Source organism: Tyto alba, unplaced genomic scaffold (genome assembly GCF_018691265.1).
Source record: "Tyto alba isolate M040663 unplaced genomic scaffold, T.alba_DEE_v4.0 Super-Scaffold_1000006, whole genome shotgun sequence".
Classification (NCBI taxonomy): Eukaryota; Metazoa; Chordata; class Aves; order Strigiformes; family Tytonidae; genus Tyto; species Tyto alba.
Genome location: NW_024881272.1, coordinates 14,925,355 through 14,996,342, shown reverse-complemented (window position 1 = coordinate 14,996,342; position 70,988 = coordinate 14,925,355). Strand labels below are relative to the sequence as shown.

Here is a 70,988-nt window from a genome sequence, read left to right as displayed (position 1 = left end):
TGAATAATTTTTTGCAAATAATTCTTGGCCTCTGTATTGTTCAGAGGTGCAAGCAAAAACCTGAGTGACAATGATTCAACACTTTAATCTAACCATCCCCTGATGGAAGCTCTTTTTCTGATTTAGTGTTTGGTGCACCTGCAGAAAGAGTCCCCACTTGAAACTGGCTTCCTGAAAATACTCCTCAGTGTTCACTTAAAAGTTCTGATAAAGAAAAGAAGTATCCACCAAGTAAGCGCATATTTTTAGACTACTTGGAAAGGAAGGACATGAGAGTCAGGGGTCAAAGCAAACCCATTCAGCAGTGAGGGTGCTATCTAGAGGGAGCTTGCTGCTTGTTCAGCTAGCTGATGGGCTGCCCACGCTGCCTTCAGTCAGTCCCTTCACTCCTCGGCACCAAACAGCATAGGCTGCCCCAAGCGACAAGTTCCTTAAAAGTGAAATGTTGTACATAGGATTTACACAGCCCACCTTCAGGAAGCCCAAAACAGGCAACGCTGATACTGAAAGCAGCTGAGAGTGCTGGGGAGGTTCTCTTGCAGCACTGATCCTGAAGTGGAGGGATGCAAACAAAAGGCTTCACTTCTATTCAGCCATGTATTTTTCAGCCACCAGTGGCAGCCAGGGTACAGGCACTGTGTTTACATGGATGAGCAAAGCCACACTTAGGGCAGTGAGGGGCTGTGCTTTCAGGAGTCTGAAACCTGGTGGGATCAGCAGGTCCTGTGCCCCATTCAAGCAGACGGGTTTGCAGTCACTGTCCCCTCTCATCAGGGAAGCAGCCATTTCCAAGTGAGCATCCCAGATTATAGATCCCTCTGTTAAGGAGATCCTCAAGGGAAGATCCTGGGACAAACCCATCCCCTGTATCCCCAGCTTCCAGCTTGTTTCTGCACCTTATTGAAGGTGGCAGTACTTCCTTGGCTGACTTGGCTTCTTTGGTGAGAAAATTGGTGCCACAAATAGCAACAACAAATTTTAGTAGTAGCATGGTTATTTTTTCTAGGCTCTCACGTAAGCATCTATGGCATCTATGTAAATATTACAATTCCTTAAGACTGTCAGCTTTCAAGGCTGGGATGTGTTTAAGTTTTGCTGATAAAGCATCAAACACAGCAGCTTCTGCTCTGAAGTTGGGACTTCTATTTGCTGCTACAGTGGAATTAATATTTACCTCTGCACATGTATTTTTGGTATGTCCTTGGGATGCAAACTATTCATGTTTGTAGTAGGAGCAAGTAGTCATCACAAACTCAGGGCTAGGCCCCAGAAAACTGTCGCCTATAAAATGCAGTAAAGCTGTTTGCAAAATACTGTCAGCTATAAAGTTAGTTCTCAATGACATTTCTCTTGCAGTGAGGAGGCTGCTTTTAATTTAATTGCTAATTAAAAGTTCAATCATTTACTGCTTAATATTCCCAATTTAGCAGTAAATGAACATTAAGTGATATAATTGCTGCTGAAGTCCCTGACTAAATTGGAAAAAGAGGGGTGGGGGCAGTCATTCAAAGCATCAGGGCTCTCTGTGCTTATGCCAATTTTCCACCTCCTCCTTTTGTTAGCAATGCTAAGCGGGGAGTGCTGACCCTCAAGGTTAGCTTCTCTTGAATAAAAAAATTGGAAGTTAAATCAGTGGGGCTATTTGCTGCGGTCTGTGAGAGCTGCCAGCTGTACCTGTGCTCTGCAGAGGCTCTGGGAGCGTGTCCAGGGCAGCAGGGAGTGAAACACCGAGAGGGAGAGACAGCATATATCAAGTGGACCTGTGCTTTGAAGAGGACAGAGAGAAGGTGCTCTGTTACATACCCAAGCAAACAAGTGGGACTAACTTGGGAGACAGTGAGGAAAAGAAATACATTTTTTTTCTTCCTGAATTTCTAATGAAACCTTGATACATAGGAAAACGTGTAAGGAAGACCACAAAGCCGACAATTGGTACTGAGAAGTAGTCTGTAAATGATTGACTATAGAAGCTGTGACTTTATGGAATCATGTCATTTTCTTTCTGTTAGGCTGAGCTGTCACTCATCATAGCCAGATTCCATGGATGAATGTGTATCCTGCAATTAATTATTACTTACTCTTTTTCTGTCTGACCCCTGGAGTTGGTTTTTATAAACTGCAAATTGTCAGAATCTGATTCACATTCAGTGCTACTGACAGCGGGAATGATCAGAAGAATTCACTTAACAAATATAGATGATAAAATAAAATGTCACATTTTAGTACATACTTTTGTTCCATCTGTCTGTGCAATTTTAAATGCCAGATTTAAAGAAGTGCCAGCAGGCCATGTCTTTCAGGGGTGCTTGCACATAGCTGCACTGGCTTCTAGCGTTTCCTTTCTATCAAGGGAATAATTTGGTGGCACAGTAAACTCCTGAAAGGGGCCAAGAGCACGTGTATTTGCAGTAGGACACTCAGCTGTGCTCCTTCCCTATGCTAGCTCCCAGGGAATTGCCACCTCCCAATTTCCCCCTCCCTGTCCTGGGTTGAGTGAGTGGTGGAGTTTTTTGGTGGCAGGGGAGGGGGCTATCAGGGCGGCCCCCTGTGAGAAGCTTCTCGAAGCTCCCCCAGCTCCAAGCCAGCTCCACTTCTTCTTTGGGAAATTGAGTCAATTGGCTGCGCCTCTGTGATAACGTATTTAAGAAGGGACGTGGTGACGGGCAGTGGGACTTGTGAGGAGGAGTTGCTGCAGCTGCATGAACACCAAGGTCAGTGGAGGAACGGAGGAAGAAAGGAGGGGGGAGGTGTGCCGGAGCAGAGACCCCCCTGTATCCTGTGGTGAGACGGCAGGGCGGCTCCCCCCTGCCACCCATGGAGATCTATGGTGGATCAGACATTGATTTATGGCCTGTTGCTCCTGCTTGCCTGATCAAGGTTCTGTGCCCAAGGAAGGCCGGGGTCTCATGGGAAAAGGCAGCCCCACTGCTGTAATTCAGTGCTGGGAGGATTGCAGCATGCGGGGGAGTCCCACGCCGGAGCAGCTCGGGAAGGGCTGCAGCCGTGGGAGGGAATCCAGACAGAGAAAGTTGGTGACCCACAACGGAGCAGTGTGGGGAACTCTGCGGCCCGTGGGAGGAACTCAAGTCGGAGAAAGTTTGTGGAGGACTGTCTCCTGTGAGAGGGGGACCACCATGGAGCAGGAGGAACAAGTTTCAGACACTCCCCTCACCGAAGATGAAGGAAGTGGCAGCGCTGACTGCACCCCCCATTCTCTGCCCCTGCGCCACTGGGGGAGGAGGTAGAGATATCGGGAGCAGAGCTGAGCCCGGGAAGAAGGGAGGGGTGGGGGGAAGGTGTTCTCAAGATGTGGCAATGCTTCTCACTGTCCTACTCTGTCATGTGTTGTTAGTGTCTGTAATAAATGTATGTTCTTTTTTTTTCTTCCCCTAACGAGTCTGCCTTTTGCTCGTGACCATAAAGGGGAATTTTTCCCCATCCCAGTCCTATCTCAGACCCCAAGCCTGGCTCTCTGTCCCTTCTCATTGCCGGAGGGGAAGGGAGAGAGAGCTGCTGCATTGTGGTTGGCTGCCAACCAGGCCCAAACCACGACACTCCCTAACTCACAAAACTGCTTTTCACAGCTGGGAAACTGCAGCATTGTTTCCACACAGCTTTTGAAGATTATCATTACTCACCTCCATGCTCCTTATTAGTAAGACCCTACAAGAGCATCTCTGTTACTGTGAGATTTTTCTATCACTCACAGCATTTCTCTTGGTCGCATACCAAATACTGAGGCTTTGGAAAGTTTCAGATTATCTTTAAAGTACTTGTATTTCCATCAGTGAGGCAGAGCAATGGTGGCAGTGGTTAGGTGGCAGGTTGTGATGCTTTTGTTGCTTATGTGAGCAGCATCAGACTGTTCCTATTTTCTTCCGGTCCTTGCTGGTGACAGTACTTGCCCTGCCTGACAGGGCCACCCCATTCTCCTCACCAAGGATGGAAGTGAATCCACCTCAGCCCTGAAGTCCCGCAAAGACTGTGGATTTTAAAGTTCGGCTCAAACTTAAAGCATCTTTGATTAATTTTCTGCTTCAATAATGCTGTGAAAAAAAATGAAGAAAGACCCAGAGGAAATAACTCAGTAGAGAAAAAAGATTGGGAAATAGAGCACAAAGAGACAGAATTAAAAATAGAGTCTCTGATCTAAGAGTTGAGAGAAGAAGAGGAAAAAAAAGAGATAATAAGTAAGTAAATGCTAAATACTCCAATGTCCAACCGCCGCTTTCTGTGCCAGCTTAGTGGCACTCTGGCTCTGATGCACAGAATTGGCACTGCACATGGAGGAGAGGTTTATTCTTCTTGGTAAAGTCTGACTGGCTGTCAAGGGGAACAACAGCATTATGCAGAACCACCTGTTATTGCCCCAGCACCAATGCAAGTAAGGTACAAACTAACAAGCTGCCAGGAGTACCTCTGTTGCTACATTCACCCCATGAAAAAGAATTCTCATTGCACACTTCATCCTTTGCCATCCTGTCTGTATTCCCTTTGAGAAGCTGCCAAGTTGTTGAAACATGAAACAGCCATGTTTAGGACAGGAGAACAGCTAGACAGTTCTCTCAACATGCACATGTGTTTCACACAGAGACTTTAAAATGTGCAAAATTTCAGCCACAGATCTTTAGTACTTACTGAAAAAAAGATTACCTTCTTGTATTGCAAATTACCAGCTACTTGGAAATATAGGTCAGAAGTTTTTATGTGGCCTTCTATGGAAATTCAAATTGCATTTCAAAGTTGAAATTTGCACTTATTTTCAAGTGTTCACAATATCTTGCTTTTTTGGAAAAAAAAAAAAAAGTTATTTCATCTCATTTTAGGTGCACGTGTGGCAATAGGCAAAAGTGTAAAGCTCAAAGCCATTTATTCCTCCTGGGCCTTAATTTTCTATATTGAATTAGAGTTGGACTTCCCGATAGCTAGAAGTTAAACTTTCATATCTATTTCTGTGAACTGGAAAGCAAGATGGTAAATTGCTTTGGCTGCCTTTGAGGAACCTAGTGTATTTTCAGCCTTTCATTTAAAATCTGGCTGTACAACAATAATGCTCAGAGAAGAAGATGCCAAGCATTTATCAAGTGAAGACTCATTTAAAAAAAATATACTAGGAAATATGTATACTGGAGCCAAATATGTCACATATCAACTACTGAACGTGGTTTTGCTGAAAGAGAAGATATTGAATGTCATAAATACTCCATCTTTCCATACTAAACCTTTGAGAAGACATTGAATTTTTTTCCTTGGTTAAACTTTTATCTTCATCCTTGACCCCTGCAAATAATACCAGAATCAGGGTCCTTGTTCCTGAAATAACGTAGGTTATAAGGGGAGGTAGCTTGAGTATTGGGATTTGAATGTGAAAACTTTGCTAACTCCAGGCTACTATTAGTTTTGCACCCTGCCAGTGAGCAAAGTATAGATTAGACTCTCAGAAATACCCCCAACTGTGCTCATGCCTTGGGGCGGATTTAGATCAGACTGATTGTTCCATTAAGCTCCCAATCTGGTGAGAAGTCACACTAGTAATTTGCATCTTCATAAAAGAATTAGCAGATCTGCTGCTTTGAAGTTCAATTATCCATGTGCATGTTTAAAGCAGAATATTGAAAATGCATTGTGCTGTTTGCACAGCTGCAGAGAGCTAAATACACGGGATGTTTGCAGGTTTGCTATCAAACTTTCTGCAAAGCCAGGGAAACACAGGGCTATTGTGAAGTCTGCAGAAGATCTAAAACCATGGGCAGGCATTGAAGCAGAAGTGAAGCTCTACAGAAAGTTTATAACTTCATTTGTTGACATTGAGGATAAATTCAACAGGCCACTTAAGTGTTTATATTATAAGATGCCAGCTGCAGCTCTATAGTTAAGGCTGAGTTGAGCTTTGAATTTAAATCAGGGGTTCAACTTCATTATTTATGTGGATGATGTGGTTTCCTTCCTTTATTTTCCTCGTCTTGAAATTTACAGTACTTGCTCTTTGAGTATATGATGGATTTCTTACTAACTAGAAAGTAAATTAAGAACTTAAGGTTTAAAATTAAACTTTATAATAGATCCCCTATGAAATTAATTTTTGTTCAGAACACTACTGATTTTTTCACATTGTTACCACTGTTAAAACTCAATTATACAATATAAAAAACAGCTTAAAACCACTATAGAAATAATTAATCAATGTTTACATAATTGCTGTCATCAACAGCTCATTTATATTTATAGGGATTACTATGGCATCAAAGCGTACGCAGCCTACCATCCCTCCTTGCCAGCACAGCCATTTACTGCCCCAGTACTCCAGGTTACAGCTGTCCATGCCACACTACTCCAGCTCAGAGGAGGACAAAAGTCCATTTAAACAGACATCTTGGCCCAGCCATTACGGCCCTCACACCTTGGTGATCTCCTGCTCAGGTGTGCTTGACCCCACAAGGCTCTGTAAGGCTCAGCCCTGCCCGAGGCCCAGACCTGTTCCCCGGAGGGCTGGGGGTAGACAGGGGCTGGAAGTTTGGCACTTTGAATCCTCTTGCTACAGACCTGCCCCAGCTCTCCCTGGGGGAACACCTTGTGCCCCAGCCCAGGCAGTGCCAGGGGAAGCCTGGAGCTGCAGCTCCCGCCTGGTGTGACCCCAGGCACCACTGGTGGGTCTGGTAGCAATGAGATCACTTGCAAAAGCATCTGAAAAATACACTGATATTGGCCTGTGCACCCACTGAGAGAGATTCAACAGCTGAATGGGGCTTTGGAGAAGTCACATAGACTAGATTATCCATTATGAAACAGTATACACTGTGAGAAAAATTAATATTAAACAGATTGCCCCAGGTAAACTGCAGCTACTGCTGCCTACACAAGGCACTTGTTATATGTATTATTCTATGTCCTTTATCCTTACATAATTGACATATTTCATGGACCACTCTACTGCTTGCTGCTACTGTGCCACATTTTGGCTGCTGGTCATTTTTACAGACACAGGAGGGATCGCTGCAAAAGAGACAGGCGTGACATAATATTTATCTATGATGAGGAAGATATTTTGATATGACTTTTATATTTATTGACAGTGACTAATCAAAGTTCAAGCTCAGCATCTGAGGATCTGCATTTCTAATTTGCTTGCTGCCTATCTCTTAATCAGAGCAACATCTTAACATCAAGGATTCTGCAGCCTGTGGCATTTGTTATGGGAGCGTACTTTGTTGAAAACCTAAGACAAACAGGCAGATCTGATTGCAAGGAAACAAAAATATTGCAGCTCTGATATTATCAAAATTAAATGTCTGCCTTTGAACACACTACTCTTTCTATAGCAAAGACAATTACAAAGGGAAATACAAGTGAGGAAGGTTTTTTGAAATGCAGTAACTAAGGAAATCTCGTGCATGAAAACCCAGCATGTTTTGTACAATTTCATGCACTGATGAATCTTTGCCAAAAGGAACAGAATTCCTTAAGCTTACAACTGTACATGTAATTAACCACATCAAAATGATAACCTACAGGAATTCAATAGCTTGCCCCAAAACATCATCTTCTTGGGTCTTGTGGCAAACTATTTGTTATACAATAAGCCTAAAATGTTAAAGTCAGATTTGCTCAGTTCACACATAGTGTATTCAGATAGCTGTGTCTTTCCAAATGAAAAACCCCAGTGGAAGAGATAACAATGTATTTACTTTATTGAAATACTACTGATCCTCCTAAAACCAAGTTTGGGGTTAATCAGATTTACTGCAGTTTATTACTTTTTGCTTATGAATTATTGGAAAAGCATCAGATAACGGTGCAGCCAAAACCCCCGAGTAAACTGCAGATCAATATAAAAATTGATCCAGTCTCTTTCTGCAGCACATATCTTCCTTTTAGAAAAAGTATAAGTGTTATGCAACTTAAAGCACTGCAAAGAATATTAAGATTATAGCTGATTTCTAGCAACTGCTAAACACCTCTAGGCCTGAAACCACACTTTCACTAAATGCACCAGTCTCGATACATTTCTTTTCAGTAATTCATGTTCTTGTAATCTATGGGATTGTTTATTGTCTGTGTTTAGCACCACAACAAATAATGCCTTTTCACTGTGGTGTAATTTTTTCAATATTCAATACTGTTCACACTCCTACTGAAAAAGAAAAAAAGTAAAAAGTTTTCCATAGTTTTTAATACTGGTAGAAATTCTGTCTGGTAAAGAAAACAAATCTTAAGAAGTAGCAATGCTAAACAAAAAAAAGTTCAAAGTAGTCCATCTCAAGCCTGCAGCCCCACTCCCACACTTGCTTATCCCAGTGGACAGAGATACAAGATAGGTTTTGCAACATATGCAAAGGACTAAGATCAAACTAATGCTGAATGTGATACTGTAGAAAGATCAGACATTGTCAACATCCAACTTCTTTACAGGTTTGTTCCTGACCTGTCATATTTAAATTACTACTTTCCTACTAGTACTTATGAAATTGAATATTCAAATTATCTCCTAAATAGAAAACAAGAGGGGCATTTGCATGCCTCGTTGCTACATGTAGATCAGCTGTATCTTGTCTATTTTAACAGTTGCAAAAGGGGAAGGGTACCGCAACACCATGGGAATGACTCCAACATCCACTCCTTACATTATGCCCTGCTATGAGTTGTGTTACGTTTCCTTAGCTGTTTATAATAGACACATTATTTGCTAGCTACACAAATAATTTTTGTCAAACTTGCAACGTTATTGCCCTGTTACAACGAGACTTCACCTTGTACTTTATTACTAACCAAAACCACTTTGACAAAGCCACCCAAAACAAGGGTCTGTCTTTATCAAGTGTTTGTATATTTAGCCAGGCAGAAAGTGGAAATAATGTCACATTACTGTTCTGATCTGAACAGTTCAAACTGTAAATACTAAACATTTTTATTAAGTAATTTGTAGCCAATTCACAGATACAAAATAGCTGAGAGGATTTCTAAGTGTAGACTTGACCAGAGATCCATTTAGTCCAGTATGTGGCCTCTGGTAGATATCAGCACTGGATTTTTCACAAGAGGTTGGGTAAGAGCAAATATGAAATAACAATCCTATAGGAGAAGTCCTCTCTTCAGGACTAAGATTGCTTCCTTAGCCTAATGGTTTAATTACACTGTAATTAGCTTGAAATTCTATCTACAGTCATCACCTATACACCTTATTAATTTATCTGGATTTTACTAAGCTCTTGGCTTCAGCAAAACCCTATGGTAAAGATGCCTGTACTTAATCTAAAAAGTCATCAGTTTTAAACCTGACTCTCAGAAAAATCCTTTGTACACAGAGTAACAGCTCCCAAGGAGCTGGAGCTTCTCCTTTTCTCACTTGCTTACCTTCACTATGGCCTCTTTTACTTGTTGCCACACTGAACTAGATTCAGGTTTCCTTTGGAAGAAAATGTCTATTTTGCAAAATTATTACTACTCAACAAATACTATTTGTTTCTCACAATATTTTTCCTTTAATAAAGATGTAATACATTTTCTCAATGAAACATTTTGCTTCTGTTTCCTCAAAGTAAAACACAAACACCCTAATGAGGATGATGGTTTTTTTCTATAGCCTCATTTGTTGGGCAAGGCACACACAATAAAAGTAACATCACCGTCATATTACAGCTGTGAAACTGAGCACAATGCTACTAAAAGCCTGGCTTTAACACTGGCATTTTCCAGTGGCTGGAAACCTGCTGTACCACAGTCCTGCACTTTCTGTTTTCACTTAGGCCAAGTTCCAGTGTCAGCTAGTGCACTGCGCAGAGCCACAGGATAAAATGCCTGATGCACCCGAGCACTCATCTATCAGAAATCAGCAACACAGAAGATGCTGTTGCTCACGAGGAAAAAATAGGTTTCAACTGTATTGTCTAACCTGTCTAAAGGAAATGCAGTTATTAGAAAATACGCAAAGTTCCAAGCTTCTCACAGTGTGATAAACATCAAAAAGAGCAATTCCACCAAAAACTTTTCTGAACCATCCTTTTTCCCAACAGAATGTGACTTCTGCAATACAGTATTTCAGATCTTCCCAATAAAATGTCTAATTAACACTGCAGGGGCCACAATTCCTCCTGCAACGACAACTTCTCCTTCAGAAGTGCTGGTGCCAGGACTGCTCCGAGCCCAGGGGAGCAGTCAGAGTGCCCTTTGAACGGCACTCCTTGTACTGCTGTGGCAGGGCACAGGGACGGCCGGAGGGGTGACACCTCGAGTCATGGCACACAGCTGCTTCCAAACCCAGAAGGAGCGAAGGGAAATCGCCAGGGTGCAAAAATTAGCTCTCAGAAGCCCAAAGTGACCTTCATAGAAGAGGTAAGTCTGCTGTAACACCCGTGGGCACCGAGGGTACACTGCAGGGATAGTTAAAAGTGGTTATGAACAGTACACAGTACTCAGAAGTGTCTGCAATAACCATGAAAATAAATACTCAGTAATATGTAGGAAATAGCTGTAAAAAGTGTGCAAGGTACATGATTGAGCGAGGATAATTTCCCCATCTCATTTCTTGCACATAAGGTTCTTTCTATTCCCAGCCCCCTTGAAAAGTGAGTTTTGTTTTCTAACTCCTGAGGGGGAAAAGAAAGGGGGGGGGAAGGGAATTATTCAGTTGGCAGCAATTTTGTACCAGAGAGAATTTATTGACACCGAGTCAATAAAAACAAAACCTCCACACATTCTGTTCAGTTCCTCACCCACCAGACTGTTTCAGGGTGGTGATGTGTGGAGGAAAACTATATAGTTTAATTGGGTATTATTATCTATAAACTACTGGGTAGGCCCTGAGGTGTTCTGAAATAACATGTAAAAGGAAAAAGCATCTGGAGAAAAGAGCATGAAGAACATCATTCTTTGATTATTTACTACTTAGGAGTATTTTAAATCTTGTTTTTATTTCCAAGTCATCTCAGCCTGTAAATACACAATGCACCATTATAACAGCTGCAGATGATACTGAGAACTGAATTGCAAGTACACTTTGCAGTACTGCACTCAGTCATCGATGAGTGCTGGAGAACTGTTCTTCCATTATTTTAAATGTGTACACATTGCCAAATAAAATAAAAATATTGTGTATTATTGGTATTATATTACAGCACAGTGGGCAGGTTTCATAGAAACCAGAAAAGGATAACCAGAATAACTCTGTAGTTAAAATATATTAATAAAGTTTATAGAGTTTAATTTGTTACCTGAAAAAAATGACAAAAATGAGATCTAGGTATAGGATCTACCCTTGATCTCAGAAGGAATCTCATTATATACTAATAGCATTACAGAAGGTGCTCAGCTTTTGCATGATTTTTTTTTTTTTTTTTTTTTTTTTGTAGTTTAATCATTGTAGGCATCTTCAAATTAAAATGTTAAATTGTTTGGACAAAGAAGCATAAATTATCACAAATACATTAGAAAGTATTTTTAATAAAAGCTTGCTAGGGTCTACAAAGGAATGGTGGTGAGAACTGTAAAATTTCATTTTAAAATGAACTCTTGAATATCAAAGAAACATTCTCATGCTTAAATGCAAGCACACATTTTTCTCTAACATGGGAGTGTTATTCTGCAATGGAATGACGGAAATGCCATAATATGTCGTAAACACAATGTAATACTTTTTTTCCATTAGAAGACTGCTTGCAGGCAGAAAAATAAATTTATTATAGCAGAACCATTGGTGCTTTCACAGTTAATGCCTGATAGCATTTTAATTTAAAATTGTTTTTTTTCCATGGTTTGTAACTTGATAAATATGCCCTGGACCAAAATCTGGTTCTCAAGAAGTAACGGTAGGGACCTTGTTTAACCAAATTACATTTAAGTATGTATTTTATAAACAGTGTAAAAGCATTTTCTGTGACTGAATTGTGACAACATGTGACAACCACTCAGGATGCACAGGAAACTGACTGAATGGTCAAAATCCAGTTTGTGCTTTAACACAGGTTAAATATTACCTTTTCAGCAGCATCATGAGAGTTACCAATCTGGCCCTGAAAATCACCATCCCTGCATGTAGGAGCCACTGCTTTATTTCACCACTAAGAAAAGCTATTGGCACTGGGAAAACACGGATGATCATCCATGCTGCAACGTGTGAGCAATTAAAGCACAAAGGGCTCTCTATCCTCTGAAGGGCCATCCATCCTCTAGTAACTCCCTTTACATGCCTGCTCACTAGACATGGGATGAATCACAGGCTTTCACTTCCCAGTGACTTGCCCAGGTTTCCACAGATAACCTATGTTTAAAAAAAAAAAAAAAAAAAAAAAAAAAATCAAAACCTCCAGCTCTCAATCCACATGCCAAACAACAATTCAGCACTCAACTTTTTCTTCTCTCCTCCTTCCAAAAGATGTTCATCTACACTGGAAGTTTTGAGTCAGCATCAAAGGTATTGGCAAATTAAGCCTTGTGCTGTTTTCTTTCTGGTTTATTCAGAGACAAGCAGGGGAAGAAATATTGCTAAATAACATGCCCTAAGTACATGATGGCTGTATGCAACAGAACTAGGTTTCCCAGCTTGAACTTTGCATAGCTCTTTCCTGCTGACCTGTAAGCATCGGAAATCTCTTAATACACAGTGGAGGCAAAATGAAGATTTATTTGCTTCAAAATCAATATTCCAATATGGGGCTTAATAGATTTTAAAAATCCAGAAACTATTATTTCAAGAAAGGGCTCTTCAGAATCCTCAAATCTGCCACTTAAAATTTTCAAATGAGTAGTGCAGACTGTGCTTTTCAAAGGCACCCGAAAGTTAATCCACTGAACTCCCACTGCAATCTAAAGCATTTGACATTTGATTTCTACAGACTCTTCAGCAAATCCCTCAGCTGGCATATCCCTGGCATATAAGCACCTTTTCTTGGCCCAAAGAAATTGCCTCCAGCAGAGACTATTTTATGGCCTAGCAGGAGCCGGCTGGGCAGCACCGGCACTGCAGCCAGCACCAGTGCTCCAGCAGGAAAAGCAAGGCCATTCGGGGGGGGACAACACCTCTTGCCACGTCCGTGCTCAGGGCGCACACTAGAAGGGTGAACTCGTGGCCTGCCTTTTCCACCACCCTGATGAAGTGAGGTATAATCTCTGCTTTTATACTTTTCATTCCCGGGAATCCTTCCAGGCAAATCTGTTCTGCACGGACTGTTTGGGCCGTCCCTGCCCCATCAAGTCAATGATGAGGCACTCATTGCTTTCAGTCCCTGTTGGCTGTGTCCAATGAGCTCATCAAGAGCTCGAGACAAATCCAAAATCTCAAGTTGAGCAACTCAGCACGTCTGGAAGCCCTTTGCTGTGTCTGTGCACAGTAATGTATTTCCACAGCTCAGCATCCTCTGCAATCATATTTCTCTGCATAAAGCCGAATAACTAAGACTTTCAAGCTGACCACTGTAGGGTCATTCCAGCATCAGCTCATAACTGCCAGTACATTAAGCCCAAATCCAGGTGTTAAGCCTAATATTAGGCTGCTTCATCCAGACATAGGCACAGGCAGTTAATACCCTTGAAAATTAAAATCCATTTGAAAACTTTGGCCCAAGGACACAGAAAAATACAATTGCTACCAGCAGTTTGGAAAAGCCCAAGTCAGCTATAACTCCACTAAGCTAGCTCTACTAGCATCTGTTCAGGTCTAAATACAATATTGCAGTAATCAGAAAGAGATCCATTACTATAAAAATAGCTATCAAATAAAATTACACACTTTTAGAAGTAGCATCACTTCTAATAACCTTTTAGAGAACTTTGTTGAATTTACAAAATAATAAAGAACAACTCTATACAAAATACAAATTATAATATGATTTTTCTATGCAAAATGGCTTTCAAAACACAGGCTACTAATTCTTATATTCAGTGCTTCCCAGACTGAATGTCCAACCCTGCTCGAAACACACTTTCCATATTCCCAACTCTGCACTCTCCATCTCTCCCCTTCTGCTTTCACACTTTACAATAGTATGTTCCATGTATTTATTTCATTATCCTTCAGTTAAATCTATTTTCTATAGCAAGATAGATACCAAGGAGTGAGAAATCTTAGTCCCCAATCTGTGCCACAGACTTCAACCAAACCCTGAAGGCTAAGTAGTCTGCAGAATACGTAAATATGAAACCTAGTAAATTACCAGCTGCCTTTTAACATTAATTTATGTCTCTCCTTGCCCACAGATGGATCTTTCTTTGTAAACATTTCTCCTCACAGTTCTCCTTCGTGGTTCATGAAAGTGTTTCCAAACAGAGTAAACATGAGGCAAATTTCATGCTCAAAACCCAGTCTGGACAGAGTTTGTGCATCTATCGTTCTTGTGAAAGCTGTTTAAGGACCTTAGTAACAACATCCTCTAAGCTAGTGAGCCCAGACCGCCATCCAGCACTGCAACACTGGGTGCTAAGTGCCTGGCCCCAGGACAGCCAGCCTCTTCAGCCACTACCGTTTTTGCCCAGTGACTATCTTGGATTGGCTGTTTTAGTGGTGCACAGCAACACTAGACCAAATCAAAGACAGGGAGTGAGAACTCTATCAGTCTGTTGGTAGCACTGAGTAAATTAAGCCAGGCAGAATATACTTGGAGGTTAGCCAGAATACAAAATGTACTACAGATCTTCTCATCAAAATAGCTAAGCTCTGGGACTACAACTCAGACTAAACTCCATTTAGAAAAGGAAGCAAGACATCACTACAAACTTTATCCACAACAAAGGTTACCTTTACAATACCATTTTTGAAGAATATGGAAACAGAAAGATGGGCTCAAACCTTACTTTTGCTGTTGTCCAAAACATCCTGCTTCTCCGATACGAGCCAAGACGCAAAGATCAGGAGACTAGAGAAATAGAAACAAGTGCAATGCTTACTTCTAACAGCTGCTGCTTTGCCGCTGAAAAGAGCAAGCTTCCTGAGAAGTGGATTCCCCAGGGCAAAGAGCAGTTTTTAATCGTAGTCAGAGAAGAGCAGCCCAGGGAACAGGCCCTTTTCTATCAAGACTAATGAGTAAGAATCAAATCAGCTGTTTTGACTGAAAAACTAGTCAAACTTTAATGTGTTCTAATTACTTGGGTGACCACATTGGTTGACATCCAGCAAGCTAAAATCACCTGCTGTTTTACTACATCTGTTTAAGCATCTTATAAGCACAAAGATTTTTTTCAATTGTTTTAGGATTGTCTCAGGTGAAAGAAATAAGAACGCAGGAAAATAAAACACCTATTAAATAGCATTTTTATTTTGAGGAAATACAGCTTTAAGTGTTTTCACTAGGTCTAGTCTTTGCCACAGGAGGACCTAGTAAATACACAGAAAGAAGAAAGGCATTATTTTTTAAAGTTTCAAGAAAATTCAATGTGTGTCCAGTAATTTTTACTTTCTCCCACTAATTCTCAAATGTTTACTTATCTGCCAGCTCAAGCCAAGATCTTCCATTGGCAGGATCTTGCACTTCCACTCCTCAAGCTTTGGTTCATTAGGCTAACTCTGAAATGAGGTACTAAAAGATGCACAACACATCTATTACAGAGAAAAAAAATCTAAAACTCCCTCAGTTCCTTCAAATCAAACTTTCCCTTCTCTGAAGTCTCCCAAGTGCTTCAGAAATATCCCTGGGCTGGGGCAGGTGCAGCAGGGAGCAGGTGACAATACTAGGATGAAAAAATGGTATCTTACCCTGATTTTGCTTTTAGATACCACAATGACCAATTGCTTTAATAGATGATGAGTGTGAATCCTCCTAAAGTACCTTCTTATAGCTACAGAGTCCTGTAAGGCAGAGTACCTTATCTGATAAATGGAGCTCTACATCATTACTTAAACTGCTGAGTTAGCGCTCACATAGCTATAGAACTACTTTTCTCATGTCCCCTCAGCTTCTGCCTGACAAATCCTTCTCCATGACCTCTCCAGAAATAAATGAGCAGCAAGAAACATCAGGACTCTGATACCTAGAGTCACACTGCATCTAAATTGTTCATTTGTCTAGAAGCATCTTAACTGCTGTAATTAGAAACTGTAATGCTATTACCAACAGTGGCAGTTTCTATTGCTGAGGTCGTAAATTGAGTGATTTAGTTAAAATCTCTCTTTGTAGGAGCATGGGTGTGTGATAAAGGAATGAGCGAATGATGGATGCAGTAGCTATCACCTTCAGCTCCTAAGCTGCTTTTTATCTAGCTGATACCAGAAGTCCTGGCTGCAACACATATTCAGCAAAACTCCACTTGATTGCACATAGTGATCATGATGAGCTCTATTCAGGGAACAGCAGGTCAGAAAACAAATCCCTATTACATAAATATAGTCTGTAAATATAGTCAATTTGTACTTTTGTACACTGATCATAAACTGCAATTTCCTGCATAGGATGGTATAGCAAAAGGCTTAGTCTCAGAAAAGTCAGAAATCTATTTGCATTTCTTTGTGTTTACATGGTTTCATCAATAAAATATTTGGAAAGGTCCCTTTCTGGTGGAGATTTTGTTTGGTAATTTTTCATATGATATGCTTAGCTACTTCAGTAAGCAACTTTTCGCCTTCAGAATCTTAATATCTACATAGCTCTTAAAATCTTTAACTAAATTTCCTTCTTTTTTTTTTTGGTTTTTTTTTTGTTTTTTTTGTTTTCATGCCTTCCCCCTTTCACAGTAATACCAATTTTAAGTCATCTGCAGCATAGTTCACCAGCATAAAAGATGCTTATATACCCTGGCCTGTCATTCTATGTTCACAGGCTGGCTGGAACATCTCAGTGCTATGTCCACTGTTTCAGGTCTGAAGATACTGTGCTCAGCAGTGGGATCCCAAATGTCTCCTAGACATATAAAAGTGTCTATAGAAGATTATGGATGACATTTAAATGTCCCATTTGGGATGAAAGCTCCATCTGATGAGGTGCCTTGCAGACCCAGATACAGACAATTCATAGTGCAAAGAATCTACAGTCTAATAGATATAAATCACATCCCACTTGTAGCCAGATATGTAGTAAGAAAGCAAATAAAGTCATAAACAGTGCTACTTCTGTTGTGTACTGGTCTTTGTTAGAATAGAACCGAAGTCAAAAGGACTAACAGTAGTGGGGAAATCACTAGAGGAAGGGAGTAAGGCAAGGGAAGAGTAAATATTGTGTTGCTTCCTTGGTAAAAACATGGTCAGCTGTATCTGGAGGATGGATGTGGAAACAGATGAGGAGATACTTGCACTTACATATCAGCATGTTGCATGAAGAGGTAGACAACACAAAATGAAGAAGTGTCAGGGAGCCTGTGGGTTTCTGGCATTACTTAATCTGCTGTGACCCTACTGATACAGAAACAGAAGTGTATGGGCTAAACAGCAAAATACAGCTCTTATTGTGACAACAGCACTGAACACAAGAGCAGAGTTCGAAAAGGAGCACATCTGCCTGTGACAGAGCTTCCTCAGTCTCATGAGTGACTGTGCCAGCAGAGCCACGAGGACACTGCTGCCTGGGCCAGGAGGTCTCTCTCTGCTTTTGGAAAGTCTCGCATTTTGCCTTGCTGGTACCTCTGCACTGAAACCAATCATCATGTCCAATAATGCACAAACTGGCAGAACATCATAGTTCCACCACTACCACAGGGAGATGTGAGTCTAGGTTTTGATAAGTGCAAGGTAAAGCTATATATTTGTCTATGATATATTCTAACACAAATGCTAAACTGCAAACCAACATCGAACAACGAGGAAGATGACATGCTTAAACACTGCTAAAGTGTAAAACTCAGCAGAGAGGAATGGCACTGAAGGGAAACGGAAACATTTTTTAGATAGTTTTAATGTATGCTGCAAAGCTCTTCATGCCACCTGGTAATAAGAACAATAAAAGACCAATATGGAAGAGTGAATAAGTTCAAAAATTAAACAAGAATAAGAAACTGGCATATGAAAAAAAATACCGCATCTGTTACAGAGAATGAATGGAAATCACATCCATCTCATACTCAAGGAATAAGAAATGATGAACTGAAAGCCTATTCTGGTAACATACTGTCCTGGAAAAGGGCTATGCCAGGATGTCTCAAAGCTTCTGGGAGACACAGCTGATATATTCACATGATAATTCCAGTCTCCATCTGGCAGGTGAAAGAGCCTTTCCCTGTTCCAGGGCTAACCACTGTTCTATGTGAGCTTGCAATTCCCTGTCACAACTAAGTCTCTCAGAAAGAACAATACCAACATAACAATACAAATGTGCAAATACTCATCAGCAACTAAGACCATGGCCCGGTTTCCCTCAGTTTGCTGTCCTGCCAAAGACATGTGGTATCCTTTTACCACAGAAGGAGGGAGCATGGCTGTGTGTCTCAGCTCTAGCTGCAGAACAGCAGTCACAAGGGAAGCTGCAGCTCTCCTGCGTCCTCCCCACAGCTAATGCAAAAGCTGTGTTTGAAGCTTTGCTGATGGTCTGTGAGTGGAGGTGAGAGCAGAGAGGAGATGTGCAGGAGAGGAGGTGCTGGATTCACATCAGGTGCACTACATTTGAGGTCTAATTCAAAGCCTGATCAGGGTGGGGTATGAGTTTTAGAAAGGGGACCTCTCAAAGCAGGAGGACACAAGGTGGTTGAAGGGGAGTGATAATGATTGGGATTTTCCTGTGTCTCCCATACATCTTTGTTGGTGGTTTTATTTGAGTAGCTCCACACAAGAATCTTGCTTTCGAAAGAGCCATTTGTCATATCTGGAGTGCTGCTCCCAAATACCACAAGTATTTGAAAGAATTAACAAACATATGGTCCAATTTGTAAGTGAAAGAAAGATACAAAACCACTCCTCCCACCCTCCGCTATGTCTCCTATTTAAATCTGGAACAAGTCCCCTGACTCCCACCTGGAGTTACACAAACCAGAATACACAAGAGCAGGATCTAGTCCTTTTTTGACCACTTTTCTGCTATATTGCAGAAGGCATAGTACACACAGCCTTGCACATCTCTGCTTTTCCATTAGTTTGTGACTTGTCACAAATTCAGGCCATATTTGTGCCTGTAAACATGATCGTCAGACCACTATCTGTAGGATCTACAGTGCTGTGAATTAATCTAATATGATCTGTTTGTTTTACTAGCTGTATAGGAAATTCTCATCCACTGTCTATAAAGTCATTGCACATTATATCCTCTGAAATTCCACTTGTATTTGGATTTAAGCCTTTATCTTAGATTATCTGACATTTACTATAAAATTTTCCTTAGCCCTCTTTTTTTTTTTTCTGAAACAGTCTCATTTTCTGCTGTTGCACTACTCCCATTAAAATAATTCGTACCCCACCACATTTTTATACTTTCATACTCACAGCTGCACCCGAAAAATCCATTTTATGTTGGCAAAGGCCTAAGTCCAACTACACTTGTTGGTTATTACACAGTGTGACACAGCAATATGTAACATCTAATGAGAAAGACAAATGCCAGAAGCAGAGTGAAAAAGTGAGGACTGAGCATAGAGCCATATCACAAAAGGAGCAGGTGTACTAAAAGCCAGTGAAGATGAAAAGGAAAGGTTTTAGTACTGTTCTCTTTTGTGTTGATGTGTATGTTTCTCAGCAATCTTCCTTCCAATTGAAAGTACAACCACAGTGAAGTGAGTGGTACATTTGAAAATCAAATCACATGCTTGAGATCAAGCAGGTCATAAAGAGCATTGTAGGTGATCAAAACTTTGTGGTATCTCCCACCTCAGTGCTCAAGACTTGTAGAAGCTGGCTTTTCCATTGAGCCTGTAGAGGTGGCTCTTCCCCTCAACTATGAGAAGCTTTTAGTTTCAGGTTTATAGCAGTATACAGGTAGAAGTGAGTTTACAATCCCAATTTTCAAAAGAAATTACATCCATGAGAGAGGTTTTATTAACCTCTACATGCAGATCAGCAGATTCCTGAAGAAAAAATCCATTTTATTAATTCAAAAGTGAAGAATACAGCCTTTTACCTTAAATATGCAGGGAAGGTAGGTCATCAGGCAGCAAATAAAAAGCAGCAGCATAGTGTCCAATGCCACGGGAGTACCGGCTTCTCTTAATCTGACAAAGAACTAAAGATTAAACATCTTGTGATTATCTGTCCTCCTAAAGAAAATGGTAATTGACTGAAGTGTATACATTATAGGCAGGAAACATTCCCATAGGAGACCCAGCATGACAGAATTCTGTCACATAATCAGCTAACATCAAGTCCCTACTCACTTGGTTTCTTTCCTAAAAAGACTCAGCGTGGGAAAACTCTCACCCTCCATTGACAATATACAGTGTGTTTAGTCTTTCTATTCCCCTCCTGCACTCACGTTCACTGTCTTTGAGGTGACTCCATAGAATAAATACAAAAGAGGAACAAGGACATTCTCTGTTTCTCTCTGGAAGACTATATGCTCCAAGACTACATCCTTGTAATGTTTTCTCTAATTGCTCAGAAAAAAAAAAAAAGGGTATTAATCTCAAAAAAGATCTATCACCTTGTCTTGACAACAGTGCCAAGTATTGCCAAAGACAAGAGTCTTGTTTAATTTCTGGTGTTTCCTACTCTGATTAGCTTCAAGTCACCTGTCTTCCTCAAGAGCCAAAGGGGCTTTCCTTTTGTCTTCCTAAACAACCACTTAATTCTCATCACATCAGACTTATTTTTAGAATATTTGAATAGAATATCTTTAAGTTGTCAGTTGCTACTGTATAAATTGAGGTTGCTAAGGAAGGAAGAGAAGCTGCTTCCTTAAGCAACGGTAGCAAAAGAGGATGAAACAGAATATGATTTCTTAGCAGAAACAGCAGACTAAGAGCAGCAGTTCGCTTCTACTGGAGTATTTAAAAAATGTAGAAATGCCATCCACTAACGTATTGATAGAAAGTTAGAAAAATACAGCGAATCTACCTCAAATTGACACATTTGATAACAAGTGTAAGAAGGCATTTTCCCTGCTTCTGAAATTAATTTCCTCTCATTTTGTAGCTCCTTAGTTTTCCTTTTACAGTTGTAGACATGTTTACTCTCTTTTTTAGGGTTATTTGCCTACTTCAGAGCAATCCTAGGAATTTACAACTCAAGGATCTGAAATTCAGAACCACCTTAAAGACTGCCAGTAAGGCCGCAAGTTCCCTGCAGCTGCAGATAACGTATTTAGGCATAACGTTGTTATTTAGGGAGAGATTTGTCAGAAAAAGGGCTTGGTTTCTTATTTATATTTATTTATTTAGATCTGAACGTTGTTGGATGAGAACACTGGTGCAAAGAATTTGGTTTTGGGGACTAAAACTCTTTACTGGGGCTTCTACTGAAGCCTCCATCTTAGAGGATGAATTCAGTAATTTCACAGTTGGAGATTATCATCATGCCCATTCTTGCATCACTTTCAGAGCACAAGAGCAGTCCTCTTCACCCAGTCCACTAATGAAGCCACTAGCAGGTACACAATTTAGCGATGACTATTCTGCTGATGTGATCACTTCAGGTAGCTGGCTGCCACACACTGTTTTGTCTATAGTCACTAGGAGAAGATATTAGAACAGTAGAGCTCCTCTGGGAAAAAAAGGGCTTAGGACTTGTCCACATAGGGGACAATTCAGGATGGTTTATCTGAATTAGCTAGAGATCTGCTGTGGTTTAGTTAGAATCATATAAAACCTCTAGGTGTATACTTTTATTCAGAACTAAATTGTCCTAATTCCATTAGATTAATTTACTTCCAAATGTTTTACACAGCTAGTGATAACAGCCTAAGAGCAGAAAACATGTAAGGGTATCTAAAATGGTCTGCTGATGAACACAGCTGCTCTCCCCTTATGCCTCATGAATATCACATCTCACAGCAGAACGTAGTACCAAGAGCTGACAACTGTAACGGAAGAAATTGAGTTCAAGGACATGATAGGCAGAGAAATGGATATCACCATCATCTTCGGAGAAAAAAAAATAGTTGTTGGAGCCTGGACACTACTCAGTTATATTGCTTCCAGCTAGAGTGATCATCAAACATGTCTGGATCATGATATCCTTTTAGGCAAGTGAGAGCTAAGCATTTTTGAAGCTAGCCTCCCTGACAGCTATCTTACCACTAAGTTGTCTGCAACAGTGTTCCCCAGGCACTAAGGGCAGGTTTCATACAGGATATGCTGCACTTCCTAGGATTCTCTTCAGAGAAAGAGCAAGCCTCAGTACTGAGCAGGGAACCAAGTACCCAATCCTTCTGCCTTGGAAGTGGACCAGGGCTTCACGATGAGGTAAATATAGGCAGTTTAGTACCAAAAGCAAACCTATTGGCATGGCAACTCAGTGAGCGCTGAGGAAAAAACTAGGCTTATCACACAGTCACACTAGGGCTTCCAATTCCCACCCTGGCAGAAGTATTTCTGGTGTGCTCACAGTTTCCGATTCCCAGAACATCAGGTCAAGCCTGGAAACCCTAAGGAGCTTTTTCAGCCATTCTCACACAGGAAAGGATGACAAAAAGGCAACACTGTGCTTTAGTATAAAGACCCTGGTGGCCAATAGCAAGAGTAAAGCTTGCAGAACCCTAAGCAGCACGCAGCAGAGGTTTGAGTGGGCAGAGACTTTGAAGCTTTCTTTACTCTCCTTTGTGGATGTCCCTGAAAACAAAAAGGTCTAGAAAATGGAGGAGAAGGCCAAAAGGTGAAGCCATGATAGGTCTCCATTCATTTGGCTTTCCACCTAGATAAATGAGTGAGAAGCAGGCAGCCACTGGCTCCAGCTGCAGTCGTGCATGTAGTACACTTCGGCGTGAGGACGTGGCATCTTGCCTGATCTGTCCAGTTTCTCAAAGGTACTTGAGGGGAGATGAGAAGTGCTGGTGCACAGCAGGAATGTCTGGCATGTTGAGGTCGAGTCAGCTGTCAGAGGCACAGCCTGGTGAAAATGTTCTCTTGGTGTGCTTGGAGGCAGGTGCTACAGGGCTGAGAGGTCTGGAGGCTTGCTTGCCTTGCCGTCTACAAATGTCCCTGAGTGTCCCAAAGGCCAAGGCCATGCAGATGGCCAGGGATGTATGTCATCAAAACAGACTCAGGTTAGCTGTTTCTAAAATGTAGTGCACTCTGCTTGCTACATGGCAAGCCTCAGAAATACCAAAATTAGACTTCAGAAGAGTATAAAAAGCTCCCTGCTAACATAATGTGAAAATGGACTGCTGCACTCACTGTGATCTTGGACAGCAACAAAATTAGAAGGCAACAGCAAACAGCAAAGAAAATTGCAGCTGAAAAATACCAACATTATCCTCTTTTAATACATATTGTTAAAATGAACATTTTTACAAGCTGAAGAGATGTGAGCCCAGATGCTACTGTCGTATGTCTTATGCAGTTCATGATTACGAACAAATAGCAGAATACATATAAGGGAACCTAAAATGGTATGGATACGAGCCCAGCTGGCGTCCCCATATGCCCTATGAATTCCATTTTTAGGAACACAGCAGCATATAGCATTAGAGATGCATCTTAAATATCCCCTTTATAAATAGAGTGGAGCTGTTTCACTGAAGTACACATAGAAAAGGTCCACAAGGGTCATAATACCAGCTGCATTCATTATCACTGAAATGGTTCAACCACAGTGTTTTTATCAGGAACCACTCTGCACCAGATTTTTCCCTGAATGAGCGATGATGCTCGTTTGTCACATGCTACTCACCAGCATTTTTTTAAAAGCAGCCACCTAAAAGCCATTTTAGTCAGAAAATGACAACTTACTTTTGTTTTGGCAAACTGTTCCTATTGAAAGCTTCTTTGGGTCCAGAACGGAAGAGCGAAGGCCCAGGCTCCAGGGCAGTGGAGAGGTAAATTCTTGCCACTTCTGAAAATCAATCAAAGTAGGGTCTGAGGCTTGGACGGTCCACATCCTGGGGGGAGTCCTTCACCAACAGGCTGTGGACTCTTCCGCAATACTGCTCTTCGTCTCTGATTTTCAATTTCACCAGAACCACCTCTAAAGGAAGGTAGTTAACTGTAAGGATTCCTGGTTAATTGTGAAAATATATCACCAAATGCAGTTGACCTCAAATCATCATTTCGTTATACGTATACTATCAACTAAAACATATCTAGAGCAGGTATCTAAAAAAAAATACACTACATATGAATGAAAAATTATTTTATTTAAAAATACATTATACAGCAGAGTGTCTCTCTTTTTGTTTTCTCACTGCTGGTTCACAGAGATAATATGATAAATTTAACCCAAATATTTGACTGGGAAAGATCCTGAGAGAGAAAGAGACCAGTTACAAGTTGATGATATACAGTACACTGAAAAAGAGTCATCTCTTTTAACATAAAAGAATCTCTTGGTAATCTTATAAATCAGATATAAAAAAATGCAGGTTTGCTACCATGCAAAAATGAGTGAAGATTTCATTTAAATCCGCACACAGAGAAATCATTAGTACCTTGGACCCTAAATAGCTAGACTAAGAGAAGGGTAAGTGTGCCTAACATGGTAATACAAACTTTGGACCTACTACAATTTTGTAAACACAGCTGATAGTCTAATAAAGGTGGATTTTCAATCCCCTAAGTAACATTATTGTAGCTAAGGGCTCTATTCTAGGACTTTTCTCCCCCACTGATGTATTTCTTTATTCTCCAATTCTCAGCTTAGCACAATGACTTCATGAGATATATTCTATTGCACTCAAAAATGACTTGGCCTTGCCCTGTTTGCCAAGCACTATTTAGGTAGTTGTATTTTAGTGAAAACAGCGGTTAAAATAAAAAGTAAAAACCAGGCGTTACCCTGGATGACTGTGGAAATGGATTAAAATCCATCATAGAAAATATATACCTGGTTCTACAGCCTTATGTTTCACACATCTTCTAACAATGATTACTGCATGGGAAATTCACCGAATTATGGAAAATTTAAGGCCTAGAATGTTCAACAGCCTGAACTGAACATTATTATTCTCAGTGTGTCTACGGTGCTAGCAGTGTATCAGCTGTTGCCAGAGGAAAACTTTCTGTCGGACGTTAAGAGCATTTTCAGCACCTACACTATTCAAATCCATTTGGTGCTCAATTTTTATAGGCCAACTTCACTGGGAATAGTCAGGGAGGCTGTCTTTTGAAGAGGAGGCTCAATTTGATTATTCACAGCGATAACAGAGATATGGTAACATTGCCTGATATTGAAGAAAAATCAATTCATTGACACCTCACAGACTGACAGAGGATTTTTTTTTTTTTTTTTTTTTGCGAGAATACGGCCCTGAAGCACAGAGATAGAAAGCTTTGTAGCGAGAAAGTCTGTCTGTCCTGGTCACTTAGGCTGAAGAAAATTAACGAAGCCATTTTGTTTCTTCCATGAGTGCTCCAACATGAAAAGGCAGAGTAGAAACTCATGCACTTTTCTCGCTAAGCCAGTGACCCTCTACTTAGCTTATCATTCTCCCAGCATCAGATCAGGGTGTACAACAAATATGAGAAGATGGAGGCTTCCTTAAATAATTTGTTTAAATGATTTATGAATAGCACAGCTTCCCATCAGATATGCTGAGCTAAGAATGGAGCCCTTAACCTTTAATGGGATATCATTAGTAACAAAGAATATATCAATGATCAAACTTTCTATATTATTTTCATTTCTTTTAACCTAGATACATATATATCATCCAAGACATTCAAGAACTACAAAACAACAATTCAACTACAATTATGTCAGGAAAATATCCAAATAAATAAACTTTTAATTATGATACAATACTTATTACAGTAAAAATTGGCATTTTTTTTTCTCTTTAAAAGCAGAAGCACCAGTCTTACATATAACATATTGTTTGAATGATATCTTACATGGAATACAGCGTAATACAATGTGCAAACAGCATTTTCATACAGAACATAATATTTGTCTAGTTTTTATACACTGAAATCGCCTCAAATGGAAACAAGTTCATGCTGAATTAAAGATGTAGATTTGTAAAATCAAAGTCAAATCAAAATATGAAGTACTGTTGGAATAGGTACATGAACCATTAAAAACAATGAGAAGCCAAAATAGAGGGTATTGTCAGATAAATATAATTGGTGCTCAGTTTGTCCCATTCCATCAAAAAGTAAACAGTTAATATTTTTGCTAGAAAGTAAAGTGACGTTCTAATATTTAATAATTCTTCAAAATATTGGTATCATTTTAATGATGTAAAAATCAAGTCAGAAATAGGACTTCTAAAAATTTCTTATTTTTGATACACTGCAATTATCGTGTGTGGGCTGTGAAAAGAGATGAAGTCCAATGGAGTGAATATACATCAGCGTCAACATCATGTGACTTCTGCAAAGGCCGTGATGTGGTTCTACAAGTTAAAGGAAAAACAAACAGATAAAAACCCAGAAACCACAGAGATAGACATCAGTCGCCATTGTGAAAATTTTTGCCTCTTGTGCTCTAGGGACAGCCTTATGCTTGGAGATTATTGCAGGATGATGTAAACAAAACTGTTTTTCACTGCAGTGCTCTCACTCCCATAGCAATTCTTTGTTAACTGCTGAAAGACTCGATATGTAAGTACGCTGAACAAAGTAACTAGGTGTGATGGTTCTACAATATTTTAAATTATGATGGGTTTTTTTTAGATTAAAAAACAATGTGAGTAATTGAGTTAGCTGTACTGTTACTGCTACCTTATTCATAATTTAAAGCAGAATTCCTAGAAATGAAAATGGCAGTTTCTGACAGATTATAATATTCTATTTCAGTGTTAACACAATTCTAATGTTGTGGTTTTTAAAGATTAATTGCTCCCCAAGAGCTGGATGGCACAGAACCAAGTAGCAAAATGCTGTAACAAAATTGCATTCAGCAGTTGAGAACTCATACTCAAAGTTTCTTTGTCAGAATCACTAGTGTCCTCTTCATTTGCAGTGTTATTCTCCTCTTCCCTTCAAGGGGACCATTCTTACGAAGATGTGTATCAGAATGTGAATATACACTGTGTGACTCACCACAGTAAAACTGCAGCATCACAAAGAGCTTTGCTACTTTTTCATGCTCTAACCTAAGCAACTGCCTCTGCAAACATTTGTTAGGTGAAGACTCAACCGCACGGTGATGTGCAGGATCCAAAGGAACTTTATGTTCCCTTTAGGCACACAGTACCCTTGACTGCCACCATTTTTTATAAAACATGCAATGTGTAAAATTAATAAAGGGAATCTTGATGTTAAGCCACGTGTTTGCTCCCCAGCACAAAAACGCACAGAGGGAAATAATACCACACAAAGCACTGCAGATTTCTCTCATCACCTCCCCTCCTGGAGCTGACCAAAGTCAGAAGAGAGGCGGTGGAAGCTGAAGAGGAAGTGGGATGTAGATAACTCATGGAGAGTGGGATAGAACTCCATTTTGTTGCCCAAGGGAAGTTAAGTCCTTCAGAAAATCACACACCATAGAAAGTGCTGAAGAGAAACAGTGGCCACCACACAAGTTTTTATTTCTCAGTTCTTCTTTAAACTGTCTGGATATCTGTTTATCAGTCTGTGCAGGGGAAGGCAGGCAGGCATCTTTGATTTTCACATTACAGAAAGGAATTTAGAAGTACCTTGAGTGGGAGCACGGGACAGCTGCCTCAATCCCCACTCCAAACAAGGCTGGCAGCTTCTCATTGTGCCCTAACTGTACTGTGTCCAGGAGGAGGAGCTCTCTTCACCTCCCTTACAATGGAAATTTTAGCTGTAGTAATGTTCTTTTATGACAGCTTTCATAAGAGAACACGACCAAATAACAGGCATATATATTCATTGTTATCCAAAATAGAATTAATATATTTTAAATAAATAACAGTGATTAAACTATAGCCAGCAGATATTTTAAAGAGCATTAGGAAAAAAAAGAATCAGTGTGCAACTTTCTGTGAAAATGTTTTCAGTAAACAGTATTAGCAAATGTCATTGTTTCCAGATTTTGATTCTGCAGAAGAAAAGCGAAATTATGATTTCCTAATTAGAAAACAAAACATTAACATTTCAAAGCATTTTAGTTGGCTGGCCATCTTCTGATGGCTGACCTTACATAAATAAAAGACAATACATAGGGCAACCTCAATGACTCTGGAATTGCTGTGCGGCTATTATGACATTTTCCTCGCAGTATTTACTTTATTTTTCCTTATTTAGACCTGGAAACTATCCTGTCAACTTAAATTAGCATCAGTCTAAAGCTATTCACTTTGTTGATAAAATGGTTTAAAAATGAGGAATTGGAGCAAAAAAAATTCCTTGTTACTTATTCTAATCAATTCTTTCAAGCCCTGCTACATGCTATCCCTTTCTCTAAATGGCACACATTTGTCTGCGATGCAGAGAACCAAATGCTCTTTCATGTGGCATTAACTCAGGACCACATCACTATTACTTAGGAAAGGAGAACGTGCTTCACACTTCTGCCAGCTATACTTCCAAAATAAGCAGGTCACCATCCTTGGAAGGACATGCAGAGTATGGGATATAACAACACAGAAGAAAATTGTCCTTCCTCAATAAGAGAGAACTGCTAAGCTGCCAACTGCAGAGCTATTGATTTGGACCCTGGTGGAGACTTGTCAATTTGTGTCCAATGGACTCGGCAGGGTGATGCATAACTAGGTCAAAATTAATCACTTGCTGATGGCAAGAATCACTGATACAGATTCATGTCACTGTCTGGGTATTCATGCTTTTTCATATGTTACTGTCTCAGGCAAAACTACAAATAAGCATTGCTGAGACTCTACAGAAAAAAAAAAAAAAAAAAAAAAAAAAAAACCAAAACACAAACAAACAGCATCCCTCTTGAATAACTGCATTTCAAATCTCTTACTATGCTTTTTTACTTCTGCTTAGATTTACGGTGACAAAGTTCAGTGTGAGATACTAACCACCATCAGCAGACAGATTCACACAGATGCAGAACACAAGCAAAAAACCATGCACAAGACCCCAGCTTCTCTAACTCCACAGGAAATTATTTTCCCAATGGTACTCAAAAGAATTAGAACATGCTGAGGGTCTGCTCAATGGCAGCAGTTTCACAGGCAGGCACACCGGCTTTTGTATTATTCATTCTAAACTGACAGTATCAGCTTGGTGTCAGCACAACGTGAACAAAGCATGCTTCATAACCATGCTCCCACTCCACTAACAGAAAAATGAAAGCTGAAGGCTAAGCCTTGAGTGCAGGTTTCTGGGGATAAATGATCCATACTTCTATATCTTCTGTTAAGATTTTAATTAATTTCTGTTTAGAAACAATTCTACAATGTTAAAGCATTGAAAAAAATCTATGACCATTTTTTTGTGGTTTGCAGTTTTCATTATATATGTTAAATATTTTTTACCTGAAATTTTTTTGTTATGCTCTCATTAATAGTTAGAAATATCCAAAATAGTGATCATCTTAAAAAAGTTTTTAACATTTTTGAAAACAGGAATTTGAAAAATTGTTTGTAGTCCACACAGTAGTTTGCTAAAAGAAATAGAAAAATACTACTGTAGTAATTCAGGCAAATGATAATTTATCACACAATAATAACAATAATGTTATCATACAATTCTGTGGGTCAGAAAAGTATATTTAATCGTTTATTAGAGAAATCACATTTTTAGAGAAAAGAGCAAGTTCAAATGAAATCCCCCATTTAAAACCTTGCAGACCTGCACAGAACGCTGCCGCCACACTGCATCTGCCTTTGCTTCAATTCCACACACAAACACGCATGTGCGCTCTTGCACACATATGTTTATTGCCTTATATGAAGATGTTCAAAACGGTCCATTCCTGATATCCAGGAGAAGAACCTAATGATGCGTGCTTTGAGGGAGTTTCGTTGCAAAGGATCTTCTTGATTGTTACCAATACCTTGATTCTGTAAGACCTACAATATGTATATTTGAGGAGGTCACACTGAATATATTGTTCCATTTCCTATGTTTAAATATTGTTTTATTTGAACATTAGATGTGGTGATTACAGCTTGCATTCAAACAGAAATAATTCTTGTACAATCCCCCCAGAGGTAGATTTTAAGCAGAAAAGTAGGATATGAATGCAACCTCAAATGCTTGACATTGAAATAAAATTGCTTATGGTCTCTTCTGAGCTGCCTCTCTAGGGTATTTGTTTCTGTGTGGGAAACAACGTTGTATAATATCTCCTTTAACACACTATATTATCAAGAGAGAACCATTATGACAAAAGAAATCTGAAAACCTGTCTGTGAGCAAATGTAAGCACATGGACTCTAGTCAAACCATGCTGGAGACACACATACATGTACTAAACCACTGTATGGATAACCTACATACACTTTTGGACATCAAGCGCAACAGCATTTGGATACTTCTCAGCTAAAATATTTTGAAGCAACAGAAATAGACACAAACCTTCTTCCACATTTGCCCATAGCATGATGAGCTAAAACATCTTTGTGTTTTCCTTTTAGCCTGTGAGCTCAGTGATAGGCAATCAGTCTGCCTGGAGAGCCCCAGTGATCAGACCGAACTCCCTAGGCCATGCTGTGTCTACACAAGTGCACATACCAATGAAAGACTTCTTAGTACCAAAATGTTTAAGACCAAGGAAGGAGCAGTAACGCTAAGAATTAAAGTTTAAAATACCCTTTTCTGACACTGTGAGAAGCTGTTCTATGTCTCATGAATAATCAAGATAGACAAAATATAAAAACCATAATAGCTTAAAAACAGAAGGGAAAAGCTTCCCCAGCCTTAAAATACTATCAGAATCCATTGCAGTATCTATATTTACTATTGTTAATACGTTTTACCACCACCATTACCTTTGACACATACACAATAGGGCAAGAATTAGTGTCAAACTCAACAAGATTTTCAAGACAATTAACCCTGATAGTCACTAGCAAACGGTATGATAGGCAACAAGAATGTCACAGATTGTGAGAGGAATTCTACATACTTATCAATATAAAAACTCAGAAATGGCAGAGAGAGAGAGAGAGACACTAAACTATCTGCTTCTAGTTCACAGTCATGCTGGAGTCAGTCCTATGGGTGGAGTACAAGAAACCCCATTGTAACAAGGAATGGTGACTATTTGGGAACATGGTTTGGGCATTGCTGACAGAAGTAACACTATGAAGGAATGCCAAGCAGAGACTGGGGATAAATGCAGCTTAGCTGTCAAACAGCACTGCAAAGGACCCACTGTGAACAGCCACAGAAAGCACTGATGATCAGACAAAGTAATCATCTCATCCCACAGGAGATGAACCATAGTGCCTCTCCTAACCCAAAACTTCCTTCTAAAACCTCTTACCTCAGTTTTCTATCTACTGCCTCAATTAGTCCTAAGATGTTCCATGTTACCTTTGTATTTGATTTTTTCAAAGCTAGAATACTTATTTTAGAAAAAACACTAGGACAGTTAGCAGCTACTACAAGACATGTACAAGCCCTCTGTAAATCCTGGCCAATTTCAGGTGACTTTAGCATGAAATAATATCAATGTCCCCTGAAAAAGAAAAAATAGTTACTGTACCAGATGAAGATTTAAATTTCAACTCTTCCACATACCACCCAAAATATCCCTACTTCCCAGTAACTCTTGCAACAGAACAGGCGTCTTTAACCTTGACTGTGGTAGGAAGAGAGTCTCCTTTCTGTAGCAGAGTGCCATCTAACTGAAACACAAATTGTCTTGTAAGAGATGAAGAAGGTCAGAGACAGGAGAGAAAAAGAAGCAGATGGGTGAGTGATGACGTTTCTTGGCTTTCATTCTTTTCATTAATTCTGAGGATGAATGTAGTTAAGGTGAAAGCAGTAAGTCTGCATTGCTGAGCCAGCTCTGGCAAGGATTCTTCAAGGAGACACTCTGCAACTATGGCTTATTGGAGTGCAAGAGAAGTGGGTACCCATGTAGAACAGCTTAATCATCTGCATGCACCACAATTAAACAGAAGTGTCATGCAAACAGTGATCTACCCTTGTCATTAACCAGCAGCAGCTCAATTCAGAATATTACAAGTACACTTATTCCTATTTAAGTGCACTTCAGATGTAGCTCTTGACCTCTACCAGAACTCATGACAGTGGCAGCACAGAGAGCATGCCGAGAGTATTCCTTCTCCAGCAGGAAAAAAGCACTGGAATAGCAAGTAGCAAATCTGGAAACATAAAAATTAGGACCCTCCAGGTCTGTGTGATGCACCATGGGCTTACTCAATTACAGGTGAATTTATAACAAAATTGCAGTGAGGTCCCATCTGGTAGGTATTTCTAATGAAGTAATTCTTTAGGACAGCATCTTTGAATTGCTTGCTCCCAGATACCCACATAGTTATTAAATACTAATAACAGAGTTGCATTGCTTCATGCTAGCACTGCCTTAGCCCATGGTAACTTCAGTCAGTCATAGCTGCGCTACTCTTAGTAGCTAATTTCTGACAGTAAGCCATCTTTAATACTGGCACAGGAGCTTGCAGACTGAGAATAAAGAAAGACAAATTTCAAATTAGCTAAATGTAAATGTATGTGCATTCAGATATGGAACTGGAACAGCCATAACTGAAATGTAGTGAAAAGTAACTTGAACATGGCTAAAGTAGGCAAAGGCACACATTATTTAGCACCCCTCTCTCTCCAGAGAAGAACAAAGGATGTGAAATAAGAAGGACGTTAAAAAGCAAAGACTAAGTTAATAATTCTTGTAGTAATGATAGTTAATTGACATGGCTCAATGTAGATCTTAGTTCCAAATAAGTATTATTGTTGGTGCCTTTTATTTATCAGGGTCTGACTCCCATCTAAAACTGCAGACTAAACATTAGTTAAAAAAAAAAAAATCCAGGAAAACTCAACACCTAAAGCATTCACATGTAAGTAACTATTTCATCAATTATTTGCTAATTCAAATTTAAACTTTCTGAGAAGAAATCATTTCCCAACAAACAGCAATGTGTCTATATTATCATCCTCCCATCTCGTCCTGTCTGTCTGGAAAGGAGAAAGGCTTTGCAACATAGAGAAAGATGAATCCATACACTGAGATCTCACCAAGTGTAACATCCTGTGGACAGTCGCCAATTTATTTAGAAGGAAGTTCCATGACAGCAAACAGCTACCCTCTACTGCCACAGCAATATGGGTTAAGAAGGAAAGAAGCTCATTCATCTAGAGTCCCGGGAAGTTCACAAATGTTAGAGGTCAACCTCAAGCAGAGCAGATGTTATTCCTGCTACCACCCTTGCAAACTCTCCCATAGCTTTCCCCACAACATCTCAGTCTTGCATAGGCCAAGTCTCAGGAAAAGAACAGCATTCATGAGCAAGAGGGTGTCAAATCAGGTAGAAATACTAAGTTAACATGTGGTCTTTATCTCCAGAAAAAATTTAAAATTTCAACAGCCAGGGAATGTACATTTATTACCTGTGATGGCTTTTGAGACGCAAAAATGGCTTCTATTGCAAGAGAGCCTAGCATGTAAATAAGACATGCTCTTATTAATGTGGTATGTCCTAGGCCAACTGACATCTTGTTTCATTTTGACATTTTACAGAAAGTTTACTGAATGGATTATTTTGAAGATACACATTCATCACCTAAATGCTTGTTCAAGCAAATGAGACTCTGACCTCCTTATGACAAAATATCAGCAGAAGTAGCTTAGACACATTTGGTTCAGAAAGGAGTATTAGATCATTCTGAAATCTTTCCCTTCAAGGGAAGGAATAGCAAACCCAGGGCTAGCAGCAATTCTTACTAAAGGACAACTTCCACCACTTACAAGTGACTAAGACAGACTGGGAAGTGGCTGAAAACATTTCTTCTACGTGTAATATGAAAAAGTATCAGTAGGAATTTGGATTTATAAGAATGGCAGAGAAACATACTTTTGGTGCCCTACTCAGTGTGTAACTGTTTACTATCTTCAAACATGGGCATAACGCAAGAGATTTTAACAAATAATGACAGATAAAGTAATTAGAAAAAGTTGAGTTGCCTTCAAACTTTGTATCAGCAGTTCACACTTTCACCCTGGTAAAAACACTTTAAATATTTTCTTTGTTTGGTTATGCTATTTCAGTGCTTGTTTGCTCATAAAATTGTTCAGATAATCTTACCTAATGCTTACATAGTACAACATCATCTTCAAAAAACATGAATTTTTATTACAGGAAACTAAAATAAATTTTAAACACATCACAGTACTTGCCCGTGCAAAAAGTCTTGACATACAACTTGAGTCTTGACATATGACTATCATGTCCTAGTTCAAAACCCCATTTGCTTTGGTAAGAGATCATGGCTTTTGTGCAGTTACTGTATGAACCATTTTACTCTCTATTATTATCATGTTCATTAAGTTTTTTGCCCTGCTAGTGCAGATGTAATAACCCCAGCGTTTCCAAGTGGGTGCCCCGTCCTGGGGCTAGTATGTGCCTGATGATAAAAGCCCTACAGCTGATCCAGAAGGGACTGCATCCCGTGATCTACACTAGCCTCATGACATACCTCAAAGAAATAGGATTAATGCCACTCATACCTGAATTGCGGAACACCTTGGGCTCAGGGATTAGATTTTCTTTCTAAACACTTCAAGCTCTGTGGACTCTCAGACAAAGCATTAATCAAACTTACTTGAGGAACACAAGAAAAGAGGGCCTCAGATCTGTTCAGCCTGACGATGGACTTAGCAGTGGCTACAGCAGTAAACTGGACTTAAAATGTAGTGATTGTTCTTGAAGGTGACATGAAGAGTCTCCCAACGATTGCCTCTGAATTCATTCTTCCCTTCTTTCCCCTTCACTGCTATGTTTCCTTACTTTAAACCTGATTACCTTGGCACTCTTACCAAGATAGTTTGGGATCATCCAAACTACCTTTTTCTTCCAGGAAGGCTACATTTTATTTAATTGTTTTTAAAAAAGTTAGACATTACCTTTTCTAAAGGGCTTTCTACTCGGGGTATGCTGATCATGGGCATCTGGGCCAGATTACCCATATGAGACTGTTCATGTTCTGGCTGACGTCCTCTGAAGTTATTTACCACACAAACAACCTAGAGGGGATTAGAAGATAAACAGAGTAGCTAAGGAACAACTCATTTTTTTGAGCTTTGATCCTGACATCCATAATTAGGCAGAACTGACACAAGCTTTAGTCATAGCTTACAGGAGAAACACAGAAATGTGAAGTTCATGTTTTACAGAAAATCCTTAATTAATATTTCAAGACAGAAAATTTTCAACCAATTTATTGTTACATGCATCATCTGAGAACCAAAAAACCCTCTTATCTAAAAGCAAATCCATTACTGACACTGAATAATAGAATACCAATTGTTAGCAGTGTCATGAATAGATGTCCGGAGTACATGCAGCAGAATGTAGCAATAACCTTGAATTTCTGTGAAGAGCCAGTACCATCTAAGTTTTGACCTTCTTAAACGGAGAGTGAGAAAGGGATAATAAGGAGGCAAGGACCATCTCTAAGTTTGAACTAAACCCTAAACCTGCTCAGGGCAGCAGTGACTCTCACCCAGGGACTGAGGAATGTAATATATACCAGTCTGTTAGTGTTTCTATTAATTTAGGCATTCAGTTGAGCAGCAATGTTTGCCCATTGTATTTTCTTCAAATCACATCTAAATTTGATGTCATGTTATTCTAAGGAGTTTATGCAATATACATCACAAAATACAAGAAAAAAATGCTGGGACAGATTTCTTCTCTAATCTGTTCTCTTTTATGACTCTAGAGGCACAAACAGAATGGAAAAACTTCTTAAAAATGAACAACCAAATATAACTCCTGGACAACTTGTGTGGAAGGAACATTTGGAACTGCGAGCAGGTATATTTTAAAGGAGACCTAAAGCTGCCCTCACTTTTCTCAGAGGAGTTGAAACATCCACCTCAGCTATCCCTGTGAGAGTTCTCAGCCAAGCCAATTCTTCAGATACAAGATCTTGAGATCAAGACCTTGAGATCCAAGAATCAAGCTCAAGCGTTTCCATGGGGAAAAAATTCAAAGGTGAATTTAGTACTATTACAAGCTGCCAGGCAGACAAACTTGCAGGCATTAAACAGCAGTGACTATTCTATGCCATAGTCTTGCACTAAAGTTATCAGTGAAGGTGATTAATAGATTAGCAGCAGCTTTCTGACACAGACACTAGTCATTGTGAACTGTGACTAACGATCTGGTTTTAGAACACAGTTCCAGAAAACAAAAAGGCTAAACAAGGATTTTTTGATAAAGAATAACATAAAATTTCAATGTAAACCTGAATTAGCATGAAAGAAATTCAATAGGTTTACTTTAAAGCCAGAAAAGAAATGCTACTTACTCTCTGATCAGTGTAGGTATCACTACACTGAATTTAATACTTTATACATTAAATTATAACTAGATGTTATTCTGAAAGATATACATTTGCTTAAAGTGTAGGGGCTTGATGCAAAAATTACTGGTTGAAATGCTACAATCTGGTTTATAAGGAAGTCAAAAGAGATCATCTGATCAGTCCTTTCTTGACTTCACATTTCTGAGTGTATGTAAATATAACTAAGGAAACTGATAATTAATTAAAAACAAAAATTAGAAATACGTCTTTTGTCATTTAGTTGCCTGAAAAGTCAAGGCTACCAAAGTTTTTTTTTAAGAGACACAAATTTATACACTGATTTTTTCAAGCAGAAGTGACACAGATATACACTTACCAAAAATACTGCTATAGATACTCCAATTATAAATCCTGCTATTACATCTGACCAGTGATTTCGATACTCTGCTACTCTGTTGATTCCAGTAAGGAAAGCCAAGCACATTAAACCCAAACACAGAACAGGTTTTGCAAGCCTTGTTCCTCTGGCTTTTACTGTGTTGGTGATATACATCTGAAAATTAGAAAGGAAGAAAGTATAAGACTGATTGGTATCTCCCACTAATGGATGAATAAAACTCCTACAGCAAAATTACACTGTATGTGAACCTGAAAAGCCCCCAAAAGAACAGGCAAATTAGACAATCCTATCCTATTACTCCCAATCTATGTATTTATTTATGCAGAGACATAAAGAGACTGATTTTTCACTGTGCATTGTTGACATTAATAGAAAAAGATCTTTACCCTGAAAGGGGCTACATCAAGGCCTTGTTTTTATTAGCAAATGCCTTTCTTCCCCATACACAACTTCTTCATGTGATTAACTAGAGGTTTGTCAAAAAGCAGTGAAAATTGAACAAAATGCCAGCATCTGCTTTTATAAGCAACATGTAACAGTGTCAACCAGCACTGAACAAATACACCCCTGTACTTCACAGATGGTGACTGAGGATGTTTAGTACCAATCCCCCCCAGGACACAAACCAGCCTAAATGCAGAAAACTTTATGCATCAAACTCCAATAAACCAATCTGCCCTGCTTGCAGTCTAACTCTCCCTATGCAATACTACTGAATGAAAAACACTGCCTGATGACAGAACAGCTCTTCTGCCCTAAGAGTGCACATAGGGACTACTAGGTTTAAGCCGGAACTTTCCAAGCTCTGATGGGCCAATGGAAGAAATGAATACCAAATCTTTGAATTACCATTCTCTTGAATCTTGGCAATAAGGCTGCTTGAAAGTTCCTCCCTGAAAAACTACATTTCACCTAACAGGATTTCTGAGAATCAAGTATTTACTTTCTGCAAAAGACATTCTCCAGTTAAACGACTGAAATCCCTGAAACCTTCACATTTAGACAGAGTTGAAGTTTTTAGATTGAAGAATGCAAATATTTTCTATGGAGTTTCACTAGACTTCATTGTGTAATGCCATCACTTTGAACTGCAAAGGAAAACTGATGAGTCTGCATTGAAGAACCAGTACCTTTTCTGGCCAACAAATGGGCAGTCCTCTGGGTTTTTTTGTACTGTCTGAAACTTCAGCTGAATCTACTGGGTAATCAGTTGTGAAGTGCTGCAATAATCCAGTCAAGATGTAGTTTAGGAAGCGTGGTTACAGTTATGATAAGCTAAGCAAAGGAAGTAGTGATCAGAGCTTGTCTGAAAAGAGCGACATCTGACAGTAGTTTTGTTCAAAACACTAGAGAAAGATCCATGGCTTAGAGGACAAATCAAAGCTTAAGCTTAAAATCACAGCAGAATACTGCAACACATCTTCAGTGTGCCTTACATGATGAACAGCAAACTAGTAGCAAGCTTTTAACTAATGCAGACAAAGCAAACGTTTGAAAAAAAAGAGTTCTAGAGTCTATCTCCAAACCACATTTCTTCTTACCTTCTTCCTAGACCATTTCAGAAATATCATTTCTTCCTTTGCTGACTATCCTTTTCTCTTAGCTCCTTATATTTTTGCAGGCTCTCTTCAGTGAGTTACTCTTACCATGTGGAATGCTGATAAGACAACTGCAACTTTAATTTCCAGCTTTTTAGCCCCACTGGTTTTCTTCAAGCTACAGCCAGCAGTGCACGCTGAGTTACTCAGCAATCCTCTATTTTCGTGAGTTTCATTGCACTCCTGGATACTACCACCATTATCGACATTCACATTACATGTCAGAACATCTGGTGCTAGGAAAAATGTTCTAATATTTTGAATATGCATCAAGATCACCACATTTCAAATACAGCTTGGGTGCAGTTGATGCAGGGAAGATGACAGGAAACTATCCTGTATTTAATTCTGTATTGTGTTATATTAAATCAAAACAGCTACTGAGAAGGAAAAATCAACTCAAAAAAAGTGTAGTTTGTTTAGGGCAGGTCTTGGTGATACATTTCAGTTATCTGTAACACCTGGTCATCACCCAAGAAGATGATCTCAATTTTTATGAAGTCAAAACACATTATAATACAAATATTTGATTCTGCAGTACTTCAGTCAAAAGTCAACATTTTTAATACAAAGCTAAACTGAAAAGTGCTCTGCGGAAAATTCTCAGAATCTTTTTACAATCTAGCATGTCCTTCAAATCCCTAGTCAAAGCACTGAGTGAGCAGAAACAACTGCAGACTCATACTGTGCCTCACGAGTAATAAAGACCTCCATTTGCCGTATGTGCAGTCAAGCTTGTCATGCCCAGTCCATTATTCAAAATAACCTGAGGGTTCTGCCAGCATTGGTACCATTTCTGTCTTGTCTTTAAAGAACAGATATCACTGATTTTAAGAATAGTATTATATTTAAAAATTATTAAAGACTCAATAGAAACAGGGTAAACTTTTTCTGAAACAGTGGAGTGAAAAGTCTATATTTGCAAAACTCTACATAGCAAATGTAGACTCTTCCAAGGCAGGATTCATAGACGTCCTTTTTTAAACTTGACCTCTTACAACTCTAGTACAATACACTGAACATAGCCAACTCAGTCAAAAATCTGATTTGCACTAAGAATAAAACATAATTAAGCAATAATTTTCTTTTTGATTCTCAAAGGAAAGCTATAAACTATCAGAGTCGGTAATTGACAAAGAATAAACTTGATGACAGGATTTTTCTTCTCTTTTCATAAGTATTAAATGCAGTATCAACAAAGGAAAATAGCTCAGTGATTTACAACATCAGTGAGAATGAATGACAATAGAAATTTTTACATGGCTAAAGGTGTTCACCAAAGAAGTCCATCTCAGTTCCCCTTTAAGAACAGATATTGGGAGAGGAGGAATCTAATTAAAGAATTTTTTTAAATTAGTCAACAGGAAGACCAACAGCAGAGATTTTGTATGTAAGGTCAAGGATTGATACAGTAGTTAGAATTAATTTTGGAAGATGCACATTGTCCTGTAACATCAGATCAGTGGTGAACCTTCTCTTGAAGAACTTCTGCTATTGCTTTTCCTTTTTCCTGAGATAAGATTTTAGTATGAAAAGATATAAAGGTGATACCAGCAAGTAGACACCGGCAGAGAACCATATAAGGAGGTGGATATTATCTGTTTGTTCTATAAACAATATTTACCAGATTTTCAGGAAAACACAAACATTTGACCTTGAGTCTTCAAGATGCTGGAAGTGAAGTCTTCAGAGAATCTCATAATTTGAAAAAAACCCTTTAATTGAAGTGGTTTTGAAAATGTGTATTTGAAAGAATCAGAATCATCACCATCACCACCAAAGACAAAGCTACCTGTGACGTTTCTGACACGACTGAGATCATAATATAAGGACTAATCATAGCACTGGCACTTAGCTTGTACTGGGAAAGCTTTCAGAAGTGTCACGTTGCAAGTCTGACTCATGTGAAATATGTCCTAAATCTAGTGCAAACAAAATCATTCCAAAACATTTAAGAGAAGAACAGGAATTGTACGTCAAGTGCAGGACAAAGTGGCCTCCTGGGCTATGCTGCAAGCTCTTCCAAGTCATCTTGTTTCAGCTGTCTTTAGGCTCAACCACAAAAACATCTATGCCCACAAACACACATGGAACAGGTCCCAGAGTCCCATTTCAGTTCGAGTGGAGCTAGTCATCAGGCTGGGTGCACCAGCCAGGAGCAAGGTTAATTTTCCTAGCTGATTTCATCAGCCTGGGGCCCAGGGATGTGGGTAGGAAGATCCCCTCTGTGCCTGCTGTTTCAGTCCTCCCTGAAGCAGATGGTCTGGGGGACTGACAAAGAGACAGACCAGTCCATTAGTGGGCAGAGAATAATGACTCATGAAGCGACAAGCAGAAAGATGAAGGAAGCACTGTACAGGCACCTATCCCAAACAGCGCTCCAAATATAAATTATCTCATGTTTTGTTTTGCTTGTATAATGTGCTAGCATTAAAGAAAGAATCCTGAACTATTCAAGTAATACAAGTAATGTTATAGATGTTCCACCTGAGGAATGCACAGCTTTCAATATTTATCGTACCTACAAGAAAAGAGATAATTGGAGATCAAAACGCTGAAAAACTAGTGGGCTATAGTGGATGGCAGTCTATAACCAGGTTCAACGTTTAGTAAGAATCCTGTTGACAATCTCATGGAAGCTGAAGAGCTTTTATTAATAATTATTGGGTCAAATTATTTCTAGAGCAAGTCATATTCTCAAATCACCTGGGCCTTTCTGCAACTGCCCATTGAAGAACTTTTTTAGTGCTTTTGAAGCCTTCTCCAGCCTCCTCTGTAAGTTTTGCAGTAATTATTGATGACCCCAGACAAAAATTGGCTTTCAAAGTTAGGGGTCTGGGTTGGCAAAAGGAAGAGAAAGCTCTAGAAATTCTGGACATGACTATTAAGTTTCCCACTATGAGCTCCCCACAGTTGCAACTGTAAACAACTGGAAAAGAAAAAAGGTATCTTTCAGTGTACCAGGACTGTAAGATACACTCAAATATTAATTAAAGCTGATTCAGTCTACAGAGGTCGTTATCTTGATCAACTGAATTGTAACGAAGAACTGACTGACAAGAGATACCTAGAGGTCTTTAGATAAATCCCTGGATCAAATTGTAATGTTATTTTACTATCCAGCCTGAAAGTAACTAATACACCCAATACATGAAGCTTGTGATACATGCTGTATAATCAGTATGAAGGGATACTTTTACTTGCTGCACCAGATACTGAAAAGAAATTCCACTTTCCTACCACTGCTCCTGAAAAGCAGCCAAAAGAATCCTTTTTCAATTTCCTAACAAAAAATTGACAACAAAGCTGACTCAATAAGGTGGATCTGCTACCCCTTTTCCCTCTGAAGTCCCTCTAAAGCCTATCAAAGAAGGGCCTGTTATGCCTCCACCAGCTGCCCACTGAGCAGAAGCCAGGCAGGAACTTCACGATAAAGGAGAGGCAAGATGAAACCTACACCTAAAGATCAGATCAGAGTGACACTGAACAGAATGTCACCATGCTGCCAGCACTGTGACCCAGACTGCCTTGCTGTCATTTCCCAGTGACATAAACACAGTATACAGCAAAGACTATACAGCAGAATGCCAGAAGCAAGAACCTTGCAGAAAAACTGATCACAGGCCTAACAAAAGCTCTGCAAAGAAGGAAAAGTTATTTGTCAGCTTTACCTGCTAGCTCTGCCCAAGGCTGTAGTTAAGACCAAGGGTTCACAGTACAAAGCAACAAAAGCTGCCTACACATCAAAGGGCTATGTTAATTATGAAGACATTAAACCCGCTCCTCTATCATTACAAATCTAAAGCAAGTCTGAAATGTATGTGGTAACACCATGTTCAAACACTACCCTACAGATAAGCTGGCTGCAAACTGCTCTCGTCCAATGCAATAAGAATAAAACAACAGAAAAGCAAAATTTTATAGAATGAAATAAAATTTGTCTTAAACTACAACTAGAAATGACTGACCCCCTAGGTCTGCAGCACCAAAGGACAACTGTTAGTCACAAGTTTCATATTTAAAACCATGAGAATAGACTGACTAAATCTTCATATATCACTTCAAAATCCTACCAAAAAAAGACTCATGATTTCTCATTTCTGTGTCTCAGCTGTGGAAAGAGCACAAGTATGTGCATATGACTGCTTCAAAATATACCTCTAACTGTGCAGGCTGTGTCAGCTTATGCATATCAAAATGTGGTTTATACAATTATATTGTACTTAATAAACATGCAGAGATTGCTGTAATACCTATGTTGGCAGATGTTGTTCCAGCTGAGAAAGGGTGGATTGCAATGATGAGAAATGAAAGCAGATGCAGTCAACTTATTAGCCCAACTGAAGCAAAAACAAACAAAAGATCCAAGATGAGTCGAGTGGACACCTAAGGAGAAATCCAGGCAGCAGCCAGCTTGATTAGAGATTTTGGAACAGATTTAAAGTAGTTCATTTTTGAAGACTCTGGTACACTGGGAAAAATAAACCTAAAAGTCTGAAGACAGGTAAAGCATCCTTGAAAGTGTCTGTGTTTGTAGCAGAGTAGAGAAAACGCCTGGCCATCGTGCTGCCATTCAACACCTATCCAAGTTTTTCTTGGTAGATAATGAGAGAAAGTAATGGAAGCAAACATTACAGAGAGGTCTAAATATTAGCAATACAATTGTTTGAAAAAGACTGTACTTTCAGAAAGAGGGGAATTCAGTGTTACCATAGCAGCCACCTACTCTCAAAAGAGGGGAGGGGGGGAGAAAGGAAGACTCAAGAACTTAGATGAAAAAAGAAGCTATTGTTAACAAGACAAAATGCACAGATGCTAGGTCATAAGGACATGGCTGCACTTAAATTAAATGAGATAGGGGAATTATTAGATGAAACATAGGCTTTGTTTCTAAATGGGTTGATCTGTGAAATCACATAAATCTGACATTGTTTACTTTGCCCTCTCAGAGAGCAAGGACTCTGGATCAGCTTGTTGCCTGTCTATGTCTTTAAGCTGGTTTCATTTTGTGCACAGCTGGCTCAAATGTTCAGGGAGGATTCTGTGACAATTTTTCTCTCTCTCCCAAATATTTCTGTTAACCAAAAAAAAAAAAGCACATTTTGTATCAAAGATTATATGCTCATGAAATACTAGCTGAGTAATATATGGAAGTCTTTATGTCCATGCTTTCAATAACTTTTGAACCACGGCTCATACAAAGACTAGGCTACCGTTTAAATCATCTTCTCCAGTGAATAGTGATGAGAAAGTTGTTATTCTGAGCCAACTATCCTGACAAACATCATGACAGTGTAAGGACATGATGCCAAATATTGGAACATTGCATTTCTTTCCCTTGCGTGTAATAAACTGTATTTTTAGCTGCAACCGTGCAGCAGGATTAAAATTATATATTACCAAAAAAGGACTGCCAATAATCAATCAAGGACTTAAATTTGCAGGTTACAACTCAGCTGATACATCGCAGTAATTCACTTTATTAGGCAGCCTATAAGAATTCAGAAATCCTGAGAGCAGTTTATAGTGCTTTAGTTAAATGACAAGTATCACACATCACGCAGTGATACAGTAATGACATAAGATATAGTTACTGTGGTTACTGAAAGATTATAAAGTCATGGAAGAGATCACAACAGTTTTAATTTTTGATGTTGCTAACTGTATAATGACCATAGATAATGTAAGGTTTCCATAAAGTACTCTTGTTCGTGTCAAAAGCCATTGATACTAGGTATTAGACCTTACTAATGTCTACTTCTTGTTTTTAAAATGTATTAATAATGTTTTCCTTCCTGTTTTGCAGCAGCTGAACAGTTGGTTTCCTTTAGTTACGGTGACTCATGGCAACAGTGGAAATCCAACTTTACAGATGGATGAGAAAAATAGGAGCAATTAAAATAAAGAATGCTGAATATTTTTTAAAATAGCTTGTGACAAATTTAGAGGTATGTTTCAGTGAAGCAAAGCCTTAGATATCTCCCCAAATAAAGACAATACTATTAGGAGTCTTACACTTGCCTCAAGTTAGAATAGAATTTTATTGCTCATCTCTCATTTGCAGATAACACTTGTCTGTACTAACTGATGATCCACATCTCTTAGACATTGTTCACAAGAACTTTTGGTAAATGTTACTGTCACTGCTGCAGATTTTAAGCAACCGGTTCTAAAACCATATTCAGAAGCATGGAGTTGGCACACTGTCTGTGGATGGGGTTGGGATCTTTGCCATGTTGGCAAGTATCAGTTTCCAGATCAATCAGGAGTTAAAAGTCAGCTCACTAAGTATATGCTCAAAAGCAATACACACTCACACATATAGACGTGCATATATATGCACACATACATACATACACACACACGTATAGGCAGGCCACTGTTCAAATACGGAGGGAATTTAAGGGATGACTCTTGCAGTGACCAGAGGCACACACACACTTGCCTAGTTTCCCATTGACGCTACTGGGTCAGCCCTGGGTACATCCAAAGGGCTACAAAGAACTGTGATTACCAGCACAATTCAGGTAAGAGACTCCCATAGACATGTGCTAGGGACAACTTTACTATGAAAATATGTGCTTCTGCTTAAGGCTAGAATGATGTGCACTCCAAACTAAGCCAGAGAGTACTGCAGAGAGTTAATTGAGCGAGATTGATTAATCACTCTGCCTCTCACCTGCCTCCCCACACTTCTCAATAGCCTCTAGAACCGTTCTGATGACGGGCAGTAAACATCAGTTTTTATCCCAGCCCTACTCATCAATCCCTGTATCAGAAAAGAGAGAGGGAAGAAGGGCTAGATTGTCTTGTAGCCCACTCATTACAGAATAAAAGTCAAACTGACTTTGCATGAGCACTAAGGTACCTATAAATACCAATTCTGGTTCCTAAAGGCATGCACAGATCTCAGGAAAACCTGCAGAGATCAGACCCTTACAAATGCCCACTCTTCTGCTTCACCTCACTAAAGAATATATGCAATTCTACTAATCTGTACTTGGTTAAAGCATGGAAAGGAACCACTACCAGTCATGGGCAATCCCTAGCCTTATTTACCACTCAACAAAGCCTTCTACATTCTCTGAAATGGGGAAAAAGTAAACCAATCACATGGGTATCCTAAATCTAATACTCTTTTTGGGCAATTTGCTCTCTCTGAGCATTGCCTTAGCTTTCAAGGCTCAGGGAACAACTACAATTATATGTGACAGAATTAAGTCCAATGAATCAAATTCTCAAAGGCCGCACAGTAGCTTATAGAAGGTTTACATATATAAAATCAGCCAATAGTTGTCTTATCTTCTCCCCATTCCTCCCTCCTCCCCTCACAGTGTGAGCCATTGGCTCTCAAAAATATAGTGACATTAAATAGTACAATATACTTACAGCCAGATACATAGCTGCATATATGCTTAGTGCTGCTTCTTTGGATGGGAATGTCTTTCTGGCTTTCGTGATAAGGTCTGGATTTCCAGTACAGGCATGTACGCTACTGATGAATTGTGTATATTGTTTACATCCAAGTGCTGTATAGTTGGGTTTACAAAGTGCAAGAAAATGTGGTGCAAGATTCCCTGTTACTACTTGTCCAGCATTTACAAAGATGTCCGTAGCAAACAGTCCAAATGCGTAAATTCCTAAAGAGGGAAACAAAGAGTTAAATTTCCTGACAATTTTACTCCAGGGCAACATATTATAGTATTTATCATAGTTATACACCAGCTCCTTCCATTTAAGAATAGGAAAAGCCCTCATGAGTATTCTACCTTGAAGGTCCTGGCTCACACCGGAGATGGTACTTTCCTATACAACCGCAGCAGCAACACTGCAACGGACCAGCACACTTGATCTCCTTCTATCCTTCAGAGGAGAAAGCTCACCTCTTGTGCAAGTAGCCCGCTTTCCTAGGCCTCCTAGGCATGAATCACCACTATTCAGGGTACCTAGCTATACTGGTACCTTATTTTTGCCCATGTTCACTAAAGAGAAGTGACAGAGGCAAATTCTTCACCCTATAAATCTGCTTGAGAACTAAGGAAGTCAGGTGCTAATGGAGAAGTAACTTGAAAAGTCATAACACATACTGGACAAACATTTTCTTTTCCCTTGCAGCTGTAAAGGAGCTGAAGTACTGAATAATTCAATATTGATATGCATGAGTTGTCTTCATCAGACTGCTACTGGGTACATCTCTATGCATGGCATATTAATCACAATACCAACACAGTGAACTAAAGATCTATATATTTGAGGAGCTACTTATGCTAAAGAGTTATCAGACATATCACCAAAGCACTAAGCACATGTATTCATTCATTAGAACGGAAATACATGTATCTGATTACTTAAAAGAAAACAGATTTCTGCTATTCTGAGGTACCTTTCTGTTCTTTTGGAAGCAGAAAATGAGCTCTGGAAGGAAATGCAAACACAGCACCCTGACTGGGAGGCAAAGATAGCAGGTGCATGTTCATATTCCACCTGAGCTGGAGATTTCCTTCTGTATTTCCACAGTCAAATCATCTTGCCTTACCCATACTGCAATTCATCATAAATATAGTGAGTTCTGGCAGTTCCCAACTTCATGGGGCACCAAGAGGAATTTAATGGATGCACACCACAGCAGACATGACCCCACAGGAACACGTGCATTTCTAAAGGTCAGGTCCTTTCCTCAGTAAAACTAGAGGACCGAGGATGATTTCTGGGATCCTGGCTGGTCAGCAATGTCACACTAATGTTAACTCACCCTGAGCTGCTAGACCCCTGTGAGCAGTGGATTGCACCTAGCCGAGTCGCTGTACAGAAGGGCCCTTTCAGCAAGCCCAAGGGTGTGCACTGCCCCAGCACGGGTGACCACATCACTTTGTGTGACCATAACATGCAGTGATGCCTCATCTGGTAGAACAGTGTGGAAGCCATTGTTCATCCCTTCCCTCCCTCTCAATTTTTTTTTGCTTCTGTGTGCAAGGAGGGCCCACCAAGTGGGAAGGAAACGCAGGCACTGATTACACACCGAGCAACTGGAGTGGGAGGAGCTTCTCATCTATCCCTCCTCACCTTCTCTAGACCTATGCAAGACAGGCTCATTCCAAATGACTCTCAGCAGCCCAGTGGGACAGCATGCAACCATGCTCTCAGAAGGCAGGCACGGCTGTTACACAAACACTACAAATACAGACACAGCTGCACATTCCCTCCCTCCCCCTGTGACTGGGGCACGTAGGAGGATTAGCTGCCCCAAGGCTTCATTGCTCCAGCTGTTTCTCTTAGACACAACCATGAGTGAGAAGCAAACAGAATTGAGCCCTGCTATGGCATCCCTGCACATATTAAAAAGGAGCATCTGGGAATATTCAACAGACATTGAGTGGTGGTACTTCTCCCTCCAAACACATTTACAATGAACTAAGTAGAACGGATGACATCTCATATCTACTAAAGTCAATGGGGGAGTTACAGTTGACTTCAGTGGAGCATGGATTTTGTATAGTCTTCTCCTAGAGACTATAATACAACCCCCAGCCTAAGAAAATACCTAAACCAGGTTTGGCTTCAAACACATGTTTATATCCTAATGTCTTCAACTTTGGTTGCTATGTGTGTGTGTAACTGAAAGAAAACTATTAACTACGGATATGGCACAAGGGTATCTCCTCTCTTCACCCTACTCCAGGCCTACTGGTTGCAACTATTTTTTTAATCCAAACTTCCAAGAAGCGTTGCTACCCAAAAGGAGAGAACTCACTGCACCTGAGTTAAGACTACATATAAAACGTTGCATGGTTATCTGAATATTTTCCCCAGATCAAAATTAAGACATAATTGATCACTCTCACCATTCAGAAAATGAAAGCATTAATTTTGCTCATACCAAGGAATCTGATGGTCCTGCGCACCAGTGGGTTTATATAACAACAGTCTCCAGTTAATATTGTTTTTTCTTGGTTTTCAAAATCCTTTGTAGCTAACTGTAGACAAAACACTGCAGTTTCTCCAACGATAATCTTAGGGAAGGAGAAAAAAGGGGAGAGAAATGGCACATCAGATTACAACAAATAAAATATACTAATATTACAGAGATGGCTATCTCAAGGAAGCAAGATCAAACCAGTACAAAAGACAACATAAGTGAACCAAGTTCTGTACATTATCTTATGAGGGAAATATGCCTTACGGCTTGCTTTACTTTATTTGCATTGAAAGAGAATAAACTTCTATAAACAGAACTTGTAATCGATATAGCATAACCTATTTTTCAGGATGAGGGGAAAGAGAAAGGCATCTATTAGTTTAAAAACAACAGATCGCATAATGCACAAGATGTGGACCAAAGTAAAGGCCTAATCCTGGAAGATGCTGAACATTTCAGTTCCCATGTGGCTTTCACTGACGCTCAGTACTTCACAGGGTTGAGCTCTAAATTTTGGATCATGATGGGGGAAGGAGAAAAAAAAAAAAAAAAAGGGAAAATAAAAATAAAATAAAATTAAATTAAAAAAAAACCACAACAGAGCTCTTGTTCACATCAGAGAATTGGTTTGCCAGGAGGTACTTAACAGGGTTTGATTCATATTTTGCCAGCTAAGTTTATGAAGCCTGGCTTTAGATTTGTTCCTCATGGTTGAACAAAGTGCTACCACTGATATTTTAACATTAACCATGGCCTGTTTCATATTCATTACACCAAAATGAATAAAGCTCTCATGTCTATAGAAAATTCACATTACAGTTGGTGAAAAATAAAAAAAATTACATATGAAAAAAAAAATATAGACTTTGAATGTAAAATGTCCCCTCTAAGATGTGTATCTACCTGTACAGCAAAACACGACCTTTAATTTACTCATGACAATTATAGTATTTAGACTTAGAAGCCAAAGCCAAGCTTTAAGTGCATATCTATCTAAAACTATGCTAAGCTTTACAGCAGGTAGCACAGGTATGTTCAGAGAGAGTAGAGCAGAAGGGTCAAATACTGATGTCCTGGGTTTGAGTGAGTGGTGTGGGTTTTGCTAGCAGGGGAGGGGGCTAAAGCAGTGGCCCACTGTGAGAAGCTTCTTGAAGATCCCCCAGCACCAAGATGGACCCACCTCCGCACCAAGGCCAAGCCAATTAGCAATGGTGGCTGCACCTCTACAATAACCTATTTAAGAAGGGCACCTGGAAGGAGAAGTTGCGATATCTATGTGAACATCAAGGTCAGTGGAAGAACAGAAGAGGAAAGGTGGAGGGAGGTGAGCCAGAGTAGAGATCCCCCCCCCGTATCCTGTGGTGAGACAGCAGGGTGCCCCCCCCACGTATGGAGGTCTATGGTGGAGCAGATGCTGCTAGCGCCTGTCGGGGGGCCCTGGTTGTGCCCAAAGGCAGCCAGGACCCTGTGGGAAGAAGCAGCCCCCACTGTTGTAGTTTGGCGCTGGGAGGATTGCAACATGCAGGGGTGTCCCACTCCAGAGCAGCTAGGGAAACGCTACAGCCCGTGGGAGGGACTCGGGTTGGAAAGAAGTTGTGGATGACTGTCCCCTGCAAGAGGAGGACCATGCTGGAGCAAGGGAAAGAAGTTCTAGAAGTTCCCCCCCCCACACCCCAAAGATGGAAGAAGCAGCATCACTGACTACACCCCTGCCATTCCCTGCCCCCTGTGCTGCTGCAGGGAGGAATCAGAGATATCGGGAGCAGAGCTGAGCCCAGGAAGAAGGGAGGGGTGGGGGGAAGGTGGTCTCAAGATGTGGCAATGCTTCTCACTGTCCTACTCTGTCTCTTAAGCGTTGTTGTTGCAAGTGTCTGTATTAAATTTATGGGTCTTTTTCCTTCCCCGAACAAGTCTGTCTTTTGCCTGTGACTATAATGGGTGATTCATCCCTCCCTGTCCTATCTCAAATCCCAAGATTTTGCTAATTTTCTCCTTGTCAGCGCTAGGGGGGAAGGGAGGGAGTGAACGGCTGTGTGGTGCTCAGTTGCCCTCTGAGCTGAAACCATGACAACTGACCACTGTATTCCAGCTTTGATTCAATTCACTGTGGAACTTCAAGGCAAGGCTCTTCCACTCTTCTATATGAAAATCAGTAAAGCTTTTTGATAGATATGTCACATTTTGATAAATTGGAATGAAGATTAGCAAACAGAAGTCTTAATACTATACAAATAAAAGAAATAATGACATCAAATCTGACTCATTGCCTAGGTTTTACTAAACCTCAGCCCTAACAGGAAATTATAAGCCTTTTTGTATATCACAATAGGTCTGAACTGTTCTACACTCAGCACTGGTTACAAAAAAAAAAAAAAAAACAAAACAAAAACCAACCATGAGCAATGGCTTATGAGCACAGTTTGTTGTCAACAGGAAGAATGCAATTAATAACCTTAGTTATTTGTAGATCTACATAGATGACTTTGGGCTAAATTGTGACACACATAGGAGGAAAGTGCTTCTTACAAATAATATGGCACAAATAACAAAAATAACTGGTGACAAGTGTGTAAAAAGCAAAATTCAGTTTGTCGCAGAAATAGTCATCACCTACTACTTTAGACTGGCTTCAGATCCTAGTGGAATTTTTAGATAAAACAGAAATTTCAATACCTGAACTAACAAGTATCCTCTTTCTACTCTGATGCAAGCAAATTTTCAGCATATTGAAGTACAATTCCTTCAACTATAATTAACAGATGATCGGTACAAATACAAAATGTAACTCAACTTTGAATTCGAGGTCATCAAGATTATGACAATGATAAGGACAATTCACCCAATGACCCCTACAACTCTCATGAAAACAGACAAACGGTTTTAATATGATTCATAAAGGTAAGAACTGAAACACTAAGTTTTACTGTGGGTCATAGTAACACCCTTCCTTCCTCTGGAATGATGAAACATCAAGGACTAGGGCAACCTGAACACAGCCAGATTCTGCATTTAACTTTTCTTTTTTTTTTTTTTTTTTTTTTTTTTTTTTTTGCCAAACTCGACAAGTTTCAGTAAAATTGTTGCGGATTTCCGAACTACAGGAAAAAGCAGAATCCAGCACAAGGGAAACATCTATGATATACAGTGCTCAACCTTTTGCAAGAACACAAAGAGAAAGTCTGCCAGCAATCTCAACTTCTCCAGCTCTGAGAAGAGTCTCTGAATCTGCTGATCTAGGAATACAGGTTCTTTTTTCTTGGTTGGTAGGGAGGCTGGGGTTAGCAAGTGGGAGAACTGCTCATTCAGTTATAGGAAAGGAGATCCTCACCTCCAGCAACCTGTCCTCATCAGCTGCATCTAGGTCCTTGCTGCTGGCAACAATTTTTCCTTGTTACATTTCCTGTCTTTGATGGTGACATGGATGAAGAGAACCCTCTGCTCCAAGAGCAGCAGGGAGCACCGTTCAAGTTCTTAGTTGAACAAAAATACTCTTAGAGTGGGTATATAGGTGCAAGGGTCAGAATTATGCAGAATTCAGTAAAAAATAAACTTTTGCTATACTAGGCCTAGTGCTCTACCCTCTAAAGTAATCAGAGTGGGATATGCTATTGAGCACAACAGGCATTCATCTCTATGCTTCTGTGGCTTTACTTTGATAGAATCCTTCTGGAATTTGGCAATAAATACAGGTTCTGTATTTTTCTGTACTGGCAGCTCAGCTAAAGCTGTTCTTCCTCCATCCTTCAGCACAAGCGCTGCTCATCTCAATAATCAGCCTATTGATGTTTCAGAAATGGAAGGAAAAATCTTTTTCGGTCTCAGTAATTGCCAGGAGAGATTCTGTTTCCCAGTGCAATTCCTTCTCCTTTTTCTCTCCAGCACCACCGGCAATAATCAGCTCTACAGGGTAGAGGAAAGGGAGGGCAGTCTCCTTCTTGCCTTTTACTGTAACTTGCATGCCTGGTATATTCCAGGAAGGAACAATTTCTGTATTTCCTCTGGCACAGGGACCACCATCACCTCTTCCACTGTATATGCGAGTCACAACCAGTCAATAAATGACATTTAATATAACAAAATTACTTGTGTACTTCTTGGCTAAGTCTTGGGGCAAACAGTTTTTGGAATGTTCCAAAACTGACAGTGAAGGATTGCAATGTAGAATCTGAAAGCTCTGACAACATAAACTTTTGGATAGAGCTACACAAGTTCAGGTATAGAAATATAATTTGCAAGGAAAAAAGTGAGGCTGTTAGAAGTATCTTTTACCTTATTCTGTCTAACAGGGTCATATTACTTTAGATCACGGTGCAGATTTCCTGAAGAGTGATATATATTAAAATTCTTAGCTCACAGACATTTTAACAGCCATTAAATGCAGAAGCCATCCTTCCCTAAGGCTGCAAAAACCCTTTGACATAAAATTACAGCATACAAAATATAAGGAAAAGAACAATTTTCACCTGAAGACTAACGATATGAAGTGCAGACTTTCTAGTATTCTAGAGAACATATATATAAATAATTTTCACAGTCCTTAGATAAAAATGCAGTGAGCATAACTGTTACAAGAAGGAGAAAGACAAGAATGATTGCCCTACGGGCATCGGCCTAAACTCTGACAGGAAATGATCAGGTCCTTGTTCTACTACAGCTTCCCTCTGTAACCGCAGGGAAGGCCCTTAGTCATGGTTCACAATATAGAGTGTATATAGGAGAATATAAAAATCACCCTACATAAAGATATTTAATATTAATATATACTTCATAACTACTATTTAGATAATCCTTTCTTTTTATGGAAGCATAGAAAAGAAATATTAACCCAGCAAAATCTAAATTACAGGAAAAGTTCTTGTAACCATCTCCATGGCAATTGTATCCTGCCTGCGATGCGACAACCCATCTGACAGCCAGGAACAGAGTTTGGGAGGGGTGAGATCTAAAATTAATATTTCTTCTTGTTTCACCTCTTAGCTCCTGATTAATTTGTTAGCTGATTGATTTTCATGGTGGTTTTGCACTAGTAATATATGGAATATATTTCCAACCACCCAATACCAGTCCCTTTCCTTGTTTCCTGCACAGGATACTTAGAGCGTTTAGCACACATTCCCTACACTGATTCCTCCCTCCCAAATAAGTTCAGGTTTTTTCTGTATTAGTCATTTTTCTGAATCCAGGCAAGCTGTTCCTAGTTTTAGCACTGCATGTCAATTTAGAAATCTAATTTGTCCTGCCCGAAATCATCCATCCAGTATATTCTTAACTTGGTTATAAATTCTGAGCTCTTTTTCAACTTGAAATGTCAAACCTGACTCATTCCAAATATTAGAGGTAGAGAAGCTCTGACCTTGTTGATGTCCCAGTAAACTGACTCCATAAACAAACTTCCCCTAGTGTCACATACAGTTTGCAACAGCCAACACCTACCTAAATGAACGACCATAAATGTGCACTTCTGAAATACTAATAGGTTTATTTTATGGACTACCCTCTCATATGACGTAACTGCCTACAAAAACCTAGGATTCAAGTAAGAATCAAATGTTTGTTTGGATGACAAGGTATCTGAGGGTATATTAATGCACTTAAACAAGATAAATCCTAAAGTTTAAGGTTGATAAGCTCTATCTGAGATTAGGAAAGAAATTTCTGGGTACACATTTATAGATCTTTCCAGCTAACACCTACTTTAGGTTATACAAATGTTCATGAAATATTTCATATGGACGAGGGAACGTGGTAGAATACACGATTCCCTCTCTGCTAATTCTCAGGGTTACGCTGTAGCTACAGCAACTGCTCGGATAGATGAGTAACACTGAAAAAGCACTTACTGCATTAAAAAGAACACTAAATACTCATCCATGTTCTGAACTTCTCAAGAAGAACAGCTGACAACACTGTGCACTGTTTATTTCTCATTGACTTTTTATTCACTGCATTTCTATTGTTTAGGCATGACTCGAACCCCAACCAAGGCTTCTGTGAGACCATCTTCAAGAAATAACACGTCAAGACAGTCCCTTTGGAGAATGAGCATCTCAGGCAGCCCACAGCTCTGCTTTTCTCTCTAGAATGAACTTCCTCATACTTCCTTATCAGGCAAGGAAGGGAAGCTGGGAACTGGTGCTAAAAATCTTGAGGATGATCTCTGTATCTCTCGGCAAAGTGTTATCACTTAAGTTACATGGCCTCCCATTCATTTCACTTACTGGTTGCCACTTAAAAAGTGTGGGGTAGATTTCTTTTGAAAATATGGCTTCCGTAGGCTTTGTTGTTCCTGTTCTTTATCTTTTCTTCTTAACTTTTAGCAAGACCAGGAGCTATTTCTGGCCTATTTCCCCTTTAAAAAATGCCATCAACATACCACAAAGCACAGTGGTCTCCAGAGTTTGGAAAATCTAGCACCATAAACCTAGGTCTTTAGCGACACTGTAGATAAGCTCCACAAAATTGCTGTGTGAGGTGATAGCTCTGGTAGGAAAAGCAGCAACAGTGTTTCCAGCAGTAGCAACTTCAAGTTCATTATGCAAAGCCTTCCCTTGAGGCCGTTTTTTTTGTGTTTTTCTTGTTCTCATTGTTTCTTGCTTGCTTAAACTGACAGCAAATGCCCTGGTTAATTTTCACAGAAGTACATTCTGTCTAGTAAAAAATGACCATTAGTTTTGAGGAAAATTAAAAAAATAAATCATAAATAAATCTATCTGCTATTGATTAAACACAAAATATCCCCCCCTCTTGCATTCAGCATGGAGATATAGGATCATACTGCATAGCAGTTTCTAAAGGTCCAGCGAAAATAAATGAAAAATAGAGAAAGATGTGGAAAAAAAAATACTTAGCCTATTTTTCCCAGTAAATTTTGTTTTAAAAATATGTACTCTCCATTTTTTGAGAAAAATATCAAAATTTTAATAGAGCTTATGGTATATATTTGGTCATGGCCATTTACAAAAGAAAAATAGCAGTATAAGATTGTATGTCTAATAGTCAAATATCTGCTTTACTTATTTCTCTGTAGTGCAGAGTATGGCTATATGTTACTAAACACTAATGTTACTTCTGATAGGGACAAATGTTCTTCACTGCTCTTTGTCATACACTGTACACATAGTTAGTAGGTAACAGTGGTAAAGGTTGCTCACTTCATGAGGACTTTTTTTTCTATTTGAGAGCAAGAGGCACATAATAACCAGGCGTTTATAACCAGGGAACTTCAAGTGAACTACATGAGCACACAATCACAGAGACATGGACAACTTCATCATTCACTGAATTATCTTTATCTACTACTTTACCATATGACAGAAAACAATTAAATATTTTTAAAATAAGGCATCCTGGTTTCCCTCCCTCCCTTTTTTTTTTTTTTTTTTTTTCATTAACTGAGCAACTGATCATGTACACAAATGGCACCTCCTCTAGAGCATGCCCACATCACCCAACAGGCAAAGCCTCTGCACAGCAGCACACTGTCACCAGGGCCAGAATCACACAATGTCGGAGCAAAGTTTGATTATGTAAAAGATCATTTTGAGAAACAGTTACCAGGACCCTGCTATTCTGAGTGTAACTAACAGAAGGGCCTTGTGTCATCACCACAGCAGGCCAGAGGGCAAGTCTTGGCGCACAACATCAGGTCCCGCTTTTGCTGCTCCACAACAGAAGCGGCAGGGCGAGCAAGCAGCCCCACGGGGTGCGCTGGCCCTGCCGGGCTCCGCCTCGATGGGAATATTTGCTCCATATTCAGCCCACTTTACCCACTGCACTCAGCATTACATCCCCTACTCACGTCTACTAAGCCTTTTATATCGCTGTGAGATGAAGAGTATCCAGCTGCTCTGCACTGCAGTTCTCCAGGGGCTTTGAAATGGCCAGGACACCAGAAAAACAAGCTCAGTAATGCTAACATGGCAGTCTGGGGGCCAAATAAGTGTCTGGCACCTGGCTTTGAAACTATCTAACTGCTGGCACAGCTTCACAATACTGAGACAAGTATTCCTATTGAACACATTCCAAGAGGTAGTAGATAACAGTCTTCAGTGAGAACTCTTGCTCATACACCAAGCTTCTCTAATTTAAAAAAAATAACAACCAAAAGCTAGGAAAATTATTAATCTAGAGAAAACTCGTAACATCTAAAAGCCTAGTAATTTTGACCTGAAAATGATAAGAGGAACAGAAAAGAGTTAATTCAAAACTGCCTTCTAAAAGCATCAATTCGCATTTCAAAAGGTAAAGTTACTTCAGGCTGAAATATTCCAGATAAGGATCTTATAATAGGGAATTCATACAGGTTTTAAGTTGTTCTTGTTTTCTTTTTACAAAAACAAGGATGCCATTATCCAAAGTTTCCAAGCTTCACAATTCGCTCTACAAACACACCTTGTTAGGAAGATGGGTTGTAATACGACCAGAGATCAACTAATTTTAGTCCTTGGATCTCTGAGTGATATTTGAAAAAGGCTGTTGTTACATATGATTATTTCATTAGGGATTTTGAAAAAGAACTTCATATCAAAATTTTCCTTTTTTCAGGTGCTTGGCTTCAACCTTGAAAATACCATAACATTTGCAAAGGAAAAACAAAATGTTCAAAGCCCAGCCATTTATCCTCCCTTCTAGAAGCTGAATTCCATACAGCATGTTCAGCTCCGCCCTCAGCTGTATCAAGAAAGTCTTCTATTGGACTTCAAGTGATAGATGTGAAAAAGACAGTGGTTCCTTACGGCCTAGCTTTAGTAAATCCCTTTGTTTCTTGCCTGTCCAAGAAAACAGTACTTTGTTCTGTCTGCTGAGGGAGATTGGTTTCCCTTCTGTGGATGTTGGAAACATTATTCCTTGATGAGCACAATACCAATGCTTATGATACCCATACCAATGATCATTTCCAACAGCAATGTTACTTTAGGCTTTAAACCTTAGGTGATCTACACAACTGCACTTTTCTACCCAGGATGAACATTCAATTGCAAAATTCAACATAAACGGTCTTTCATCCCTGTTTGAATAAAAACTGATCACATAAAAGGCATCTTTTAAAGATTCTGGTCACAAAGTAGTGGTTTTAAAGTCAGTATACGACTAGAGCCAACTGTTCTCAGAGGCTCAGAGGAAGAAGAATATCTGAATTTCCTGATTTTCACACTGTCTTACTTCTATCTCACTGCTACTCAAGGCCAGCAACATTTTGCAGATACATTATTCCTGAGATCAATTCAAGGAAAGCCATTTTCACTGAAATGCCATCGTCAAACAACTGAAACTAGAGGACCAAACACTGTACCAGTATATCCTGTGTTTTAATATAACTATGAGAAAAAACAGGCTGCACAAATGATTAATACCTGTAAGATGCTACTAAGGTTGTTTTTTAATTTTTGTGGCAAAATAGCTGTCTGCAAAACATACACATGTAATTGTTTTTTACTTTTGTTACTGTCAAATAGTATTTGATTAATAATGATAAATTTAAGTAGACAGTTCAATAAAACAATTCTATACTTTTTTATTAAAAATTATCTTCACAATAAGAGAGCTTTCTTTGAAAGCATATAACTAGCTCGACTCCTATTATAATGCATCTCTTCCTTTACAATTATCTAGAGCTACAGTATAATTGCCAACCCACCAAATACTTTAGGGCCCTTATCTTTTTCCAGTTGAAATCAAAGGTAACATCCCCACTAAATTCAACAGGGTCTGTATTAGTTGTGAAAACCTATGGTACTCTACGTTAAGAACAGCACTTCAGCCAAAGTGGGAAAATGGATCTGAGCTATGAATGCTATCCCAAGAAGATAATAAAACACAACTAGGAAGCCAAGCCAATTATACAGGGGAGTAGTACTAAATATTTGTGAGAGAGCTTTCACAGGTCAGGTAAATCAGAAAGAAAAGTCCAAAACCATAATGCCCACTCCTGAGCGTATTACCTTAAAGTCATTCTTCTTATATAATACTTTATAGTCTCCACATTGTAAGCATTACTGCAAATGATCCAGATGTCATTAAAAATGAGTTAAAAACACTTTAAAAACCATTGCATTGGAAGTATCTGATCTAGAACTATGACTTTATTCTGAGCTGTCTCACATTGGGGTTATTTGTGCATAATACGTACATTCAGCATAAAACTACCAGTAAAACTACTGAGTAACAAACCCTGACAGTATTAATCCACACTTCTAGTGCCTGTGAAAGCCAGGAAACATGACCAAATAAAAGCTTTGAAGGAAAAGTAGAGACAAGAGTCAACTTGTATTGACACTTCAGTGACACAGTGAATGAAACCATGGCTCTATCAGAGTCAGCTTCTGAAGCTTCACTGACTTCAGGCAGACCCATGACATTATTCCCAGAACGGTCACAAGAGATGTTGGTCAGTGAGCAAGGATCAGAAAGAAAAAGAGATCAGAAGTCCCTCTTCCTGTCACGCCCCAAACAACTAGTAAGGCCAGGTACAAAACAATGCATGACCATCTACCTGCATCTCTTTCCTCAAACTTGAAAGCTGTAATTGCACAGTGTGCAATTATTTATCCTTAAGAATGTTATTATAATAAATTAATACACTGAAGTGATGTTTATTAGAAACAGAATCTTAATGAAGGCATAGAAGTGGGACCAGAGAACTGTTTATGAATATCAGAAATTTTAATAATTACTTACCTCTTAACAATGCAATGGTAGTGAATTAGCAAGCAAGCTTTTACACAGAACATTGCATAGCAGTAGCATATCTCATTTGTCTTTGATACATATACATCTAGAAAGCCTGTTCCAATACTGATTCTGTATATCCTGTAGATCAAATATGGGGCATTTACTTCATGGTTTTCTGCAAATATGATTTGCACCACCCTTGTCACTCTTTCAGCTGTGCTACACAATGTCTATTTTACTGCTCCTGCCACAAATCCAGATGGCTGCAGATGTGCAGCTGGCAACACTATGTTATCTGACCCTGTTTAGGAGGTTACACAATGCAGTGCTTGAATTAAGAGGAAGTCCCAAGTGCCCTCATTAGCACAGCAGCCAATGAGCTGAAACAGGAGCAGCAAGAGTGGGAAATTTTAGCAAAAAATTCCTAGCACAGGAAATGCCTACAAGACAGAGGGGAGATTGTATACTTTGCTGTGAAGACAGCAGAGCATAAAAACAGCTCTTTTAGGCATGCAATGGTATTCTGAAAACTAATTGTGAAGTCTATAGGCCAAAGCCCAGCTACTCTTCTTCAATATGTGACTGTATCTCTTTCCACTCATAAAATAGGGCATAATGCTTTACCTTAACAAGCATCACCTCCTTTGCGTAGAACTGCACAAATGAGAGTAAACACATTTTATCAAAACAGCGCAAGTGGTGAAAGAAGTGTGTTAAGGTTGAATGAGTCTATTTAAAAATTTTAGATCTTGTGAAGCTTTGATATTGGCTGTCTTCAAGGCAGACTTTATAAAATCTGGCATTTGGTCTTCTTTGTGAAGACAATAAATGGGTTTTAGACAAAATACATAGCTTATGTAAATGTAGGAACATATACTGTGTTTTTAATCACTGTTGTATGTAATCTCACATTATTTTACATGTGTAAATATATTGAGTTTTAAAAAGAAATAATCTCTGCTTTATGATTTTCTTCTAATCACATAACAATCACAATCAATTCATAAATAAAATAAATACTGAAAAAAAAAAACCAAAAACAAACAAAAAAAAAAAAAAACAAAACAAAAACAAACAAACAAAAAAAAACAACCAAACAAACAAAAAAACCCAAACATGCAATACTGACTTGTAAAATTAACATGGTTCCATAAAAAGATTCTATCAGCACCACATTCATTCACACACACCATTCCATCTCAGGAAGCCTTGCTATTTCAAGTAGCACTGAAGCATGTGATTAAACCCTACCAATACCAAGATAATGAATTAAGTATATACCTAGCCCTGTATAGTTTTTTTCATGCACAAATCTCCTAGTGCTTTACAGAGAAGCCTCATTTCACAATTATCACTTGACAGCTAGTCAGTAAAGGCTAAATGTACATCCTGCTTGGGCGGCCAGATCCCTTTATCAAGGCAAAGCCTGATAGAGCTCACAAGCCACCTCTGTACATTCATTCTGCCATGAATCTGCAGATGTCCACGAACTACTTAGATACCCCAAGGACAGTCTGCCTACAAATCTCATCTGCCTTTGCTAAATGCTCTGCAGAGAGTCCCTGTGATTGACTGAAGCGCTAACTTCAGTCAAGCGTAAGCACTTGGCAGAGAGGACCATTATGACAGCCAGACTGTCCTCACCACCATTCACGTGAGCATGCTTGTGGCTTACAGTACAATGCAGCACAAGCTCCTCGTTCTTGGCCTCTCAGGCACTCGGACTCACGTCAGTGCTGTTTGAATGCATGATGACATCTGCCTCAAGCCTGGCCTCGTGGCAGAGCCCAAATGCACCCCAACAGGTCCAAGGACAGCCCCCCACAGAAACAGGAAAGGCAGAAACTGAGCAGTGGAGAAGATCTGGACACCAAGGTCAATCTGTGTGTGATCAAACTACTATTAACTCCATGCTGAAACTCTGGCACGTCCACGTGTTGTTCTGCATAGAGATGAACTTATGCAGAGCCATGTGCTTCTGCAAATGGGGAGGGCAAACTTCAGACATCAGCCAGGAGCAGTTTGACCATAAGGTTCCCGCTTGACAGCAGAGCCATGTTATAGACAGTCTGTGCACCCACTCTGTAAAATCCAAAAAGGTAACGTGTATTGGCCCAAGTCTTAATTAAAGCACATCAAGCTCAAATACTTTACCTTGTGTTCCCCCCAGGCTTCAAGTTGCACATGGTTGGTTACTGCAGCTCAGCTGACCCGTGTTTAACAAATCTTTAAGCAGAATTAATTCAGTCACATCTGAGCCCTAAATTGCTATGGACAGGTCACAGAAATCCTTATTACTACCCAAAATAACTATACCGAGAAGCTGAGTCCCACTTACTAATTCTAATATTTAATACTTGATTTATGAAAGGTCAAACTACAAATTGACCAAAGAAAGTCCTCACAGTATTATTCGGAGTCTGAATAACAAAAAAATATAATAAAAAAATGTATGACTCAGATCCCTTTTAGAGACAGCATGAAACCCACCAGTCTAAAACAATGGGTGTTTCAAAATGTTACATAAAGAAAGAAAAAAAGAATCAGAATAGCAGGATACTGTTGAGATGACTTCTGCTCTTGATAGCTTTTAAAATTATTATTATTATTTAGAAAACAAAACACTCTGGTTTAGGAATGAATGCCTTCAATACATACTCCTTAACCCTACATGGGTGAACAGTAAGAAGTAATATCTGCAGAGAAGGAAAAATACTATTTGTAAAGAAGAAAGCCTTTAAAGCATACCTATATTGCATTTATAATTGGTTGTACATTAATAAGTATATAATGTTAATTAAATTTTCATACAAATATATAATGTATCAATTATACAGTGGATAATTATGATACATTTATACAATACATGCAAAATTACAGGTAACAGTGTATGTTGTCCAGAATGGTAAGTAGAAGTGGAATCCACAGCCTAATGAGTTTTCACTCAGTATAAGCAGAGGGGTTTTTTTATGGTGCCTTTTACCCCAGGAAATGGCATCCAGGACTGAGAGTCAATTTTGAAGTGGTACTGAACAACTTATTAGATTAATAGTAGATTTAAAAAAAAAAAAATCTTTATATGTATAGTAAATTTTCTACTGCAGATTTCCTAGTGCTTTACACTGAAAATAAATATATTCTGACCTGCAGGTGAATAGAAGTGATCTAAGCAAAGCCACGTTGTTGATCAGAGATAGCAAGTTCCATAACTTTTGATTTCCTAGTCCCTCTCCAATACCATATTCACAGTACTATGTATGAATATTAAGCACTAGCATGTTTACAATGGATATTCCTCATTAAAATAGCATGTCACATGTACAGGCTTTCTGAGCATGGCAGATGTGGTACATCCACCTCAGCTAGGCTTTTTATTTGTGATCTGTGAGGTACCACACCTCAGCTATGTAAGAATCACTTATGATGAAAGCTGGGCCGTCACTCACTTCAGTGTATCTGAAGCAATGCTACAAGAGCACTGTAAAGCTTTTTGAACATCATACTGCTTTTAAGGCTGAAAAACAGAGCTAAAGCTACTTACAGTTCTACCTTGTCTGTCATTTATTACATATCATATGGACACCCATCTCCTCAATCCTGTATTACGTACAATGAGCAAGAAATGTTTGGTTGAAAAACTGATTATCACTTCAAGCCTACTATTTTAGATTACAAACAGTACATACAAATTCCCTAATCATGCAGGATTAGTTGGATTAACAATTTCTCACTTAAACATAAGTGTATCGTTTATAGGACAAGCAGGCATTCAGCCGTTGCAAACAATCCTGTCGGCCTTGTTCACATCTGCTTGCCACTTTACTTCCAGAGAGCCCATCAAGGGATGAAGCATATGGCCTTGATATTGTTAGTGTTTGCAAATAGCGAGCATAGCAAGCACAGCAGAAATTATACATTCAATTGGAAGTACAAACATATCTTCTGCAGGAAATGTTCATGTAAGACATCACAGCACAAGAGGAAGACTGACAGATAAAGAAGAATTCCCAAGAAAACCTACAATGGTTTTGAATGTTTTGTTGCTTCTCCTGGTTACAGCTCTGTTGGATTAGTGGTTTTATGCTGGGATAAAACCAGCATCAGACTATCAAACCACGTATTTGTCTTGCTGTGTGTCCCAACAGGCCAGTACCAACATCTGGTACACAAAGCTACTGAAGACCTTAACAGTGTGATTTATTTTTTATTCTTAAGTAAAGTTGTAATGCAATTATCCCTTCACAAAGGAAGAGCATGACATAAATTTTCCCTTAGCTTTAACATCTCCTGTTGGCATTGCCCCCTTCCAAATCAGTGGCTGAAGTCCCCAGCATTTGCACATTAAACAACCAAGCAACCAACCCACCCAGCAAGCTTTACATGTCTTTTTTTCTCCCTCTCCCCCAAATGTGAGAATTGAAGAAGAAAACTACCAAGGAAAAGAATTTGCAGCTATGTAAACAGGTTAAAACAGAACTATGAAGACAGAGACTAAATGGGCCCTTCAAGAACAACATGACTGCAGAGTAAACAAAGTGTTCTGGCAACTCCTTCTTCATCTAAGTTTTAACAGCTGTCAAATGTGCCAACAGGAGAAGGACACGCAAATAAACTTCAGGTAATCAAAGATATTCCAGGATTATTGAAATAGATCATATATCAAGAAGCTAAAGGAAGATTTCAGAGGCTAAATTTAGTCTACCCAATTCACACAAGTCTGGATGTACGGTTCTAATCTTCTGTTGCCTTACCACTATCATTTCAAAAACAGCACTGGGAGGTGTTCAAATAGTGCAGCTACCTCCGTAGTAAAAAAACCTTATTTCTCCCAAAAGAAAAGCACCAGGACAGATTGAACTCTTTGCTGAGCGATTCCTCTAACTTGCTCTAGAAGATGTACATAAAAATGAACACTTGAATACCTCACTACATATTCTTAGAATTTTTTGCCCTGTAACACAGAGCTGCTAGCAACTCTGCATCCTTGCATTATTTATCAAGTTTCCTTGCTTTCTTTCTGGCAGAAGTGACAAAACAGCTCAGTCTCCTTCAGGATGTAGAGCAGGAAAAAAGTCTGTTCAATTCTGCCCCTGTGCTTTAGTTTTTTTCCAACAGTATCAAAGTGTACATAGAAGCTAAAGTGACTTGGTACCAGCCGTGAAATATAATCAGCCTAAAATAGATAGAAGAAACATTTGCAAAGGTAGAACTTTTTTCTGACTAAGGTCAAGAATGAAAAGCACCTAAAGTTCTCAGGTATGAAGTAAATTTACAGATACCTGGCACAGCAAATTCACAGAGGACTTTTCCAGAAATATTCATTTTTCAGAACTTTAATTCTAGATTGTGTTTTTCCTTAAATTGTAACAAACAGATAACAGATTATTTTGATGTCCCAGAAACAGATCACAATTCAGCACCCTTTTTCATGTACAGCACTAAGTTATATGAGAGTGAATAGTTTCAGTGGATTACAAGTTAACTAAAAGCTACTCTGACAAAAGCATTTGGAAACACAGCCTGATAGAATCAGATCAGTCCCTGATGCCACAGCACATGCAATCTTAGGTGCCAGAAGGAAAATGGGGACTAGCAGATTCAAAAAGGAAGAGTGAAATAGGAGTGTGCCCATTCACATGAGCTACATCTGCATGCTGGAAACAAGCAGTGCATTTGCTTCAGGTCTCTGCATATCCTTCAACTATTCTTGAGCTGCTCAGACCTGGAACTATTAAGAGATCAGCAAAGACACTGAAGAAGAGAGAGACTTATGAAATCTCTGCTGATCCTTCGAAAGGTAGCTCCTCTTTTTCATTATTCACAGAATGATCTTGGTTTTTCTTAAAGCATCAGCACACAGTAAATTTGATACATGCACAATGATGCTGTATCTCTTATTTTACAGTCTTATTTGCCAGGTTTCAAAATCTCTTCCTCAAATGACCAGAAAGGAGGAAGTTACGGACTAAAGCTAAGCTGAAGGCAGAATGTGTGATTTTTTACATCCATTCCTTGTTTGGGATGTGCCAATTTAAAGATTCATCCAGTCTACTAAAAAAAATTAGAATACAATATTTCATGTCTAAAAGGCATATATTTTTTCAATGATGATATTAAAAGGATTATCCTAAAACAAATTAGTCTTTAATTGGTTTACAGAGAAAATATGAATATGCTAGGAATTCATCTAAGCAAACAGAACACTGTATATTTTATGAATAAGTACTGTAATCATCCGCTTGTTACTTGGAAATAAAAACAAACAACATTTGCATAATAAAACTGCATACATATCTTAATGAAAGTGTGTCATTATCTCCTCCTGGTTTTTATACAACAGTCAGCATACATCCTGGGTCCAATACATTGAGTTTTACACCAATTATCACTTAAACAGTTTTGAAATTTTAAGTAATCCATATTAGCATGTGGACACATTAAAAGAATCCTTGAGCACAGTTAAAAGTATCTTAGAGAGGTCAAAATTATTAAGATCTACCAGAAAGAAATGATGCAGAACTGATCACTCTATAGATTCTGAAACCATGAGAAACTAGCCTCACAGTTCTACAAATCATTTCTATTGGAAGCTAAAGGATTAGACTGACGTTTATTTCCCAAGCTACATCTGTCATAACAAGTCTAAAAAAGCAACCAGCCCACTGAGCAAGAACTGGCGCTTTGGGAAATGGTTTAAATAGCACTGAGCTCTCAACTAGCACTTTTATGCTTATTGTATATTTGAATAGACTGAAATCAAGAGAGTATTCCTTGTCACCTTCACATTTGACTTAAGGATAAAAAAGGGGGGGGCAAAAAAAAGGAAAAAAAAAAAAAAGCATACTGAGAATTCTTCAGTGTACCAGAGATTTCTGGATATTAGTGCTATGGACAGCTAAAAGACAGGAGCGCAGTGCCAGCAGTACTCTTTCAACCCTGAGTCACAAACAGGAGGAAAGGAGCCCAGAGGGGCACTGCCTCTGTAGGAGTCTCATTCTCCCATCCCAGAATCTCATACTTAAGGCTTTTACATTCTTCCAATTGCAATTTCAATGTCATCTACATTTTGTAGAACATTTTGCTGTTAGTCTGCTTCATGCTCCTTATACAAACATATCTACTCACTCAAGGCATTACTTCACCTGTGCCTAAAGTTATGACTTAGGAGACCTTCCATAAATAATAGTCTAACACTGAAATGAATCTCATATTTTGTTATATATTAAGCTGCAACTCTTTCCAGACTTTTTTTAGAAACAAAACAAACCCACACAAACATTTGGGCCCTCAAAATTCTCCAGTGGAAGACCTCATAAACTACAGATTTAACAGGTAAGGAACAGTGCATATACCTTTTAGAGATAATCCATAGAACACAGAAAACCAATGTTGTAATGTATCCTGCTTCATGTCATGGAACCTTTATAAAACCTGGGAAACCTAATAGTTAAAAAAGAAAGGAAGAAGCTCTTCTCATCCTACAGAACGGCTGCTGGATTCCTCTACAGGTTTCCTACAATTGCTATTATACCTATGAAGCATAGAATGGTTTGGGTTGGAAGGGACCTTAAAGATCACCTAGTTCCAACCCCCCTGCCACAGGCAGGGACACCTTCCACCAGCCCAGGTTGCCCCAAGCCCCGTCCAACCTGGCCTGGAACCCTGCCAGGGAGGGGGCAGCCACAGCTGCTCTGGGCAACTCTGAAGTTGCAGGGACTTCAAGCAGATATGTCTATTAGCATACAATTCATTGATTACTGTTAAAGTGAACAGCACAACAATTTGACTTCTTAGTAGTTCCTACATGACTTAGGAGATATTGTAGAATATAATAGTTCAGTTGGAAGGGACCCACAATGATCAACTAGTCGAACTGCCTGACCATCTTTAAACACTTGACCAAAGACTGTAGATACAGAAAACCAGGAAGTCCTAAGTGCAGAGTACAAACCTCCCTTCCTTCAGTCACGGTTTTCTTTTCCCATACCAGAGCACCTGCAAGTCAAGCATTACAATAGAGCAAGCAGTCTCTGCTTCTGCCCCGGGACTCCTTTTCCCACATCAGACTCCAGAAGACTTGTGACCTTAACAGCCAGCTGCACCTTTCCTTGGATAGCATGGGGGCAGAGGGAATGGGGAAGCAGGTGCTCAGGAATGGAAGCATGCCAGCAATGCTGCACTGGGGCTGCAAGGATGTATTAGCAGGAAGTAGCATTTTAAAGACTAATCTGAAAGTTTCCAGGATTAACATAGTGTTCGCAGGTACATCCCTGTCAAATGACCCAGCTCTTTATTTACATCTCAGCACCTGCATGTTGCTGCCCTGTGACCGCTCAGCTCTATGGCACAGCTTGACACTCAGGTCTGCTACTGCAGCTCTGATGTGGCACAGGAGTTTTGGGTGAGAACCCATGAGACAGCAAGAGATCCACTGCTGATGAGATACTCATCAAGACAGATGTAGGTACTTTACTTTTTCAATTTTTTTAATAGCAGGCATGTAAAAAGAGGAAAGCCATGAGGAAAACTCATTTATTCTCTGATTTTAGAGAAACTTCATTAAAACTGAATGCAATGGAGCCATAGATTGAGTCACATTATTAGAACCTGGGTTACCTTGAAGCACTCTATGGCTCCAACTCAGCAAGCTGCATCCCTCAAAAAAAAAAGTTAACCTGAACACCAAGGTAAAGACACTCGTTGTTGCCCTACCTCAAAACTCCAGAAACAACAGTAACTAACTAACACAAAACTAACAAAGAAAAAAGAGGATTTTTTTTAAAACTCTCATAAGTCATAGTATTTAATAAACCATATTCCATGACAATAGTGATTTTGAAAAAAAAAAAAAAAAGTACTATTTAATTCATAGAAATCCATTTCCTTCACTAGTCCACGTTTGTATCTTTATAGGCAGAAACTTGGCTTTGTTACATGATTCATTTGTATATTTCATTTATAGAAAAAAAATTACACAGAACATCTATGCTCAAACAGTCATAGAGGAGAAACAAATGAAATAGAACAGAATCTAATTAATCTCTGAAATCTTGAGAAGGAAGTTCAACTACTGCTAAAAGCATGCAAGTTGCTTTGGTGAAGAAATATTAACTTCATCACTTCTTTCAATGAGGAGAACAAGCAAAGGCAATATCCATGTCCCACACAACTGAAAAAGAGCTATCCCATGTAAACACTAAGTCCAGGAGGATTGCCCAAGGAGTATCATAACAGAATTCTGTCGGAAGCCTGAAAAATGTTGCCTTTATTTAATAGGGTTAATGGTTAGACTTATTGCCGTTGAAGTCATGAGATTCCCAGGGGCTGAATTCTCCATTTAACAAAATTAATTAAAAATAATAATAATAAAAAAGTGCAACACAGGCACCAGCAATGTGATTTTCTAGGCCCTGACCTCCCAGTGCATGCCATTTGCCTGAGAGACTGGTGACTGGAAGAGGAAGCACAGTTAAATATCATTAAATTCTATTATTAGCTTTTTAGCAAGGCTAATCACAAGACTGCCAACCCAAAATGTCATGGCGATTTCTCTGACATAATCATCTAGCACCCAGGAAATGAATGAAAACTACCAACCCATTTTGCTGACACTTATTAGGAAAGAGAGATGCTCGTGATGAATATCTAACACAATCTTTATAACTTCCTGAGCCAAACAAAAGAAATAGAATTAAAACAAACAACAAGAAAACATCACCACCAAAAAAAACACCTTTAAAATCTCAATGCTATTTGGGGGTTCAAAAGAGCAAACAGTTAACTAAAATTGTCAACTAACTGGTGTTAAAATAAAAAGGAAAGCAAACCCAAAAGGCTTTATAACATGTTTTGTCAAACGGTGTAGTTCAATCCCAAGAAAAAAAAAGAACAAAGTCTCAAATACTAAGGCTGAGCCTGACCATGAGGTTTTACTTTGGATACCATCTGAGACCTCATGGTGCTATAAAGCAGAAGGAAACTGTCTGGAATTACCACAGCATCACCCTGATGAAGCTTTCTCTTCTCCTATTTTTTTATATTTTCCTAAAAATTAATTAATCTCTGAACCTAATAATAATTTAGGAAGCCTCCTCTTATTGTGTTTTTGTTTTGTTTTGTTTTTATTATAATGCTTACAGATGATTAAAATAAACTCTTTACAAGGAGTTTCTGTATGTGTAACTGTGCATGCACCTGGTGAGTCTATACATAACCCATCCCGAATGGTTAAATACTCTCATCTCATTCCCTCTCAGTCCTTGCTCCACAGTATGGTCAGGGATTACTAAATTATTCTAATGCCCTTGTTATCTGACAACACAAACAGCACATTCAACAACCTAAAGGGAAGACATCCGACTGCTTTTCCCTCTTAGCTGTTTTCCTCAAAGCCCAAAGAGAATCGGTGACATAAATCTCATTTTAGATATACCTATTCAAACCTGATTGACAGAAGATCACATTCAATTAGAGACACACTGATTTAGTTTGCACACACATCAGTAACTGTGACATAAGGAGACAACTAAATCAAGAACTGCTCCCTGTTCCTTGCACATATCAGTTTACTAACAAAAATAATAAACTGACAGAGAGTTTTCTAATTAATACTGGGCAAAATATTAGTCCTAACAAGCAGGTTTCCCTCAGGTAGCCCATCTACCTGCAACCGACACGCGTTTCAAAAAATAAAAGGTAATTTTTATCCAATGGAGTCGAACGGGGCTGGCAATACAGGCACTGACAGTTACATAAATCGGTGCTAAAAATAAACTTCAGAGGCGCGGGGTGGGCAGTGGCGGGGGCAGAGGCCGGGCCCGGTAGCGGGGCCCGCCGAGGCCGGGCTGCAGCCCCGGGAGCAGAGAGCTGGGAGCTGGGAGCTGGGAGCTGGGTGCTGGGAGCAGGGTGCTGGGAGCAGGGAGCTGGGAGCAGGGAGCTGGGAGCAGGGAGCTGCGAGCTGGGAGCAGGGAGCTGGGAGCTGCGAGCTGGGAGGGCCCCCCCGCCGGGCCCGGCCCGGCCCAGCCCAGCCCAGCCCAGCCCAGAGCCGCCCGCCGGCGGTGCCGCTGCGGCCGGGGCCCGCGGCGAGGCCCGGCCCAACAAGTTGCCAGAGTGGGGGGTCGGGCGGCCCCTGCTTACCACCAGCACGGGCACGCCTGCCGTCAGCGAGTAGAGGAGCACCGGCGGCACGGCGCTGCGGTCCTCCGGGCCCGGGTAGGGCTTTCGGTACGCGCCCTCGTAGCAGAAGAAGCCTTGCACGTTGACCGTGAAGGTGTCCGTGTACTCGAAATAATAAGCCAGCATCACGGTCCCTGCCATGATCACCATCTGGAAGTAAAGCATGCTGGTGAGCGGAGAGGGCACTCGCATGTACGTGGGCTCCGGCAGCCGCGGCAGCCCCCCCTTCCCGGCGGCGCGCTCCGCCCGCTCCTCGGCGGCATCCACCGCGGGCGGAGGCGGCTCGGCGGCGGCGGGCAGGGCAGGGCAGGGCAGGGCAGGGCAGGCGGGGGCCCGGCCCGCCGCTCCGGCACCGGCTCCAGCCCGGGCGCCGGCTCGTCCAGCGGGCGGAGCGCGGCGGCGAGAGGAGGCGGCTTCGCCCCGCCCGGGGAGCAGCAGCCGCGCCGGACCCCGGCCCCGGCGGGGAGGAGGGAGGGAGGGAGGGAGGGAGGGAGCGGGAGGGCGGGCGGTGCGGGGAGGCTCCGCACCGGCGGCGAGGGCCAATCTGAAAGTTCCCCGGCCCCGAGACGGCTCCCACGGCACGGCTCCGCGACTGTGATTAGTAAGTGAGCCCTCCCCGCCTCCTGCGACGCGGGGGGTACAGCGGGCCCCTCTCCTTACCCCACCACCCCCCCGGTGTGACGGGCAGCGCCCGGAGCCGCCGCCGCCCCGTCCCGCCCGGAGCCGCCGGGCGCTGGGCTCTGCGAGGCCCCGACACCGCCAGCAGCCGCGGCTCGGCCGGGCCCGGGCAGGCGAACGGATCGCCGCTGTTTGCCGGGGTGGTAAGGGCTTCAAACCGCAAATATATACTCTCATGTAGATGGAGAGCTATTAAAGCCATTTAAACCTTCCGTGGAACAGCTAGAAGGAA

General features: G+C 39.9%; 1 protein-coding gene across 2 annotated transcripts; it reads right to left on the bottom strand.

The window, feature by feature from the left end:
• Positions 1–24,103: 24,103 nt before the first annotated feature.
• Positions 24,104–70,524, bottom strand: PLPPR5 (phospholipid phosphatase related 5). Of its 2 annotated transcripts, none has more exons than XM_033000544.2 (6): positions 70,040–70,524; positions 48,194–48,326; positions 45,706–45,956; positions 36,695–36,871; positions 34,913–35,032; positions 24,104–26,318 (listed from the first exon to the last, which is right to left on the bottom strand). In XM_033000544.2, exons 1-6 carry the CDS (start codon positions 70,268–70,270, stop codon positions 26,286–26,288), a joined length of 945 nt encoding a protein of 314 aa, XP_032856435.2. In that variant the 5' UTR covers positions 70,271–70,524; the 3' UTR covers positions 24,104–26,285. The 2 variants fall into 2 exon arrangements, with proteins under 2 accessions (XP_032856435.2, XP_042662227.1); XM_042806293.1 differs by lacking the exon at positions 24,104–26,318 and adding an exon at positions 29,547–29,873.
• Positions 70,525–70,988: the final 464 nt, after the last annotated feature.

Coding starts and splice junctions, on each gene's coding strand:
- PLPPR5 (XM_042806293.1), bottom strand. CDS start 70,270: ATGCGAGTGCCCTCTCCGCTCACCAGCATGCTTTACTTCCAGATGGTG. Junction 48,327..70,039: donor CAGGCGTGCCCGTGCTGGTG/GTAAGCAGGGGC, acceptor TCCTTCCCTAAG/ATTATCGTTGGAGAAACTGC. Junction 35,033..36,694: donor TATCTATAGCAGTATTTTTG/GTAAGTGTATAT, acceptor AATCCCCTCTAG/GTTGTTTGTGTGGTAAATAA.